Genomic DNA, 72,089 nt, shown 5'->3' with positions numbered 1-72,089 from the left:
TTATCACCATATTGTTAGCTATCACCACCATGTCACCCAGGTACCTAGGTAATTTTTCTTTTTGTGGTGAGGACATTTAAGATTTACTCTTTCAGACACTTTCAAGTATATAATAGTTTATTAACCATAATCACTATGGCTTTACATAATATCCTCAGAATTTATTCATCTTATTACCAAAGTAATAACTAACAGCTCCCAATTTTCCCCATAATCCACTGGTAACCACTATTCTACTCTCTGTTTCTATTAGTTAAGCTTTTTTAGAATTCACATATAAGTGAGATTACATAGTATTTGTCTTTTTCTGTCTGACTTATTTCACTTAACCTATTTCCCTCAAGGCCCAACCATGGTGTAGCAAGTAGCAAGATTTCTTTCTTTCTCATGGCTGAATATTATTCCATTGTGCATATATATACCACATCACTTAGGTTATTTCCATATCTTGGCTAAATAAAATTACTCTATAATACTTTAAATTATTGTTAGATATGAGACTTTAATCTGTTTTTTTAAAATTATATTTTCAAATTGCTCTACAAAGGGGATAAACTTCAAAGAGAATAATTCATAAAACCTATGGAAAACTTTATCAAACCTAAGGACAAGAAATATGCTACAATGTAAGAAGCATAATGGTTCTCAAGAATTTGACAAGGTTGATAGAGAAAATATCCACAAGCATGTATTAATAGTCAACAATGCCAGAAGAGATATCATTGTTATACCATGTGTAATGAGCCAGAAGTGTGCTTGATAAAATTTAAGTGTGTAAAATTTAAAGTTGTGTAAAATTTGAAAAGGGAGTATGGAGTCAAGAAGCCATATAAGGACGGGAAGCAGCATGAATGAAGGGAAGGCCATAGGAATGAACTGTTGAGATATTATAGGAACTACCCCACCTAGCACGACATACAACTTTCTAGCAGATCTTAAAAGTTATTAAAATATTAATATATTTTATTTATGCATTTTATTTTAATCCCATTTCACGTTATTTTTCTTCTTAGATATAATGCTAAATTAAATTCTAGAGAGAACAATGTAGAGTTGTCTTTGACTAAACATAAATATTTGAAAGAGTAGAAGAAACAGTTAATAATTCTTAATTTTAATTCTCCCTTTGTCCTCAATAACAAATGCCCTAAATCTTAGTTTGGCACATAGCTATGTAGATAACTATGGTATTTATTAACCCCTCTTACAGTTAGGTTTGGTTATATGACTAAGTTCTTATCAAAAAGAAATAGATGGAGGCAAGATCTGTCACTTCCAGCTAGTGCTCTTCAAGTTACTGAGCATTCCCTTCTCCTTCTATATCTTTCTTTCTGATATGTTGGGGCTGGAGATGAAGGATGGTTCTGGAGCTATTATCTGAAACTAAAAGATGGAAGGATGGAAGCTGTGTGTTGTATCCAGCAGAGCAACAGTTTTAGGAAGAAGCTTATGCCCCTGATGAGCCACTGTTCCAGCCCTGAATCATCTTTTGGTTTAATGCATCATGGCACATGTGTATATCTGTGTATGTGAGTGTATGTGCGAGTGTGTGTGTCTGGCACAGAGTCAAATCTAATTGTAAGTAATACAGATAATAAAAGATGCCTCTCTCTGAAGTCACTCTTGTGAAATACTGATGATCCTTGAAAATGCTAATTGTACATGAGAAACTGCTTCTTTTAGAAATTAATATATGCTTGTATCAGAGTTAATGAAAGATAAACTCTGTATGACAACATTTTTTCCAAGTTCATCACAGTATCTGTTGTTAGAAGACATTTCCTCTGCAAAGTTGTCCCATTCACAACAACATGGATGGACCCTGAGGTATTATGTTGAGTGAACTAAGCCAGACAGAGAAAGATGAACTCTGTATGACTCCACTCATAGGTGGTAGTTGACATATAGACAAAGAGAACTGGTTGGTGGTTACCAGGGGAAAGGGGGGTTGGGGGGAGGGCATAAAGGGTGAAGTGGTGTAGCTATAACATGACTAATAATAATGTACAACTGTAATTTCACAAGGTTGTTAACTATCATAATCTTAATTAAAAAAAGACATTTCCTCTGTCATGCTGTTTCAATTATTAAAACATTTGATAATATATATCCTTCTGTAATGATATTTAAGAAATTCTGTATATGTGTTATTTTTTTCTCGCTTGTACTAGGTCTCTTTAACGTCCTTTATCTCTCTATTTTGTGGTAATGTTCCATCTCCATTTTGGGATCCATCCGATATGTATTGTATTTTAATAGCATGTCCTCCACCAGTTTTCAGAATCACTAGAGACACTTCGGACTGTTTTAAATCCTCCTTAACTCTTTTTAACAGTTTCAATACACAAATAAGTGCTTGGAAACAAAAAATTCCTATAAATAGTCTTTTCTATCTATTGTCCATCATTGTGAAAAATTTTACCAGATGCTCATTGTTTTAATGCCTAGAATAATAAAATAAGAATTACACAAGGGAGTTTGGGTTCAAGATGGTGACATAGGAAGATACAGAATGCACTTTCAACCAACCACACAGCAAATCTACAGGGACACATGGAACAATTCCCTCTAAAAAAAGCCCACACAAAGGAGCTTAGAAATTCCTACACATTGAGAAAATGAGACAAATCCCACATTGAAATGGATAGAAGAGGCTGAGACATAATCTCACTATAAACCACACCCCCAGTGTGGCCATTCACAATCATGAGAGAGCTCAAAACCCAGAGCTTGTCCTGAGAAGTGAAGGGTTTGAACCCCACTTCTGTCATGCTAACATTTCAGACATGCACCTGAGAGATGAAACCCCAAAACATCTAGCTTTGAAAGCCAATGGGCTTGCTGCCACAAGACCCACAAGGCTGTAGTGAATTGAGAAACAGCTCTTAAAAGGCTTGCACCTGCAGACCTACACACACCAGGGCCTAGTTCAAGGAAACTGATGGAAAAGTACCCCAACTTTCTATGAAAGAGGCTTATTTGCTTATTTTAAAACGTAAGCAAGAGTTGCGACCATCTAATTTAACATGCATCAGAGCCCTATCTAAATAGTCTCTGGGGACAGAGGCTTCAGGGTGACATCTTTGTGTCTCCCTCCACCTCTCTCCAGCTTGCTGCTATCTCCCAGAAAGGAGAGTGTGTGCTCATCTTGTTCCCTGATTTTTGTGGCTGCTGCCCGGAGAACACCTCTAAGTTACCTGGCTCTGGTAGCCAATCAGGATCATGCTTGTAGGTCCCATAGGACTAAACGGACAGAGAAAAATTCTTAAGGGGTTATTAGCCCCACGTCACAGCAAGAGACAACAGACTGAGGTCCCAGTATATCTGTGAAAGAGGCCTATTAGTTTATATTTAAAGCTGTGACTTGAGTGGCAGGCTTCTAATTAAGCACACATCTAAGGGCCAGCAGTACTCCTCTTCAGGGACCTTGGCTGGCACACAGTATTTTCATTCTTTCCCACTGCCATGTTCCAGAGTGTAAGTGTCTTCCAGAGGGAGGAGTTTAGACCATGTGGTGTTCCAATTTTTACCTCTTCTGCCCTGCTTTTTCCCTCTGGGGTCCCAGTTATTGTTGCTTCAGCTAAGGGGATGCTCTTTGATCATCTGGCTCGGGTGTCCAGTGGGGCTTGTCTTCCTGGGCCCCAAGGGACTGTAAAAATTAGAGAGACAGTTCTTGGCAAATGATGCAGTGTAAAATACACTGAAACACACCACTAGTTTTTATGTGAATGAGGTCTATTTGCTTGTCCTGGAGCTTCAGCCTGTAGGGTAGGATTTTGGTTTAACACACATTTGGAGCCTTACTGAGGTGCTCTCCTGGGACAGAGGCCAGTGAATACCATCTCTACATCCTTCCCCTGTATTGTTCTAGGTCACTGGTATTTCCTTAAAAGAAACTTACACATTCGCCTGGTACCCTGAATTTTGCAGCTGACACCCAGGGAGCACCTCTAGATCACCTGGCTCTGGTGGCCAGCAGGGTTTATACTCATGGTCCCGCAGGACTGTATATATCTGAATACTTTAAAAATGAAGTCTGAAGGTCTGGCCTCCAATACCCCTAAATTGAGGCACTAAGGAAGATGCTCCCTTTTGGGACATTGATGGGTTTGGCTCCCTCAGCTACTGGAAGCCAATTGAGGCATGTAGGCTGCTTGGCTAATTACAAATGTTTGGAGGACATTCAAATTATGGCAGGATTGTACCACAAGGTTGTTCTCCAAGAGGAGTCCACTTCTTCAAGACCGAGAGGTGTCTTTCTTGTGCATTTTATTTAATGCACAGAAACAAACCCAAAGAGTCAAGGACAATGAAAAAACAAAGGAATATCTTCTAAACAAAAAAATAGGATTAAAAATTCAGGAAAATATCCTAATGGAATGAAGGTAAATAATTTAACAGATAAAGAGTTCAAAATAACAGTGAGAAAGATAAAATAACAGTGATAAGGGTGTTCATTGAGCTCAGGAGAAGATTGGATGAAAAAGTAAGAACTTCAGCAAAGAAATAGAAAAATATAAGAAAGTACCAAGTAGAAGTAATAGAGCTGTGGCTGGCTCTGTGTCCAAGTGGTTAAATTTGCACATTCCCCTTCAGTGACCTGGGGTTCCCTGGTTTGGATCCTGAGCACAGACGTACATACCACTCATCAAGACATGATGTGGTTGTATCCAACATGGAAGAAATAGAATGACTTATAACTAGGATATACAATTATGTACTGGGGCCTTGGGGAGAAAAAAAAGAGGAAGACTGGAAACAGATGTTAACGGAGCCAATCTTCCTCACCAAAATGCATACCTTAAAAAACTGTAACAGACTTGAAGAATACAATAACTGAAATGAAAATATACTAGACAGGTTCTACAGCAGCCTAGATTAGGAAGAAACAAGGATCCGTGAACTTGAAGACAAAGCAGTGGAAACAACCCAATCAGAGCATTAAAAAAAAAAAAAAAAGAATAAAAAAGAGAGAAATTAGGTTAAGGGACTTATGGGACAACATTAACTGGACCAATATTTGCATTACAGATAAAAAAAGAATCTGAACATACCACTACAAAAAATTGTTACTTTGCAAAGGAAGAGAGCAAGAGAAAAAGAAAGGAAAAGAGGAACTAGAAAACAGCCAGAGAAAAATTAACGAAATGGCCTAAGGCCATACCTATCAATAATTACTTTAAATGTAAATGGATGAAATTCTTCAATCAAAAGACATAGAGTGCATAAAAACAAGACCAATCTGTATACAAGATATATACTTCTGATGTAAGTACCCACACAAATACGGAAGGTGAAGGGATGGAAAAAGATATTCCCAGTAATTGAAAAACAAAATAAAGCTGAGGCAGCTAAGTTTATATCAGACAAAATAGACTTTAAACAAATTCTGTAATAAGAGACAAAGAAGGACAGTACATAATTATCGAAGGTTCAATCCAACAAGAGGATATAACATTTGTAAATATTTATGCATTCAACATAGAGGCACCTAAATATATAGAGCAAATATTATCAGACCTAAAGGAAGAAATGGACAGTAATACGATAAAAGTAGGACACTTTAATACCCCATGTTCACCAATGGATAGATAATTCAGACAGAATATCAACAAGGAAACATCTACCTTAATGACACATTACATCAATGGACTTAAGGTGCATATAGAGAACATTCTATTCAAAAGCAATGGAACACATTTTTTCCCAAGTGTATATGGAACATCTTCCAGGATAGATTATGTTAGGCAACAAAACAAGTATTAAGAAATTTAAGAAGATGAAATCATACCAATGATCTTTTCTGGCCAAAGCAGTATGAAATGAGAATTTTATTACAAGTAGAAAACGCGAAAATTCACAAATTTGTGGAGATTAAACAACTTGCTTGGACAACCAAGGACCGAAAGAGGAAATCAAAAGAGAAACTGAAAAATTACTTGAGACAAATAAAAAGGGAAAAACAACATACCAAAGCTTATGAGATGCAGCAAAAGCTGTTCTAGGAGGGAAGTTCATGGCAATAAATGCCTATATCAAGAAACAAGAAAAATCTCAAATAAACAACATAATTTTACACCTCAAATAATGAAAAAAAAGAATAACAAATGAAGCTCAAAGTTGTAGAAGAAAGGAAATAACAAAAACATAAAGGAAATAACAAAGAGTAAAGTGGAAATAAATGAACTAGAGACTAAAAAGAGAATACAAAGATTGATGGATCTAAGATCTGTGTTTTTTTAAATACAAACAAAAATTTCAGGCTTTATCTAGACTCAGCAAGATAAAAAGACAGAGGGCTCAAATATATAAAATCAGAAATGAAAAAGGAGACATTACGACTGATAGCACAGAAATACACAGGATCATAAGAGACTACCATGAACAATTATAGGCCAACAAATTGGACAACCTAGAAGAAATGTATAAATTCCTAGAAACATACAACCTACCAAGACTGAATCTTGAAGAAATAGGCAATCTGAACAGACTGTTTACTAGTAAGGGGAGTCAATCAGCAATCAAAAACTTCCCAACAAAGAAAAGACAGGATGGCTTCACTGATAATTTCTAAGAGATGTTCAAAAAAGAATTAATGGCAATCCTTGAATTCTTCTGTAAAATAGAAGAGGAAGGAACACTTCCAAAATCTGTTTACAAGGTTAGCATTATCCTAACAAAAAGAGACAAGTATGTCACAAGAAAAGAAAATTACAAAGTAGTGTCCCCAGCGAACATAAATGCAAAAATGCTCAACAAAATATTAGCAAACCCAATTCAACAACACATTAAAGACATCAAACACCATGGTCAAGTGAGTTTATTCCAGGGCTACAAGAATTATTCAATATCTGAAAATCTATCAATGTGATATACCACATTAACACAACAACATATAAAAATCATGTTATCATCTCAATAGATGCACAAAAATCATATAAGTTCAATATCAATTTATGATAAAAACTCTCAACAAAATAGGAATAGATAGACTGCATCTCAATATAATAAAGACCATATATGGCAAGCGCAAAAATAACATGATACTTAAAGGTGAAAAGATAAAATCTTTTCCTATAAGATCAGGAACAGAGTAGGATGCCCACCCTCACCACTTTTATTTAACGTAGACTTGGAAGTCCTAGCCAGAGCAAATAGACAAGAAAAAGAAAGAAAAGGCATCCAAATAAGAAAGGAAGAAGTAAAACTGCCATTATTTGCAGATGATATGATATTATATATAGAAATCCCTAAAGACTCAATCAAAAAAAATATTAGAAATAATCAAAGAATTCAATAAAGTTACAGATACAAAATAAATATACAAAAATATATTGTGTTTCTATGCACTAATAATGAACTATCAGAAAGAGAAATTAAGAAATTAAACCTAACTACAATTGCAACAAAAAGAATAGAATACCTAGCAATAAATTTAACCAAGGAGATGAAAGACCAGTACTTTGAAAACTATAAGACGTTAATGAAAGTAATTGAAGAAGACACAAATAAAAGATATTCTGAGCTCACAGATTGTAAGAATTAATATTGTTAAAATGTCCATACTACTCAAAGCAATATATCTATTTAATGGATTCTGTATCAATATTCCAAAGGCACTTTATACAGAAATATAACAAACAATCCTAAAATTTGTGTGGATTCATAAAAGTTCCCCAATAACTACAGCAATCTTTGGAAAGAATAACCATATTGGAGGCATTGAGGTTCCTGATTTCAAACCATATTACAAAGTTGTAGTAATCATAACAGCATGATATTGGCATAAAAACAGACACATAGATGAATGGAACAGAACACAGAGCCCAGAAATAAACCCACACATATATGGTCAATTAATTTAGGACAAGGGAACCAGAATAGACAAGGGAAAGGACTGCCTTTTCAGTAGCCAGTGTTGGACTAGACAGCCCATGCTAAGGAATGAAACTGGACCACTATCTAATATCACAAATGAAAACTAACTAAAAATGGCTTAAAAACTTGAACATAAGACCTGAAACCATAAAAATTTTAGAAGAACACATAGGCAGTAAACTCCTTGACAGCGATCTTAGTGATATTTTTTTTGGATTTAACACCAAAAGCATAGGCAACCTACCAAATGGAAGAAAATAATTGCAAATCATATATCTCATAAGGGTACATATTACATATCCAAAATACATAAAGAACTCATACAGCTGAATAGCAAACAAAACAAAACAAAACAAAACCGAAAAACAATCAGATTAAAAAATGGGCAATAGACCTTAGCAGACATTTTTCCAAAGAAGACATACAGCTAGTCAACAGGTACATAGAAAGGTGCTCAATATTACTAATCACCAGGAAAATGCAAATAAAAACCCAATGAGATATCACCCCACACCTGTTAGAATGGCTATTATCAAAAGGACAAGAAATAACAAGTGTTGGTGAAGACGTGGAGAAAAAGGAACAATTACGTACTCTTTGAAAAAGAAACAATTATAGTTTCCATTTATTTATTTATATTAAAGTAATATTGGTTTAGAACATGATAAAGCTTTCAGAAGTACATCATTGAATTTTGATTTTTGTGCAGACTATATCATGGTCACCATCCAAACTAATTACCATCCATCTCCATACACAGGTCCAGGCACAACTTTCACCCTTCCCCTCTGGTAACCACCAATCTAATCCCTGTATATATATATTTGTTTGTTGTTTTGGTTGTTGTTGGTCTCTTCTACTTATGAGTGAGATCATACGGTATTTGACTTTCTCCATCTGATTTATTTCACTCAGCATAATATCTCAGGGTCCATCCATGTTGTAGCAACTGGAAAGATTTCATGATTTTTATAGCTGAGTAGTATTCCATGTGTATATATACCACCTCTTCTTTATCCATTCATCCCTTCATGAACATTTAGGTTATTTCCAAGTCTTGGCTATTGTAAATAATGCTACAATGAACATAGGGGTCCATATGTTTTCATTTTCTTTGTATAAATACCCAGCAGTGGAATACATGGATTATATGGTAGTTATATTCTTAATTTCTTGGGGAATCTTCATACTGATTTCCATAGTGGATGTGCAAATTTACACTCCTACAAGTAGTGTATGAGGATTCCCTTTTCTCCACATCCTCTCCATCATTTATTTCTTGTCCTGTTAATTATAGCCATACCGATGCACATGAGGTGATATCTCATTGTAGTTTTGATTTGCATTTCCCTAATAATTAAGGATTTTGAACATTTTTTCATGCACCTGTGGGCAATCTGCCTATCTTCTTTGGAAAAGCATGTCTTCAGATCTTTTGCCCATTTTTTAATTGGGTTGTTTGTTTCTTTGTGGTTGAGATTTATCAGTTCTTTATGTATTTTGGATATTAACCCCTTGTCAGACAAGTGGTCTGCAAATATCTTCTCCTGATTGTTAGATTGTGTTTTCCTTTTTGTTGATGGTTTCCTTTGTCAGACAGAAGCTTTTTAGTTTGATGTAGCCCAAATTGTTTATTTTTTCATTTGTTTCCCTTGCCTGGTGAGACACAGTATTTGAAAACATGAAGCTGAGATCTGTGTCAAAGAGCATACTATGTCTTCTAGAAGTTTCACGGTTTCATGTCTTACATTCAAGTCTTTAATCCATTTTGAATTAATTTTTATGTATACTGTACAATAATTGTTTACATTCAATCTTTTGCATGTGACTGTCCAGTTTCCCCAACATCATTCATTGAAGAAACTTTCCTTTCTCTTCATTTTATGTTCTCTCATTATATGTTCTTGGCTCCCTGTTGAAAATTAGCTGTATATAGATGTGTGGGTTTATTTCTGAGCCCTTCATTCTGTTCTATTGAACTGTGTGTCCATTTTTCTGCCAGTACTATGCTGTTTTGATTACTATAGCCCTGCAGCATATTTTGAAGTTAGGGAGTGTGATACCTCCAGTTTTGTTCTTTTTCTCAGGATTCTTTTGGCTATTTGAGGTATTTTGATGTTCCATATAAATTTTAGGATTTTCTGTTCTATTTCCTGGAAAATGTCATTGGAACTTTGACAGGGATGGCATTAAAACTGTAGGTAACTTTAGGAAGTATGAATATTTTAACTATGCTATTTCTTTACTTTTATCTCTATTGATTCTCCAAGTGTTTAATACTGTCACATAGCTATGATTTATTTTTCTTGATCAGTTATGGATTGGAAATGAGGATGTGACTGATATTGTTAGTTCTCCAGAAAGTTTCATGCCAAGTCATTTAAAAGTTCAAGATTTCAGGACATTTTGCAGACGTAGACTATGTGGACTTTCTAAAGTGCTTTCCATAGAGGAATAGCATAAAATCAGAAGTAACTCTTTTTTTGAGGAAGATTATGCCTGAGCTAACATCTGCTGCCAATCCTTCTTTTTTTGCTGAGGAAGACTGGCCCTGAACTAACACCCGTGCCCAACTTCTTCTACTTTATATGCGGCACACCTCCACAGCATGCTTGATAAGCGGTGTGTAGGTGCACACCCAAGATCCAAACTGGCAAACCCTGGGCTGCTGAAGCGAAATGCATGAATTTAACCACTATGACACTGGGCTGGTCCCAAAATCAGGAGAAGTAATTTTTTGTTATGTGCTGTATCTTGAATTGTTTCCACAAAAAATGTGTTGAACTGCTCACTCTCGATATGTGTGAAAGTGATCTTGTTTGGAAGTTGGGTCTTTACTGATAAAATCAAGTTAAGATGAGGTCAGTAAGGTGGGTCCTAAGCCAAGATGATTGATATCCTTATTAAAAAAGAGAGAAATTTAGACACAGAGACACACAGGGAGAACAACATGTCAAGACAGAGGCAGAGATTAGAATAATACATCTACAAGCCAAGGATAGCTTGTCATCATCAGTAGTCCAGAGAAAAGTATGGAACAGATTCCTCCTCAGGGCACTCAGAGGGAACCAACAATGCTGACACCTTGACTGCAGACTTCTGGCTTCAAGAAGTGAGACAATAAAGTTGATTGTTTAAAGCTACCCAGGTTGTGGCACTTGTTATGAGAGCTTGGAAGCCTAACATACTATGTAATCTTTGAAAGATATTTTCTTCGACCTTTGCTAACTGCATTTAAATATTACAATGTATTCATAAAGCTGTAGTGCTTGGAATATTTTATTTTGTGGACTGAATGAAAGAATCTGACAGATAATGCTGTAAAACCATGAGAGTTCTTACCAAGCTTAAAAGGAGAGATGATAAATTTCTTCTTTTAGGGGCCAGCCCTGTGGCCGAGTGGTTAAGTTTGCATGCACCACTTTGGTGGCCCAGTGTTTCAATGGTTCAGATCCTGGGCGTGGACATGGCACTGCTCATCAGGCCATGTTGAGGCGGCGTCCCACATGGCACAACTAGAAGGACCAACAACTAAAATATACAATTATATACTGAAAAAGCAGAAAAAAAAAGATTGGCAACAGTTGTTACCTCAGGTGCCAATCTTTAAAAAAAGAAAAAAACCCTTTTCCTTCTAAAAATAAAAGATTTGAGGAACAATGGGAATATATGTGTTACACAAAGTATTTTCATTCTATACAGAGATTAAATTATTTCCCTTAGAAATCAAAATTAAATTTATTTTTAACTCAGAATGTTAAAAATTGTATCATTTTCTGACAATAATTGCAATAAATTCCTTTAATGAATTTACTTTGAAAAGCTTTAAATTATTGTTAGATGTGGGTCTTTTTTATTTTTTTCTTTTAAAATAGTATTTGCTCATTTGGGTCAAAAGGAGATTAAGGAAAAGCCAATACTGGAGTATAAAGTTGAGGTGCTGTTATTGGCCATGAGGAGTTAATTTTGCTAGCCCCTCCTGAGGAGTGTGCATAGTGTTTCCCAGAGTAGCTTCCATGAGAAGCAGGAAGATGCAGCATTTACACAGTCTCCTGTGCCATTAGATAAGCTTACACAAGGGCAAGAACTCTCTAGGCTGACTCATACATGGGTCAAGTGGACACCTGGACTTGGAGAAAGCTCCAGACTGAACGTGAAAGATCATGTTGCAGATATGAAGCGAACTACTCTTAATGCAAGCTGAGTCTCAGCTTGCACAGAATTAACTAATGTGTCTGCTCATGAAATCAGAGATAGTCTGAGAGAATGTGACATGGGAAAGCAGACATGTTTGGGACAATCATGAATGAATATTTGAGTGTGTATACTCTGTCCTTCTGGAGCTTATAGTCCATTGAAGTGAGAGAAATTAAAAGAATAAGCATTCAGATTATCATATAATTATAGAAGCACTACAGGCTAAGCAGAAAAAGAGGCAATTTCTCTGAGAGAGACTAGAGGGATGACATGAAAAGCAATTTATGTGGAGTTTCATAGAAGAGTTTTCTGAGGAAATAATTTTAAGGCCTAATAGCTTTTAGAGATGCATTTTTCTAAATCTGGTAAATTTTTCACTGATTATTCTGTAGTATACTGGTAATATTAAATAAGCCAATAGGTTGGTTTAACTTAGACAAATCATTTAATTCAGTTTAAAGTGGAAGAAATAGATTGACAGTAGGGTCTTCCAAGGCTCAGATTAATAGAGCTCATGATTGACTGAGACCTTGCTTAGACAAGGAGGCCCAACCGACTTGGTAAGCTCAATTGGATATATGACACGTTTTAGTGTTTCCATAGGGCAGTGCTATAGAGCTATGACTCATTCATGTACCTTCCTCCCAGCTAAAGACCTGAGAAAAATACTGTTTTGAAAACCAGGAGTCTGTAAATAACATATATAGATAAAGTAGGCTGCATAAAATGGAATCTGACCAAAGTAACTTAATCAGCCCCTTAAAAGAAGGCAACCAAAATATTTCCTCTAGCTGCAGCAATTCAAGTTATTGTATTTAACTCTTTAGTGCTCTCTCTCTTTTTACCGATTTTATTGAAGTATATTTTACATATAATAAAATTCACTGAATGCCTACATAATAAAGAATTTTCTCAATGCCACCATAGGTGAAATTATTTTCTTCTCAGGGAATAGAAAATCATGGAGCTGTAGATTGGGTTGTTTGAGTTCTAAATATCAATCTACCATCAGATTTGCTATGTTAACCCATCAGATATCAAATATAGTTATTATTTTTCAAACCCCCTATGCTGCATGCTTAAAAAAAACCGCTTGCTCAGACACTCCTTAGCTGCTGACAGGGTTTAATGACTTAAGAAAGCAGTTATTCACAAGTTATTATACCTGTCCTGGGGCTTGAAAAAGAAGGAACTCAGGGCATTTAAACTTTCATATAGAAATAAGTTGATACGTCACCAATTACTTTGCAGATCTTTGAAGGATTCTCCAAACATAAACTTAATTGATATAAGCAACAGCAGCAAAAGTATATATAGCTAACTGGAGAGATTAATGGATGAAAACAGTATGAGATACATATGCTTTTCCTATAAATATTTACCAGGAATAATTAACAAGAAAATTATCAAGGACGTAGTAGGTGGCAGGAACTGTACTACATCATGGAGATATGAGAGTGTCTGTATAGGGGGCTACCTTCATGGAGCTTACAGTCCAGTGCAGATTTGGATAATCAGCAGGCAGGTACAACTACAATAATAAATGACAAAGCAGGGTGTCTGTTGGATTGAGCACTATCACAATACATGGATGATCCTTACCTCAGATTTTAAGTTCTAATTATATTTCTGAAGCAAGAGATAGAAGAAATAAGCCAGATGAATAAAATACAGGGAGGGATAACAGAGAGAAAAGACTGTTCCAGGCTAGAGCTTTGCAAAAACTAGAGATTAGAGCCATCATATTGCTATGATTTATGTTGCTTCTTAATTGGATAGAAGAAAGAAGGTAGATAATCACTGTTGGAAGATGATATTTTCATTAAGGTAGAGGATTGTGTTTTTATCAATGGTATGGAAGAAAAGGGGGGGAAGTGATTGTCATGGCATTACTCAGTCCTTGTATCCAGTCATCGATAGTATTTCTTCTAATTTATGTCTCAATGATATTTATAAGAAAAAAATTCAGAGAGAATGAGCATTAAAAATGTCATGGAGATAAGAAATAATGTCAATAGAATCTCAGCACATTAGGAAAAATGTTGACAGATGGACTAAAATGAAACATATCAATTGATACAATGTAATAGTCGATAATTTAGATATAATAAATTATTCTAATTTTTTTCTCATCACTAGAATATTCTTCTCTCTAGAATTTTCTTCAGGGTAACATTGGCACCTTTATTCCTCAAGCTATATATCAGGGTGTTCAGCATTTGCACAACAATAGTATAGAACACAGAGGACACTTTTCCTTGGTCCATGAAGCTGACTGATGATGGCTGCAGGTATGCTAATGCAGCAGATCCAAAAATCCCACAACTGCCAAGATGTGGGAGCTGCAAGTGTTGAAGGCTTTGGACCTGCCCTCAGTGGAGTGAATGTGAAAGATGGTGGCGACGTTGAAGAAGTAGGAGCTAAGAATAGTGAGGCTGGCGGCAAAGATGTTAAATGCACAAACACATAGAATCAGTAATTTGTTGACATAAGTACTAGAGCAGGAGAGCTTTAGAAGGGGAAGAAGATCACAGAAATAATGGCTGATCACATCAAATTTACAGAAATGAACTCTAAGTACAGGCTGTATGAGAACATGTGCAAACCATGCCTATAATATACACTCCCCAAATCAGGGAGAAACAGGCCTAACGGGACATGATGACATTGAAAATCAAGGGGCTATGGATGGCAACTTATTGGTCATATGCCATTGCAGCTGCCATGTAACAGTCTGAGACAGGAAAAATGAGGAAGAAATAGAGCTGAGTCATGCATTCAGGGTAAGAGATGATGTTCTACTCTGTCACAAAGTTCACCAGCATTTTGGGGGTAATGACAGAGGACTGGCAGAGATCAATGAAGGACAAGCTGCTGAGGAAATACTACATGGGAGTGTGCAGGTGAGAACTGAGTCATATCAGTGTGATCATGCCTAGGTTCCCACCACTGTGACCACATAGATTCCTAGGAAGAGGAAGAAAAGGAGCAGCTGGAGTTCTGGCTGCTCTCTTAGCCCAGCGAGGATGAACTCAGTCATTGTGGAATGACTCCTGCTGTCATTTCCCTCAGTTTCTGAAGGAGAAAGAGGAAGGCTCAGTTTTTGGAGGCATTTCCTTGTTGTTATCCATTTCATAAAAGGTACCCCATATAGAAAATTGTTTAGGTATTCTGTTGGTTAAGGTATAATAATTTTAACTCTGGAGAAATTTACCAAAATAATATTCATCTTAATTAAATATTTCTACACCTTAATATCAATGTTAAGTTGTTTCATATGAAAGTATTTCAGCCATATTGATGATCACTTTACAGTTTTTGAGTGGCTATTCCTTGTTGTGAACATTTCAAATGTCTTTAAGCCAATTTTTTCTAAAGTGAGATTCACAGACTTAAAAATGTAGAGGAGCCATTCAAAATGAGAGAAGCTGGCTGAGTAGCAACCTAGAGAAGGTAAACCCTGTTTAAATGCAGTATTCTTTATTAACCAGCAGCTAATTTCTGCCAGGGGTACAAATAGGCCCATTATCGCCAAGTCTTTGGAATTATTTTTATAAAAATCATAAAATTGGGGTTTCTACATAAAATCTTAAGAATTTTTATTATTATTATTGAAATAAAACCGCACAAACTACATTGAGTTGACCCACTGTTAGCCAGTTTGAGCCCCTGGACCAAATAATCTGCCTTTTCTTGAAGGAGTGCTAAGTGAGTAGGCCTTTAAATCCAGTGCCTATGTTCATATGCTGACTATCATTTATTAGTTGATAAGCTTGGACCAGTAAAATAACATTGATACCTGATTAACACAGCTTAGCACTCTGAAAATAATAATAATAATAATAATAATAATAATAATAATAATAATTGCTGTTGTTTTTGTTACTTACAACTCACAACATACTATCATTTAGAAAATAAGGGTTAATTACACACTTCAAAATACAGAAACACTAATTATAATGTTTAAATCTTTCATCTCTTTTATCTTTCATTGATTAAGAAGGTATGAGAAACAGTTATAAAATTAGGGGATATAGAATCATAAATGCTGTCCCCTTTTCTGTTAAGCAGTTAATGGATTATTTTATCATTATATGCATCAAAGTAAAATTATAAATGAAATCCACTTTAACAATATAAAATGAAGAAACAAAAATCTAAATATGCTACCTCACAGTTAAACAAAAATAAACTTGAAACTTAAATCTAAGCATAAAAGCTAAACTATTAAATTTCTGGAGAAAACACTAAAGAAAGTCTTCAACACATGGGAATGATTAAGATTTCTTAGACAGAACATGCACACAAACTATACAATATTATAAATTCTGCTTTATCAATTTAAAAACTGTTCTTCAAAAGGAAGCCTTAGAAAATTAAAAGCAAGCCACAGACTGCGGACTTTTATTCGAAATATATAAATAATATTGACAACACAATAATATGAAGACAATCTACCAAATTAAAAAATAAGAAAACTATTTGAATGGTATATTGCAGAATAAGATAAAAGAATACTTAAGAAGCACATGAAAAAGTGATGAAATCCTCATTCATCAGGGATATCAAAATGAAACTAAAACCATAGTGGCAAACCATTGCACACCTACACTAAAATGGAAAAATAAACAAACAAAAACTTACAATACCAAGGTTTTGAGAGGATATGTATCAACTAGAGCTCTCAAGCATAGCTGGTGAGGAAGAGTGTAAAATTGTTCAATAACTTTGGAAAACTGTTTGGCAATTTTTTTTGCAAGTCAAGCATACCCTTACAATATAATCTAACATTTCTACTCCTCAGTATTTACCCAAGAGAGCTGTAGGCATATATCTACACATATATGACTTGTACAAAAATGAGCATGGAACCTTTGTTACTAACAACCAAAAACTAGAAATAGCCAAAATATTCAACCAGTGAATAGATAAATAAGTTGTGGTAAATGCATAGAGTGGAATTTCACGCATCATTAAAAAGGAATAAATCACAGATACATGCAGCAACATAGAATAATCTTGAAAACATCACACTGAGTAAAAGAAACCAGGCATAAGAGAGGAGGATACATTCTGCAATTCCATTTATATAAAGTTCTAGAAAAGCAGAACAAATCTATAGTGATGCAGATGAGGTCAGTGGCTGACAGGAGTGGGACATGGGGGAATGACTGGGAAAGGACATGAGAGAAACTTTAGGATGATAAAAGACGTCATTTCATTATTGAGGTGTTGGTTTCACCAGTGTACAGTATATGAATTTGTCAAAACTCATTGAGGTGAACTTTATTCTTAGAATGTGTATGTACATGCTTGATTTAACAACCTTGATAAAAGTATTTCCAGGAATAATCTTGATAAAATAATTAATAAAATATATCATAAAATAAATTAATAATATTAATTTTAAAACAGAAAAGTAAAGACTAAGCAAGGTTAAAGAAGATTTGAATAAGATTCATAAACTGGAATCTCATAGCATGCAGGAACTAAATAACACACATTCTTTATAAAGGCACATAAAAGCTTTAGAGACTTTATTTATGTGCTGGTTCATACACAAGCTAAAATACCTTTCAAGATGTTTTCATTGGTCTTCACATTTAAAAAAATAGCACCACCAATCTTACAGCTTTTCTCCTGAAATATAAAAAAAGAGGTGACATCCAATAGTAGAAATACAGTAAAATACCTCTTAGAAAGCTCAGAATAGATAATAAGTTCTCAACTTTCTATTATATGTGGAATTACTTTAGTTAAATCAGTACCAACACCTTCTCCCTTATTCCAATATTTGATAGTAAATTCTATTTCCTTTTTTTGATGCTTCCATCACTTCAGAAACATTCTAAAAACATTTTATTCATTATCTTTTGATCATACAGATATACGTGATCCTCAGCTGGTGACCACATGTTCTATAGAAATGCCTTTACCCAATTTTCTTTTCACCCTGCCATCTTAAAACCTTTGCTGTTGGAAAGCTTTGTCACTGGAAAGTCAGTTTTGGTAGATCCTCAACCTCTCCGCTCTATCTTGCCTTAACAGAAATCAGATCTACTTTTTAGGAAGCTGAAGTCTCCTAAGTGGACAGTTCATGTTTCCCAAAGACCATGACTAATAGAACCTATAGAAGGAGTTAACATTTTCTTCATTATCTTTGGAAGTATTAAAAACACTACTCTAGTGAAAAACTCCTCCTCTACTTCCTCTACTGATACTAACTTAGTAAAATTACAATACCTTATCATTTTTTTCATGTTTATCATTTTTACCATCTGCCTACCTCCAGTCTTTTCAGAGAATGAAGTTCTGTATCTAAATTGTAGTTTTTGCTCACAACTCAGCACTCACTGGGCCAGGATTGCAGTACACCAGATTCCTTTCGTCATGTTTTTTGCTTGTTCTACAGCCACGTTCTTTAGTTGCTATGCTCTGTCTAATACCTGGAGCATTTACCAATAGCTCAAGATTGATTGTCCTTAAGACAATCTATATATCTTCTTAGATTTCAACATTTGATAATTTTGAGATTTACATAAAACAAGACACAATCTACTTTCCCTTTTCCTACTATGAATCCTTTCCCCTTAGAGACTACTCAAACTTGGAGGATCTGTCTCACTTCGGGCTCTAACTAATCTCTGGCTTTTCTTGCCTCCAAGTGAGCCTTGGTTATAACATCAACACTCAGATAATCAATACCTTAAGAAAAAATAGAACTGCTGATGTGATCATTTGCCTGTATATGATGATCTTCTAAGCTCAACTAGAAGATCTATCCTGGAAAGCATTATTCTCAAGAGCTGGCAATATTGGAATCTAGAAAATCAAGGTAGATATTGTAGTGTGTTTTTCTTCAGCCTCTATACCTCTTTCTCTTTTTATCTGTGTGCATTTAAACTCCACATAGAGGATTAGAAAATGCTTTCCTCTCTAGAATCCATCCTGTTTCAATCAGAAAAATTTTACATCAAGGTCAATATTTTAGCTGTTCAATATAAATGAGATGGACACAATTCACCGTCATTTCATACAGGCAAGTGGTACAGGCTCTCATAATATGCTTGTGGGTAAGATAGAGCTCTGTGGGATGGTTGCTTTACAGTCAGGTGTAAAAGAACATAGTGGAACACAAAGAGTGTTTATTAATTCAGGGATTTCCTACTATGGTTGATCATCAGAGCCACCTACAGAGATTACAGTATCTACAAAAATGATGAATATAAAAATGTAAACATGATTATTAGAAAAAAAATGTTTCTGAATTTTCTTCCCTACACTCTTAGTCTTTGCTTGGGAGACAACTTAATCTCTGTAAAATAGCTCTGATAAACAGTTTCTGGTTCTACTTCTTCTGAAATTTACCACCACAGATCTAAATAATTCGCACATTTTGCTATTTCCTGAATTATCAATTTTGAACATTATTTCAACTTTGTATAATATTACACATACAGTTACCTCAGTTAAATCATTACACCACCTTCCTTTTCAGTCTAATACTATCTACTTGTATTTTTAAAGATCACTTTCTTAGTTGCTTCTGTATCTTTCAAAGTATTCTCAAAACTTTATTTCATCAACTTCCTAAATTAACTCTACTTATCTGGAGAAATTTTTACTAAAGATTTTCTATCCTAACACAAGAATTAGTGAATCAGAATCTTTCAGGATTTTAAAAGTCTGAATCTTTAAAAAAATCAAAATAATTTAAAACACAAAAGCCAAGAAAACTACCATTGTAATTCCGATGATTAGCCAGGTTTGGGAAATATTGTATTAAGAGACAAAAAATCAGAGGCTGGCCCAGTGGCATAGTGCTTAAGTTTGTGCTCTTCATTTTGGCAGCTCCGGGGGTTCGTGGGTTTGGATCCAGGCATGGACCTACACACCAGTCATTAAACCATGCTGTGATGACATCTCACATACAAAATAAGGGACGATTGGCACAAACGTTAGCTCAGGAACAATCTTCTGCAGGCAAAAAGAGGAAGATTGGCAACAGATGCTAACTGTTGGACCAATCTTTCTCAAAAAAAAAAAAAAAAAGAAAAAAGACAGACACGAAGTCAGTGTAGTGGCATTCATCAGGTGGAGAACTTGAGAAATTCTATCTTTTCATTTCTTTTTTCTTCTCTTTTATCTTCTTTTCATTTATCTTCCTCCTTTCCATGCTTTTTTCCTTTCCTCCTCCCTTCCTCTCTCTCTCCTCTATTATTTTGCAAAAATTATTGAGACAGCAACATACCAAACAATGAGTTCTAGGCTAGAATATAAAAGCCACAAAAACACAGTTACTGTTCTCATGAATTTCGAGACTTAATATAAGGAGGGCTAATATTCATCATGTTGAAGCATCATACGAAAATATAATTGAAATGAACTCAAAGAGGCATAAAAATTTGAGCAGGCCCCCTAATGGGTTCAGAGCCATGGAACTGAAAGTCTTTGAATTTGTATTTATTTCAAAATGTGTTCTTTATTATTTATTTTCTCTAACCAAATCTCCGTAGGATCTACCTCTGAAATTCTCAATAATATATTTGACTAAGAAACAAGTGATTATCCTCAATTCTATAAAGATTAAAAATGGGCAAATGTTTTCTTATTATTATGTATAATCTAGATGATTAAGAATCGGGTGTATACAGCAATGACAATTAAGTGGACGTAGTCACTGAAGTGGGATTGTAAATAATTTTATCAAAGAATAAGATAAGATCACTGAACATCAAAAATATCAAAGACATTTCTTTCTGGCTTTTACCTTATTTGAATTCTAGAGGATAGGAGAGAATACAACCAGAAAATATCAGCTGGGATTCATACTTTCTCTGTGAAATTTTATTTTTCTTAGCTAAGCTTGAAAATGGAGATTGGCAATCCCCTATTATATGATGCACACTCTGTGGTCAACAAAACCTCACAAGTTATTATAACCTAGACCCTAATGGATGGAAACTAGTGGAAAAATGAATAATGACACTGAAAACACTTAAAGTAAACAAATTGAAATTTAAGAGGGCAAAGTTTACATGTTTTTAATCTTGCATTAAAAAAATCAATTATTTGCATGCTGTATATAGCTTTGGGGTGTCATTCATGTAAAAAAATAAGGTATCAATTCTTATTAACTCAATAAAACCCATAAAGTAAGTGACTGGTTAATTAAGCAATTGGTTTCAGATTGCATTTATAGAAATACAGTGTCAGAATATGATCAGAATAATCCTCATAAGATTGATAATATAGCTTCTCAACTCGAGTTCCATGGAACTAGAACGCCATGAATGAATCATAAGGGTGCTGAGGATTTGGTCTTCTTAGCCTTTGAGGGAGTGGAGTTGAGCCTGTGGCATCTATAGACTCCTAGCTAGTCATCACTGACCACAGGCAGTCTGCTCCACTAACCCTGCTACATCACGCAAATGTTACCATTTTCTACGTGTGCCATGAGGTTTGGAAGCACTGTGCTACTCTTAAATTACATCTGCAGTTTTGTGTTTAGTTATGGATAGTCTTTATAAAGAAATATATTGACATGATGGAAGGCAAGTAAAAACTTTGAATAACTTGGAAAATATTTGAAGATAATGAGATAATTAGCAAGAATCATTGTATATCTGAAGGGAATGTAAAGGGAGAAAGACGTATTTTACATATCGTGTTTGAAAGATCTTAGAATGTACCTTTACTAGACACAAGCAAAAACATTCTAAAAATTTGAGTTTTTAGAAATGGAATGAGCTTCTGATTTCTAATCATTGAGTACACTCAACCATTAATCAGATGATGATCCAATTTCAGGGACACCAGAGACAGGATTTTCTTCATTGCTTTTAAGGTAAATTCTGAATATCTTTATTCACACTACCTCTTGTCACACTCCAGACTTAGTTCACGTTTGGTTCCTTTCAGTTTCATAAACTTTTCTTTCAAATTCAGAAATTTTTCAGTTGCTGGGATATGTCACATTCTCTCAGCTATCTGCAATTTTATTTGCTCATCTTAACTTGAAATGACAACTCTATTTGTCTCTGTTATTTGGAAAATGTTTTTTCTTTTCAAATCTCATTTAAAACTGATTTCATCATGGAAGCATTCTCCAATTCCTTGTAGTTGATTGGACCTTCTTACTACATGCTCAGAAAACTGCCTTTTCTAAACAGCACATTTTCAGACTTGAGATACACTATAAACCAGATGATGGGCCATTTCAGACTTGTTCTCCTCTGTATTCTAAGTAAATAGCACACATCTGGCACACTACAGTAGGTTTAAAAACTAATTTCATGAATAATTAAATACTTAAATGAATGAATGAAGATATTGAGGAATATTTGTCTGAATTTCCAGGGTGATTACTTCCAGATTTAATATCTTCAGATCACAAGTGTGAAGTTAACACGCTCACGAATGTACTTCTTGGGAACCTCAATGCCAAATTTTATTTGCAACTTGCACTCTTTGACACAGAAGAAAATAGTGCTAACATTTGTGCTGGGAGTCCTTGGTACCCAGCATCCTGCTACTCTTCGAAGAAGAGGGCAGGCACAACCCTGGGTCTCAGAGCCACTTGTGAAGCTGGTCTGCGTCACAGGTCAGCATCCCCAATTGTAAATTTTCAGTTTGTGTTTCTCCAGCTTCATGGTAGCAAACATCCTCACCTTTCACAGTCCCCTGAGGAGTTCTGATTGCTGTGCTATGAAGGGCTGGCTCTGACTTAGAAATTACAGACACCAAATAACATGGAGACAAATATTCTCCAAGGATTTCCATTTCTCAGGGGACAAGCTCTTGAGAAATGAAGCAATTGCAGTGGATGTCTCCCAGTTGTCTAATTTTTGCCTTCAAATGGGATTCTCTGTCAATTCTGAATATATCAATTAGTAAAAAAAGTTTGTTCACAAGATCACTTGAGGATTTTTTTAAATGCAGATTCTAATCCAGCGGGTCTGAGTGGGATTTGAGATTCTGCATTTCTTACAAGCTCCTATTGATTTACAGTTCACACTGAATAGCAGGTTTTAGAGGATCAAGGCGCATCCTGACAAGTTATCTTACTGTTAATGGCCCTAGAAATTTTAAAATAATGAATTTAAACCACCTTTTCTTGTACAAATTATGTTTATTTTATGCATAAATAGGCACTATATTTACTTGATTCAAAAGTCAAATTTATAAATAATTCAGAATATTGATACAATGTTTGCTTTTGGGGGGCCCTTACTTATAATAATTTTTCAGATTAAAGCAGGGCCCCCCAAGTTCACAGATCAGAAAGCTTCTTTTAGATATGGAATTGCAGTGGCTGTTACTTCAGTGTGCTGAGTAAAAGAAGTGAGAAAGAGGGTTGGAGCTTGGTTAAAGAGACAAACGGGAAGGATACAAACAGGACTTTGCATAAGTGATTATACAATAATGAAAATTATTAAGATTTGTAGAAGCCACTGTTTTAATTCTGTCAGGGTATATGTACTCATTCAGGTGAGAAAAAAAACAGAGAGAGTGAGAGAAAGAGATAGAGAAGAGAGAGACAAGAGGCAGATAGAGACAGAGAGACAGAGACCTTTTTTTACCCTTATAAATAACAGACGTATAAAATAATGTATGACACACATTAGTTAAAATATGCTATTATCATAAACCATACTAACATTTATGAGCACCTACATTATACAAAGCACTATGTTAAGCAATTTAGATAAATAATTCCATCTGTTAACATGCAAATGGAAATCTCATACATTACTAATAGGAATGTACAATGGCATGACCACTTTGCAAATAGTTAGGCTGCTTCTTATGAAGTTAAATATATATTTACATAAGATACAAGAAAGTCACTGCTATGTTATTTACAACCCCGAAACATGAAAACACGTGTCTACACAAAAACTTGTACATGAATGTGCATGACAGTTTTATTCAGAACAGTAAAAAACTGGAAACAACTAAGATATTAATCAACAAGTAAATAGGTAAATAAATTGCATTTTATCTGTGAGATGGTGCATTTCTCAAAGATAAAAAAGAAGAGACTTCAAATATACAGCAAATCATAGATAAATGTCAAAAGCTCTATGCTAAGTGAAAGAATCCAGATGCTAGAAAGTTTGCATTATAGATCTTATTCATATAAAATTCTACAGAGAAAAACATAGTATATGTAGGGTTTGTTACTATCTGCAGTTTCAGGCATCCACTGGGAATCTTGGAACATATCCACCATAAATAAGGGGAGGGAGTTTAAATTTTAAAATTCATACAAAATCTCATTCATGTAAAATTCAAAACAAATATGTAGTGACAGAAAGCAGATTCATTGTTACCTGGGCTGGGAGTGTTTGGTGACTGACTTTAAAGAGGTATGAGCAAATTTTTGCCCTTAATATCGGCAGGATGATATACATTCTTAAATAGTCATCATCCTCTTAGTAATGTACTACTTCACATAAAATACAGGAATATGAAGACATTATAGCTCACTGCCCCCTGACACACATGAACTTTATGGTATAGTTGTTATATGCATATGAGAACTGAAATCTTGATAAGTAAGCTTTTTATTTTTAGTAGCTTCTTGGTAGATTCCAAAGGATTTTCCATACAAATGATCACATCATCTGCAAATAAAGACCATTATTTCTTCATTTCTAATGCGGATGCCTTTTATTTCTTTTTCTTGACTTTTTGCTTTGGCCAAATCTTCAACACAATATTGAACAGAAGTGGTGAGAGCAAATATCTTTGTTTTGTTCTTGATATTAGGTGGAAAATGCATTAGTCAAGAGATAGGAAGCACACAATGATTTGAACAGGGAAAGTTTAACGTAAGTATTTTTAATAGGGGATTAGTGTAACAGAAATTTAACACTTGAGAGCTTAATAGATTTCTAAAGAATGCGGGAGTAGTAGATATGGGGAGCAATACTCTATCTAGCGTGATACAGAACACTCAAGGGAGAGTCCTCCCACTATCTAGGCTGAGTCTAGTGCAGTTTCATATCTGTCTTAGACTGGGGTGACTCCAGACTGTGCATGAGGTGAAGACTGAACACCTAGCTTGCTATATGGTCTGCCATGTGGGACTCCCAGGGTACATGCATGTGCCCCAAGCTGAGGAGAATGTGTGGGGAACAGTGATCTGGATTGGGTTGCAGGTTTTTTCTGAGACTCCTGGCATTGCTTCAGTTAAGGGCTGAAGAAAGTGAGTGGCCGCCAAATGCTGGAGGAAAGTTCCACACTGCAGGAACTGTGCACTGGAGAAACCATGAGAAGCCAAGCAATGAAAAAAGAAATCTGTAGATTCTTGGCAAAAGAACCAAGCAAAAAAGGAACCCTCATACACTGTTGGTGGGAATGCAAACTGGTACAACCACTATGGAAAACAGTATGGAGATTTCTCAAAAAGTTAAAAATAGAAATACCCTATGACCCAGCCATCCCATTACTGGGTATCTATCCTAAGAACCTGATATCAGAAATCTCAAGAGTCCGTTGCACCCCTATGTTCATCGCAGCATTATTTACAATAGCCAAGACGTGGAACCAGCCTACATGCCCAGAAACTGATGATTGGATAAAGAAGATGTGGTATATATACACAATGGAATACTACTCAGCCATAAAAAAAGACAAAATTGGCCCATTCACAACAACGTGGATGGACCTCGAGGGTATTATGTTAAGCGAAATAAGCCAGTCAGACAAAGACGAACTCTATATGACTCCACTCATAGGTGGAATTTAGTATATTGATATGGAGATCTGATCGGTGGTTACCAGGGAAAAGGGGGGGTGGGGGGAGGGCACAGAGGGGGAAGTGGTGTACCCACAACATGACTAACAAAAATGTACAACTGAAATCTCACAAGGTTGTAATCTATCATAACATTAATTAAAAAAAAAAAAAAAAAATCCCGTAAAAACATCACGGTAAAACAAAAGGAAGAAGAAAGGAAATGATAACAAGAAAAGCAGATATTAGTGATGCATAAGATGGAAAGGCCAGCAATTATTAAAGTAGAACTAATATATAAACCAAAATCCTCATTTTTTGGAAAAAATTAAAAAACAATTATACAACCATTGGTTAATGTAATCAAGACAAAAGAGGGAGGGGGAAGGAAGCAAAAATACACAAATGAGAAATGAGCAAGGGACTGGACCTCGGAAGCAGGCCTGGCTATAGAATTTGTGGGGCCCACTGCAAAATCAAAATGCAGGAATCCTTGTTCAAAAAGCAGGAAAAAAGTGCCCCCAAAGGTACAAAAATATAAATTTTTTTCCCTTCTGGGGTCTTCTTGGTGTCTTTTCTTTTTTATTTAATGTCATTCTAATTAAAGGAAATTTACATTATTAGCATGAATTTTACTTTTCATCTTTATATTGGGCAATGCCAGCTTTCAATGCAATACAACAGCAGGTACCCCATCTGTAGAATGACCAAAATTAAAGTTGTGTTTGGTAAAAAAAAAAAAACAAAAAAACACACACAAAAAAAAACTAGGAGGCAAAACCCTGCTTTCTCCTCAAGTGCTCATTATTGGCAAGACTTAATACCTTCCCAGAAGACAAAGAAGAAGTATTTTACAACATTCTCCTTCATTATCACAGAGCCAGCAAAAAGGACAAAGTTGGAACTGAGAGATAATAAATCCAAAACTGACCCAGAAACTATTCAGTGTTTCACCATTAAGTATGATGCTAGCCATAGATCTTAGTAGATGTTTTTTATAGGTTGAGGAAGTATTCATCTATTCCTGTTTTCCTGAGAATTTTTATCAGGAATGAGTATTGGGTTTTATAAAATGCTTTCCCTGTGTATATTCAGATGAATAGATGGATTTTTCTTTTTTGCCTGTTTATATGGTGAATTACATTGACTGAGTTTTTTGAATGTTAAACCAATATTGCATTTCTAGTATAAATCCCAGTTTATAATTATGTACAGTAGCCCCCCCTTATTTGTGGGGGATGTGTTCCAAGACCCCCAGTAGATGACTGAAACTGCAGATAGTACAAAACCTTACACGTACTATGTTTTTCTCTGTATAGTACAGCATGAATACACTAGACAAAGGGTTGACTCATATCACAAGTGGGAGACAGAGGAATGGCATGAGATTTCATCACACTAGTAAGAATGATAAAAGCAATGTAAAACTTATGAATTGTATATTTCTGGAATTTTCTCTATAATATTTTCAGACCACAGTTGACCATGGGTAACTAAAACTGCAGAATGTGAAACTTTGGTTAAGGGGAAACTACTGTAGTAGTTTTTTAAATATATTATTGGATCTGATTAGCTAAAATTTTGATATGCAGTCTTACATCTATAATTCCTGAGGGATGTTTGTCTGTAGTCTTATTTTCTTCTGATATCTTTGTCTAGTTTTTGTTTCAGGGTAATACTAGCCTTGTATAATAAGTTGGAAAGTATTGTTTCCTTGTTTATATTTTGGAAAGATTTTTTTAGAATTGGTATTATTTTCTTCTTAAAAAACTCAATCTAGAAGCCATCTGGGCCTGGAGTTTTCATTCTTTTTTTGCATGATTAGTCTTGCTAAAAAGTCTTAGTCATTTTATCCGTTTCTCAAAAGACCATCTTTTGGTTTCATTAGCCCTCTTTATTTTTATTCTGTTCCATATTCCATTGATTTCTGCTGTTATCTTTATTATTTAATTTTTTCTGCCTACGCTTGTTTTAAAATGCTCTTATGTCGCCACTTGAGGTCACTCTTATGAAATCTTTCTTCTTTCTAATATAATGATTTTAGTACTATTATTTCATTCTAAATAGTGCTTTAGGTGTGCCCCATACATTTTTATACGTTTTGTTTCATGTTATTCAGCTCAAAATTTCTATTTTCTTATTTAATTACTTCTTTAAACCATGTTTTATTCCAAATATTTGGTTATTTTCTGGATTTATTTTTGATAAATTCTTGGATCTTTTACTTTATAGTTCCCATCATAATTTATAAATTTTTGGCCATTAATTCTTTGAATATTTTTTCTCTCTCTCCTTCTCATTTTCTTTTTGAGGATTCCAATTATACATATATTAGGCTGCTTGAAATTGTCCCTCAGATCATTGATGCTCTCCTCATATTGTTTTTCAATTGTTCTTCTCTATGTGTTGCATTTTGTTCAGTTACCTACATTGTTATGCCTTAGAGTTTACACATTTTTATAGAGAGAGAGAGTTTACACACACACACACACACATACACACATATCTATCTATCTATATATATCTATATCCGAGAGAGAGAGAGAGAAAGAGTTTGAATTTTACCAAGTTTTATGTAACATAATTGCTTTGCGGTAAATTCTTGCCTAGATTTAGTGAACTCCGTCTTGAGAGTTCTACAATCATTCACCCTTTTATTTAGTAATCCAAGCTAGAAACTTGCATTTTTCCTATCTTTTTTGTATTTTTAATTCACTTCTATTCAGCTATCTCTGAACAATTCACCATTTCAAAAATCTCTTGAGAATCTCCTTCCTTTCTAGTTCCACTATCACTAACATGCAATATCTTGCTTAGAATAATAAAATACTTGCTCACTGGTCTTGAACTTAGCCTTATTCTCTTTCTGGCTGTCTTCCACACCAACTTAAGTATGATATTACTAACGTGCAAAACTAACATTGTCGCTTCCCTTCTTAATTTTTTTTATCAACTCCCTTAACCAAAGTTAGGAGTGGTGTCATATGGTGACCCAGATGTAATTCATAAACTTTTTTCTCTCTGCTTTTCTGTCTTTGTAGCTTGATCATTTCCTGCAAATGTGAGATGATTTTCTGGGTCTTCACAGGCTTTCCCCCTCTTCCTTAGTGGGACAATTGCCTTTCACTTAGTCTATATTTTCTACATGATCTCAAGCCTCAGTAATTCAAGGGTCTACCCATCAGGACTCTTTTTGTTTGTCTTCTCTTGGTCCATTTGTGTCTGTTGGGCAGAACAATGGACTAGGAATCATGCCTAAGACAGGAGTTGTAAATGTAGCCGTTTTCCTTCCCTTTGTAGGACTGATGAAAATTAACTCAAATAATGGATGTCTGAGATCAATGAATGAATGGATAATGGAATACAAGGGTGGTAAAGTTATGTATCTCTGCCCTATATTTGGATGCTATGGGTAAACACTGTAACTTGTTATATCACATAAAGAATGCAACACACTATCGAAAGAACATGATCTGGGTATAATGAGTATGAAGGTTTGAATCAGAAGAGATAGAAGATAATTTAGTGTTTAGAATATCATGCGAATTCATAGTTACATAATGCTAAATGTCCAGAAGCAGAAAAGCAATAATATGAGAGGAAAGACTTTTTAAAGATAATATTGACATGATCTGGAAAATATTCATAAATTATCGGGCAAAAGAGCACGATCTGCATCAAAATGATGTAACTCAGTAGGATTTTTGGCTTTCATGAACATTCGCTTCGTAAATAACTTAGAGCATTACTGTTATAAAGATAATACAAATTTATTTGGTCTGCTTTTACACAAATTGTTGCTATGAAGTATAATAATTTGAATCTCTATAATGACTATAATGAGACTCTACAATTAGTCTCCAGTTTGCTCTTTATTCTTCGATCAGCAGAGGTTTGAAAGGTTTTGATTTTTTTTCATTATATCAAATGAAATAAAAGTTAAAAGAGCATTGAAGATATCTGGAGGAAAGGAACATAGTTATACGGGGAACTCGGGATGCTTACTGTGTAGAAGGGAGTTCTCATGGAGGTCTTAGACATATGCACAATTACCTGAGGCCAGAGTACACCTTGCATAAAATCGTGGGTCCTGGAGACAAACTTTCTGGGATAGTCATTTATTATGTTTCGAACCTTGGGCATTTACTCAAACGAAATAAGCTTCAATTTTTTCCCCTTTAAAAGGGAAATAATACTAAGGTTTCCCTGAGAGAATACTGTAAATATTATGTAAATTTATCCATTTAAACTGTTGAGCACAGTGCCTGATACTTAATAAAATCTCAATAATGTATGTTACTATCATCATCATCATCATCATCATCATCGTTGTTCTAGTTTTTTTTTTTTTTTGTATTATTATAAAAAATAAAACTAGAGAGATAGCCCTGATGGCCTAGTAGTTAAAGTTCAGTGCTCAGTCCTTGGTGCCCTGTGTTTCGTTCCCAGTCGTGGAACCACATCATCCCACGTGTCAGTTGCCATGCTGCAGCAGTGGTTCGCATAAGAAGAACTAGAAGGACTTACAACTAACGTATACAACCATGTACTGGGGCTTTGTGGTGGGGGGAAATGAAGATTGGCAGCAGATGTTAGGTCAGGGTGAATCTTTCCCAGCAAAAAAATAAATTAAAAAATAAAAATAAATAAAATTAGGGATCCTTTAACCCTCAAGCACCTTTGATTTTATTATTAGTATTTCTCCATACATAAGAACTGTAATATAACTTCAAAAAACGTGTCTGGATAGGAATTTTCAAGATAAAGTTTATCAGGAAGTGTCACTGAGTTTCTAAAAATTTGAACAATAAACTTAATACATTACATATCTCAGCAAACCAAAGGCCTTTTTTTCTGACATGAAATCATTATATTGATTTTATTTATGAACATATTCTACCATCCAGAATTTTCTTCAGGGCAAATTTGACATCCTTATTCCTCAGACTATAAATCAGGGGGTTCAGCATGGGCACAATGATGGTATAAAACACAGAGGACACTTTCCCTTGGTCCATGGAGCTAACAGATGATGGCTGCAGGTACATGAATGCTGTAGATCCATAGAAAACTGCAACGCCTAAGATGTGGGAACTGCAGGTACTGAAGGCTTTGGACCTGCCTTCATTGGAGCGAATTTGGAGAATGCTGGAGAGGATGAAGATGTAGGAGGCAAGGATAACTGAGGCAGGAGTCAGGATGTTAAAAGCACTCAAGACTATTACTAATAATTCATTGATGTAGATGCTGGAACAAGACAGCTCCAAAAGTGGAAAGAGATCACAAAAATAATGGTTAACCACATTGGTCTTGCAGAAAAAGAGTCTCAACATAAAGCCTGTATGGATTGTAGATCCAATGATGCCCAAAATATAAACTCCCACTGTAAGCCAAAAGCAGATGTAATAAGACATGATGACATTATAAAGCAAGGGGTTACAGATGGCAACGTAGCGGTCATATGCCATTGCAGCCAACATATGAGACTCTGCAATGATAAAAACAATGAAGAAATAGAGCTGAGTCATGCAGTCAGGGTAGGAAATGATGTTCTTCTCTGTCACAAAGTTCAACAGCATTTTGGGGGTAATGACAGAGGAATGGCAGAAGTCTATGAAGGACAAGTTGCTGAGGAAATAGTACATGGGGGTGTGCAGGTGAGAACTGAGGCTTATCAGTGTGACCATGCCAAGGTTTCCCACCACTGTGACCACATAGATTCCTAGGAAGAGGAGGAAGAGTGGTAGTTGGAGTTCAGCATGATCTGTTAGCCCAGCGAGGATGAACTCAGTTACTGTGGAATGATTTCCAGGGTCCATTATCCTCTCAGCAGGTTCTAAGTTTAAAAGAGAAAATGAGAGTATTTGAGTGTATGTGTCATGTTTGAGTGCATGCACATGGGTATCTGCATGTGAAAGAGAGAGTGTTATTATGTGGAGATCAACATTTTATCCCTTATAAGAGGAGATTCATAAGGCAGATATCTCTTGAGCCTCTTTGACTACTCTATGGCAATCAGTTACTCTAGTTGACCAGAGAAAGAATCTTTAATTTCAAGGAAATTATAATTAAAATACTTATAAGTTTTAAGAGGAAAAGACAATTTTGGGGTCAGTTAGTAAGATGGTTACCACTGCTATTTCTGAAGCCTCTTTATTCTTCCTGTATTCTGTATGCACATATTAATGTTCTACATATCAAATGAAGATAATGATTAAATTTCTTTTGACTCAGAATAAAAAAGGGTAGCAAATGCTTTTTACAATTAATAAATATAGGATTCATAAGTCTGTGAAAAACCTTTTTGATCTGAACCATTTTCCTTACTAGAATTTCAGTAACAGGAACTCTTTCAGTTCCAATAATTTATGATTTTATACTTCTAATAGTCCCTGATGTTAAGTTATATAGTCATGGATTCAAACCTTGACTAAACCCTGTACTTGCTCCAATCCTCTGAAAAATGGAAATTCTAAATTCTGTCTCATAAAAATTAAGTTAAATGATGCCTGCAAGGTGCTGACCAGTTCCTGGCTCTTGGTAAGGATTAATAAATGTCAATGTTGCTTTAATTGTAATCTATTGAGCTTCTGTCTGTTATATCTTTCTTTTTCCCGACATTGCCATTCCCATAACGGCAACAAGAGTTTTAGTGTTTTTTCCTCAGCATATTTTATTGTTGTTTCTTTCCATTAATTAAGACAATAATACAGAGATTTAGAATTTTTTTTACTTAATATTAACCTCTTAAAATCATCAATATTTTCCATGGTATCCAAATAAGTTCAAAACAATTTATTCATCATTCAAAGATTTATATCTAGCAAAAAAAAAAAGTTTTCTTTTTTATGTCCTATTAAGTATCACATGATTTAGCTATTCTACAAAAGAATATTTGGTAGAATCAATTTTGACTCATCATATTCCCTTAGCTTTTCGCATCTTCTATTTCCTCTGTCCTGTGAAATCTATTTAATAGTTAGGATCCTTTAGTTAAAGACTTTAATAGTGATAGCCATAGTTAACAAGACCATTTTCTATGCGCCCATAAATACATTTCTTATATTTACATTAAGGACTGACTTAATTCTGTATTAATCATTATGAGTTATTTACTGATTTTTATTCAATAGTAGATTGTAAATTCAATACACTGTTTGGCACAGGGCTTGGCATGTAGTGAATATATGTTTAATAAAATCATTGAAGGAAGGTTAGAGATAAGTTAACATAGACTCAATATAAGGGACCTAAGCTCTCAGACTGCCTGAAGAACAAATGTTTGCCATATCTTTTTATACTGCAGAGAACAGGGAGATAAGAAAGGAACCTGTGTTCATCAGAGAGTGTGAATATCATAATGAGGACAGGTGAAGATGGGTAAAGAGCTATGCGCATCTTTATGCACACTGGGAGGGAGCTATAGTAGAAGACTAAGATCTTAATAGTCAAGGACTAAGATTCAGACATACTCCGTCCCAGAGAGTTCAGTGCTGTATTTTTCTTCTCCATTGCTATGGAGGGAAAAGCGACCTGATAATGCTGGTAGATAGTTCTGAGGACTAACCTTGCAGTACTCCTTCATGCTAAGAGGGTCATAGACTAAAAGTCACCTTCGTCAATTATTTTGGTTCACTGGTCTTGATCTCTGATGAAGCCAATGCTCAAGGCAATCTGGTCCTTTGCAAAGGTTGATTGGTATAAGACGATGATGTTATACTCTGGGTACACATACTAAGAGTCTTATTAGAGATAAACAATTATAATGACTTCCCACTAGAATCTTATCCCACAGGTATCAACTCCTGGGAAAAAATACAATTAAAATTTCCCTTTCCCCCATTGGTTCTCAAGTATTGAATAGTGTCACATAGGTGTGATTTATTTCTCTTGCTAGATTATATATTGGAAAAAACGATATGAGAGAGAAAATTAGAGCTCTAGAGAATTTCATGCCAAGCTATTGAGAAAGGCAAAATTGCAGGGTATTTTTAAGACATACACTAAAGAGATTTTCTAAGGTTATTTCCCATAGGAAAAAAGTAGAAAATCAGGGAATGCAAACTTTATGTGTAAAATTTGAAAGTTTTTACTTCATAGACCTATACTGAGTGAATTTAGATATCATGATGTAGTCATAAGACAGTGATGCTTTTCTGTGATGGTTTTCTCTTTAGTCTTGATTTGTGACTCTTCTCTGATTTTATTGTATTGTGGTTACCATGAGGTTTCTATAAAATATCTCATAGATGAGATAGTCCATTTTCTGATAGCCACTTATCTCCAGTAGCCTAAGCAGGTTCCCTCCCTTTCCTCTTCCTCTTCTATATTTTTTCTCTCACAAATTCTGTTTTGTGATGTGAGTTTGTGACTAAATTGAAGTGTTTATAAATATATCTGATGCTTTCTTTCCCTTTATCCCACATTTCTCACATACTAAGCTCTAAAACATTAGTGTATAAGAATAACCTTATGAGATAATTGTGCTAGTTAAGAACTTTACTTAAATTTGATTAAAATTATCACTATGAGAGCAGATAATCAGCTGAATAGATTTATTTCAATACCTCACTGTCATAATTTGGTTTAAAACGTTTATTCCTCAAGTAGAATCTGAATGCCTAGCATCTGCTTCTTTCCTTCTTTTGTCTGTATCCATTAAAGTGTGTGGTTAAATAGATAGCTTAAAACTGATTGGTTTGAATTTTACTCTACATGTTTTTAGAAGTTCATGTACTTTAATAAAGATCTAGAATAAGATGTATAACACCCATGTCTATAAATCCTTGGTACTTAACAAAAAAGTGAAATGTGAGTTACAGGCATAGCACATAGCTTGTGGTCTGAGTACTATATGTGGGCATCGGCACTACCTGGTGGGGTATGAATCAGTAAATATCCTGACTCAGTTTTTTGAAGTCAACAACCTTATTTTACAGGTCAAATTTCTTCTGCTGACCCGACAAATCTGATTGACTTAACTTTTTAATTAAATAAACCTTTTATAATATGTATAAATAAAATTTTTTAAATCCAAGCCTAGTGTTTTTTTAAATTATTACAATTTAATTAATAAAATGAGAAAATTCAATATAAAATAATTTCAGAATATGTAAGCTTATTTTACAACTATTGAATGTTTTGAAATTCTGTATGTATAATTTGGTGAATTTCTTAAAGACATAGATATTGTCCCATACATCTTTCTTATTCTCTTGTTATACCATATTTACTCCATAAACAATTTAAATTGGAAAAATTTTGACTTACCTACATTCAACACATAATAACATGTTGAAATGAGACCGAATCTTTTGTATTTATAAGCTTAATTTCATTATTTATAATTTGTCTTAACTAGGTTTATTAACATTAACTTAAATGGTAACAACCTACTGTTTAACTTTGAGGGAAAAAGTATAATCTTAGAAATTTTAGAAACGTATTATTTTGGTGCTCATTGAATGGTGACTGTTTATCAACCAAGTTCATTCCATCACCTAAAGGAGTTAAAATGTTATTAGGTCCTTGGTTTGCCATAGCATAGACGCTGACTCATTAACAGAAAAATTTTTAGATTCTTTTATCCAAAATTCTCATTCTTTTCCCTTCATGAATAAAAAATGGGACAGAACTTTCTAACCACAGCATAGCAGAGCTTATGGTAAATGGGTTATAGTTTAAGGTGTTGAACCTAGGCCAGTGAAATTTGGCCTTATCCAGTTGGGGTTTCAGTCTGATTGCTTTGGCAGGTTGTAGCTAAAAAGGGGCTCCAGAGAAGCAAGAGTCAAGGAGGTTTGATGTGATCTCACTCCCCTGTCTTTGGCAAGCAACAAGAACAATGAAACAAAAGAGCACTCACTGCTCCACGTTAAAAGCCCAACTAAAGTGGTTCTCCACTGTGTGGTCACCAGCTACATCAGCCATGGGCAGAGAGGACAGTGCTCACTGTGGACAAGAAGCCCAAAGACTGCTGGAGGAGTTTGTTTTTCAGTTGCCCAAGGAGCACAGTGGTGACCCATAGGTGCTGCAGTCTCTGGGATGGGAGACCAGGCAGGGAACCCTGAATCTGCTCCACCCGGAAATCCCAGTATCTGTCTTCTCATTTCAAATACTTCTTTTGTCCATTTCCAGCCACGTCTCCTCTTAGTTCCATCTAAGCTAGTATGATTGCTCTAAGAATGCACAAGCCTTCTGCAAATTAGGGTTCCTTTTTAACTCTGAAATATTTGAAATCAAAAAAGTAAAATTGGTTTTAAATAGTTTTTGCATTAAATTTGTCAATGAAAGAAAAACGACCTTATGGTAGTTTAATGATTTCAATTGTAAACTTTTGGATGATTTAAAAAATAACTTAAATCTCTGTTACTTTTTTTCCCTATTGACAAGGCATTTTCTTTTTCTCCTTTTTTTATTACTTTTTAAATTGCAGTAACATTGGATTATAACAATATATAGCTTTCAGATGTATATCGTAATATATCTCAGATTCTATGTAGATTGCGTCATTTTCACCAGCCAAAAACTAACTATAGTCTATTCCCTCGCACATGAGCCTAATCAACACTTTTGCCCTCTCACCCTTCCCCTATAGTAACCACCAATCCAATCTCCAATGCTATGTGTTTGTTTGTCATTGTTTTTATCTTCTACTTATGAGTGAGATCATATGGTATTTGACTTTCTCCCTCTGACTTATTTCACTCAGCATAATACCCTCAAGGTCCGTCCATGTTGTCACTAATGGCCGAATTTCATAATTTCTTATGACTGAGTAGTAGTCCATCGTGTATAAATACCACATCTTCTTTATCCATTCATCCCTTGATGGGCACCTAGGTTGCTTCCAAGTCTTGGCTACTGTGTATAATGCTGCAGTGAACATAGGGCTGCAAGTATCTTTATGCCTTTCTGTTTTCAGGTTGTTTGGATAAATACCCAGCAATGGGATAGCTGGATCATATGGTAGATCTATTTTCAATTTTCTGAGGATACTCCAAACTACTTTCCATAGTGGCTGCACCAGTTTGCACTCCCACCAGCAGTGAACAAGGGTTCCCTTCTCTCCACATCCTCACCAACACTTGTTGTTTCCTGTCTTGTTAATTATAGCCATTCTGACCAGAGTGAGGTGATACCTCATTGTAGTTTTGATTTGCATTTCCCTGATAGGTAATGATGTTGAGCATCTTTTCATATGCCTGTTGGCCATCCGTATATCTTCTTTGGAGAAATCTCTGTTCAGATGTTTTGTCTGTTTTTTTTTAATTGATGGTTGTTGTTTTTGTTGTTGAGATGTATGACTTCTTTGTGTATTTTGGATATTAACCCCTTATCTGGTATATGGTTTGCAAATATCTTCTCCCAATTGTTAGGCTTTCTTTTGGTTTTGTTCATGGTTTCCTTTGCTGTGTGGAAGCTTTTTAGTTTGATGTAGGCCCATTTGTTCATTTTTTCTTTTGTTTCCCTTGCCTGGTCAGACATGGTACTTGAAAATATGCTGCTCAGACTCATGTCAAAGAGCGTACTGCCTATGTTTTCTTCTAGAAGTTTTATAGTTTCAGGTCTTACATTCAAGTCTTTAATCCATTTTGAGTTGATTTTTGTGCATAGTGTAAGGGAATGGTCTACTTTCATTCTTTTGCATGTGGCTGTCCAGTTTTCCCAACACCATTTATTGAAGAGACTCTCCTTTCTCCATCGTACGCTCTTGGCTCCCTTGTCAAATATTAGCTGTCCATAAATGTGTGCATTTACTTCTGGGTTCTGGATTCTGTTCCATTGATCTGTGTGTCTGTGTTTGTGCCGGTACCATGCTGTTTTGGTTACAAGGGCTTTGTAGTATATTTTGAAATCAGGGAGTGTGATACCTCCAGCTTTGTTCTTTTTGCTCAGGAATCCTTTGGCTATTCAGGGTCTTTTGTTGTTCCATATAATTTTTAGGATTCTTTGTTCTATTTCTGTGAAAAGTGTTGTTGGAACTTTTATATGGCTTGCGTTGGATCTATAGATTGATTTAGGAGGTATGGACATTTTAACGATGTTAAGTCTTCCAATCCAAGACCATGTAATATCTTTCCATTTCTTTGTGTCTTCTTCAGTTGCTTTCAACAATGTTTCATACCTTTTGGTATACAGTTCTTTCACCTATTTGGTTAAGTTTAATCCTAGGTATTTTATTCTTTTTGTTGCAATTGTAAATGGAACTTTATTCTTAATTTCTCTTTCTGCTACTTCGTTGTTAGTATATAGAAATGCAACCGATTTTTGTACTTTGATTTTGTATCCCATGACATGACTGAATTCATTTATTGTTTCTAAAAGATTTTTAGTGCATTCTTTAAAGTTTTCTGTATATAAAATCATGTTGTCTGCAAATAGTGACAGCTTCACTTCTTCCTTTCCAGTATGGATCCCTTTTATTTCTGATTGCTCTGACTAGGATTTCCAATACAATGCTAAATAAGAGTGGTGACAGTGGGCATCCTTGTCTGGTTCCTGTTCTTAAAGGGATAGATTTGGGTTTCTCCCTGTTGAGAATGATATTTGCTGTGGGTTTGTCATATATGACCTTTATTATGTTGAGGTATTTTCCTTCTATACCCATTTTTATTTAGAGTTTTTATCATAAATGGATTCTGTATCTTGTCAAATACTTTCTCTGCATCTATTGAGATCATCATGTGATTTTTATTCTTCGTTTTTTAATGTGGTGATCCATGTTGATAGATTTGTCATCTATTGAGATCATCATGTGATTTTTATTCTTCGTTTTTTAATGTGGTGATCCATGTTGATAGATTTGTGGATGTTGAACCATCCTTGCATCCCTGGAGTGAAACCCACTTGATAGTGCTGTATGATCTTTTTAATGTATCATTGTATTCGATTTTCTAGTATTTTGTTGAGGATTTTTGCATTGATGTTCATCAGTAATATTAGCCTGTAATTTTCTTTTTCTGTGTTGTCCTTCTCTGGTTTTGGTATCAAGATAACGTTGGCTTTGTAGAATGAGTTAGGAGGACTCAAATTTTTTGGAAGAGTTTGACAAGGATAGGTGTTAAGTCTTCTTTGAATGTTTGGTAGAATTCACCATAGAAGCCCTCTGGCCCTGGACTTTTATTTTTGGGAGTTTTTTGATTGCTGTTTCTATCTCCTTACTGGTGATCAGTCTATTCAAATTCTCTACTTCTCGGTTCAGTTTTGGAAGGTTGTATGTTTCTAAGAATTTATCCATTTCTTCTAGATTATTCAATTTGATGGCATATAGCTGTTCATAGTATTCTCTTATCTTTTGTACTTCTGATTGTGTCTGTTGTAATCTCTCCTCTTTCATTTGTGATTTTATTTATTTGAGCCGTCTCTCTTTTTTTCTTGGCGAGTTGAGCTAAGGGTTTGTCAATTTTGCTTCTCTTTTCAAAGAAGCAGCTCTTGGTTTCAGTATTTTTTTCTATCATTTTTAGTCTCTATCTCATTTATTTATGCTCTGATTTTTATTATTTCCTTCCTTCTGCTGATTTTGGGCTTTGTTTGTTCTTCTTTTTACAGTGCATTTAGATGTGCTGTTAGATTTTTTATTTGGGATTTTTCTTGTTTGTTGAGATAGGCCTGAATTTCTATAAACTTCCCTCTTAGAACTGCTTTTGCTGTATCCCACAGATTTTGGCATGTCATATTTTCATTTTTATTTGTCTCCAGGAATTTTTTGATTTCTCTTTTGATTTCTTCATTGACCCAAGTGTTGTTCAGTAGCATTCTGTTTAATCTCCACTTTTTTGGGGCTTTTCTGGTTTTCTTTCCTGTAGTTGATTTCTAGTTTCATACCTTTGTGGTCAGAAAAGATGCATGGTATTATGCCCATCTTCTTAAATTTATTGAGATTTGTTTTGTGGCCTAATATGTGATCAATCCTGGAGAATGTTCCATGTGCATTTGAAAAGAATGTGTATTCTGTGGTTTTTTGATGGAATGTTCTATATATATCTACTAAGTCCTTCTGGTCTAATGTGTCTTTTAAGGCCAGTGTTTCCTTATTGATCTTCTGTTTGGATGATCCATCCATTGGTGTAAGTGGGGTGTTAAAGTTCCCTACTATCATTGTGTTACTGTCTATTTCTTCTTTTATGTCTGATAATAGTTGCTTTATATATTTAGGTGCTCCCATGTTGGGTGCATAGATATTTACAAGTGTTATATTTTCTTGTTGGATTGTTCCCTTTATCATTATGTAGTGCTCTTCTTTGTCCCTTGTTACAGTTTTTGTTTTAAAGTCTACTTTGTCTGATATAAATATTCCTACCCCCACTTTCTTTTCTTTGCCATTTTCATGTAATATATTTTTCCATCCTTTCACTTTCAGTTTGTGAGTGTCTTTAAGTTCTGAAGTGTGTCTCTTGTATGCAACATATACATGGGTCTTGTTTTTTTATCCAGTTGGCCACCCTATGGCATTTGATTGGAGCATTTAGTCCATTGACGTTTAAAGTAGCTGTTGATAAATATGTATTTATTGCCATTTTGTTAATTTTTTTTTTTCTGGGCGTTTTAGTAGTTCTTCTTTGTTCCTGTCTTTTTCTCTTGCTCTCTTCCCGGTGGTTTTGGCTTTGTTTAGTAATCTGTTTGATGTCTTTTATCTTACTTTGTTGTTTCTTTACTATAGGTTTCTGATTTGTGTTTATGAAGAGGATCGTATTTAATATTCTATGTATATAACAGTCTATATCAAGGTGATAGACTCTTTAACTTGATCTCTTTCTACAAGCTCTACTTTTTCACTCCCCTCCTCCCACATTTCATGTTTGTGAAATCATATATAGTGTCCTGTTTAGTGTGTCTACCCATTACTCTCATCATTGAAATAGGTGATTTAAGTATATTTGTCTTTTAACCTTCATATTATCTTCACACGTAGTTGATCTGCTACCTTTACTATATTTTTACCTTTAGAAGTGATTATATTGCCTGATTTTTTTTGATAATTTTTTTATCTCTATTTATGGTCATTGCTTTCCCACTTAAATAAGTCCCTTTGGCATTTCTTCTAGAAATGGTTTCTTGGTGATAAACTCCTTTAACTTTTGCTGGTCTTGGACGCTCTTTATCTCTCCTTCCATTCTGAATGACAATCTTGATGGATAGAGCATTCTTGGCTGTAGGTTTTTTCCTTTCAGTACTTTAAATATGTCCTGCCATTCTCTTCTCACCTGTAGGGTCTGAGCTGAGAAGTCTGCTGATAGCGTTAAGGCCTTTTCTTTGTATGTCACTTGTGGCCTTTCTCTTGCTGCTTTTAGGATTCTCTCTTTATCTTTTATTTTGGACATTTTAATTATAATATGTCTTGTTGTGGGCCTCTTTGGGCTTATCTTATTTGGAGCTCTCTGTGCTTCCTGTACTTGGAATTCTGTTTCCTTCCTTTGGCTAGGAAAATTTTCATCTATTATTTCTTCAAATAAATTTTCTGCCCCTTTGTCTCTCTCTTCTCCTTCTGGGACACCTATAACCCCAATGTTAGCATGCTTGATATTGTCCCAGACTTCCCTTAGACTGTTCTCATTCTGTCTAGTTCTTTTTTCTTTTTCTTGTTCAGCTTGGATGATTTCCTCTAGTCTTTCATCTAGCTTGCTGATCCATTCTTCTGCATCTTCTACTCTGCTATTGAGTCTCTCTAGTGAATTTTTCATTTCCAGTATGGTATTTTTTCATTTCTGATTGGTTTTGTTTTATATTTTCCAGTTCTTTGCTGATGAGCTCACTGTGTTCATCCTGTCTTCTCCCAATATCTATGAGCATCCTTATCATATTTTTTTGAACTCTTTGTTGGGTAGGTTGCTTATTTCTGTTTCATTTAGTCCTTTTTCTGGGGTTTTTGTCTTTTTCCCTTGCTTGGAACGTATTCATTTGCCTCCTCATTATGCCTCTTTCTCTGTGCTTATTTCTATGTATTAGGTTAGTTGCCTATGTCTCCTAATCTTGGAGAAGTGGCCTTAGGTATGACATGCCTTATGAGGCCCAGCAGTGTGCTTCCCCTCTTGTCACCAGTCTAAATGACCCAGGAGTGACCCTTTGTGGGCTACTTGTGTCTTTCTGCTGTGGCAGGGTTGCTCTTACTACAGGTACCCAGGGAGTCTAGTCTTTCCTTCCCTGGCCAGTTGTTTGTAAATCTGGTTTGGGGAGGCTCAGCCCCATTGACTACAAAGTCTATCAGAACACTTCTATTGCAGTTTTCCTCTTAATTGGGTTGGTACCCAGTGTAGCTGGTTGCTAGGCTCAGGGGCTTACAGTTGCTATAGGCCTCAGGCCCTCAAGGCTGTTGTCAGTTCTCTTAGGAGTGCAGCTGAGTGGGGCTGGCCCTAGGCACAGGAACACTCAATTGTTTCAGGCTTTGGAAGGTGAGGCTTATCCTTTTTATGGCTATTTGTGAAGCACAGATCTTCTGTCACTGACAAGCTTCACCCTCCACAGGACCCCACACAGTGTCAACACAGTCCTGGTCCATGCACACTTCCCAACTCCCTGGAGCATACCTCGATGCTTCACTGCAGAGAGTCACACCTCTCCACCACTGGCCCCCACAATTCACCTGGTCCTCACACAGGCCCTGCCTCACAGAGGTGGACACACTTGCCTGCTGGTAGAGGATCGAGGCACCCAGTCAATGCAGGCTGAAAAGTAGCCTGAGGGCTTGCTGTTGGGTGGGACCAGTCCCTAGGGTGGGCTGCCTGCCCTGGCTGAACTAGATTAAATCTGTGGTCTAGTGGGTGTGGCATATCCTTGGGCTCACAGGCCAAGGGATGAACCTCAATGGCACCCACCGGGGTCTGTGTCAGCAGGCCTGGACCAGGTCAGAACAATGGCCCCCATCAATGTCTCAGTCTCTGGAGAGGCCCCTCTTCTCACCAAGATGCCCCCAGAGCCCACCAGGTGAGTCTTGTTTCACCAAAGCACTGTCAGCCTTCTCTCTGGTTATTTTTATGTTGCTATAATGAGTGAGTTTGTATGTGGGCCCTTTAAGACCCTGGTCTTTTTGGCTTTCAGCCAATAGCTTTTCTTGGAGCATCATTGCTGTGGTTAATAGCCAGTGAAGCCAGACAGTAAGACCCTCATCTCACTTGGGCTGAGTCTGAAGTATGCTTACAGCAGTATCGCCCTTGTTCCGGACCTCACTTCTCCAGGGAGGGCTGCATACCTTAGGGTGTCTCCTGCCGAGAAGCTCTGCTGCTCCCAAAGGTGGCTTTTTTCCTCTCCAGTGGGAATTTCTGTCTTTTCTGCCTTAGTCAGGACTGTCCCTTGTTGTGAGCGTTCTTTTTATCAAGTTTTCAATTTTCCATGCGGGGTAATTTTCCCAAAAATAGTTGTAACCGGGTTGTGTTCATGGGAGGAGATGAGTTCAGAGTCTGCTTACACCACCATCTTGATGAGATCTCTAAATTTCTGTTACTTTTTCACTCAATATTTTTTGTTGTGGTGATTGTAAAAAAATTATGGTTAGAATTATTAAGAGTTTTTGACTGGTAATTACTGTTAAATTCAGAGAACCTGATGGAAAAACTATCTTCTAGAAGAAATGACACATTTTCATTAAGGATTATGAAAATATTTTATTTGGAAATATTATGTGATAAATAAAATAATTATAATTCTGTTTTAATTTTAAGTGTATTTTGAGTTTTAAATAATTACATTAATATGTTATATATTTAAAACACCCATTTTTCTAATTTTACCATCAAACATACCACACATATTGAGAAGATCACAGAACATTCATGTAGAGATTAATAAATAATATCAATGTAATCTCTACCTAGGTAATAAAATATTGCCCAGAATAATTTATTAAGTATTTACGGGTGTATTTCACCTCAAGCAGGTGTTTAGGTCCCCCAAACCTGGCCCAACAATAAGAAATAGGAAGTTCCTAAATAGCTTATTTCATCAAATTAATTAAACTGACTGGGTTCACTCACTACATAGTTCAAATTTTGGTCAATATTTTCATAGTTGGAGAAATATTAATATAAGCAGACCTATTTAGTGTTAAAAAAGTGAGGTTCTTATGTGGGTGTGGTTCATGGGGCCCCAAAACAATTACAATAGTAACATCAAAGATCATAGACCCCAGATCATCATAAAAAATATAACACTAATGAAAAAGTTTGAAATATTGTAAGAATTACCAAAATGTGACACAGATTCACAAGGTTTGAAAATGTTATTGGAAAAATGGTGCTGATAGAGTTGCCTGATGCAGGGTTACCACAAACCCTTAATTTGTAAAAAAAGAAAGAAAGAAAAAGCAATATGAAGGAAGCAAAATAAAATGAAGCACAATGAAATGATCTATGCCTGTATGTGGATCTATTTCTGAACTATATATGCTGCTCTATTGAGCTATCTTGTAGCCACCCCTGACACAGGAAGGGTTAATAATCACTGGAAAAAGCTTGCCAACAAACTGTGACCCAGAGGTGAGAAGACCGGTTAGCCAATGACGGGTAAGACCTCCATGTGGAGGCAACCTAAGCCAGGCATCGGTTGCCCAGGGGCACAGATGGAGAAACGATATCGATATCGGGAGCAGGAGGGACCGTTGCCTAAGAGACCTTGCCTGCTCTGAGATAAAAATCTACGAGCACAACAATGACATGATAATATCAAAACACACGCCGAGGGAGGGCTCCTTGAGAAATCACTAAGAATTCTTGGCATTCACTAATTATTTCATCCAGAACACCTGTGTATGTTTAACAGCTGTAACCTATGTATATATTGAAACGCTGGTTATAATAAACTCAGAGTGGCCATCAGCCCTCTCCGCATCTATCCTGATGTGTACATTGGATTGCGACACCGACACTATCTATGTACCATCTTGCCAAAACTGCATCATCTTGATTATTGTAGCATTGTAATGAGTCTTGAAATAAGGTAGTGTGAACCCTCTAACTTTGTTCTTTTAAAATATTGTTTTTGGCATTTCTTATTTCTTTGGTTTTCCAAATGTATTTGAGAATCAGCTTTCTATAAATCATTTTGCTTGGAATTTAATGAAATTGAATGGAATATTTACATCAGTTTAGACAGGATGCACATCTTAACAATACTGAATTTTCCAATTCAGAGACAAAGTTTATCTTCTATTTATATAGGTATACTTTGATTTCTTTCCTCAGTGTTTTATACTTCAGAGTGTATAGATCTTGCACATACTTTATTAATTTTATACTTGTTTTCATTATTTTTGATGCTTTTGTAAATGGTACTGCTTTTTTAAAAATTCAATTTCCAATTCTTCATTGTTAATAAATAGAAATAACACTGCCCTTGTATTCTTTGACTTGATAAAATCCTTTATGAGTCCTGGTAGGATTGTTTTTTAGGTTTGTTGGGTTTTATTTTATATGATCATGTCCTTTTCTATAAGAAGTAATCTTTTTTTTTCTTTAAGATTGACACCTGAGCTAACAACTGTTGTCAATATTTTTTTTTCTGCTTTTTTCTCCACAACCCCCCCCCCCGCCCCCAGTATATAGTTGTATATATTTTTAGTTGTGGATCCTTCTAGTTGTGGCATATGGGATTCCACCTTACCATCGCCTGATGACAGGTGCCATGTCTGCACCCAGGATCTGAACCAGTGAAACCTTGGACCACCGAACCCAACACACAAACTTAATCACTGGGTCATGGGGTCAACCCTTAGAAGTAATCTTATTTTTTTCCTTTGCAACATATATTCCATTTATTTATTTTTCTTGCCTCATTGAACTATGACCTCTATTACAATGTCAAATAGCAGTTATGAGAGTGGAAATTCTTATTGTTTCCACACTTTGGAGTGAAGGATTCACTCTTCACCTTTAAGTGTGAAGTCAGCTGTAGATATTTTTGGAGATGACCTTTCTTAGGTTGAAGAAATTCCCTTCCCTGCTATTAATAGCTTTTTTAAGCTTTTTCTGAATCTGTTTAAAAGATATTTTGTTTTACTATTTTACTCTTCTAATATGGTGAATTACATTGATTGATTCAGGTATTAAACCAACCTTGCATTCCCAAGATTAAACCTTACTTTTTGTGATGTGTTTTTGTTTTTACATACTGTTTGATTCAATTTGCTAAAAACTTTAAAAAAAAAAACTTTCCATCTATGTTTATGAAGGCGAGTGGTCTTCAGTTTTCTTTTCTTGTAACTACTTTATCTTGTTTTGGTATCAGGGTAATTCTTGTTTTATAGAATGAATTGTAAAATTTCCATCTTTTTTAAATTGTTCAGAGTTTGTGTAGAATTTGTATAATTTCTTTTGTAAAGCTTTGGTAGATTTTAACAAGAAAGCTATTTGGGCCCAGAATTTTCTTTGTGGGAAAGTTTTTAAAAGAATATTCAATTCCTTTAAAAGATGTAAGGCCATTCTATTTACCTACTTCTTCTTAAGTGAATTTTGGCAGTTTGTGTCTTTAAAAGAATTTATTTTTCATCATTTGTCAAAATTGTTAGTATAATTTATTCATAATATTTGCCAGCTTTCCTTTTAATATATGTAGGATCTATAGCAATATCCTCTCATACTTCTGATATTGGTAATTTGTGTCTTTTCTTTTTTCAGCCTAACCAGTCTGTCTAGAGAATTATCGCTATTACTATATCAAAAGCATAGCTTTTAGATTACCTGATTTCATATATTTTTCTTCTGATTCCTATCTTATGACTTTTTTCTGTTATCTTTATTTCACTTTTCTGCTTAGTTTGCTTTTAATTTGATGCTCTTTTTGCAGTTTCATAAGATGAAAGTTTAAGTCTTTGATTTAAAACCTTTCTTCTTTCCAATGTATGCACTTAGGTGTCATAAATTGATTTGTAAGCCCTGTAACTACATTACATGTGTTTTGATATGTTGTGTTTGTATTTTCTTTAACTTTAATATGTTTTCTGATTTCCCTTTTTATTTCATCTTCTTTTTTTTAGAGCTTTACTACTTTTTTCTGCTAACTTTGTTGATATTATGTACATACTATAGTATTCACATTCTTAAGAGTAAAATTCAACACTTTTTACTTTATTCAGAGAGTTACAAAACAACAACCTCAATCATTTTGGAAGATTTTTATCTTTCCTCAAAGACTGTCATACCCTTTAGCTGTCATACCTCTACTACCTCACCCTCAGTCCTATGCAACCACCAATCTACTTCAGGTCTGCATAGATTTAAATATTCTAGACATTTCTTATAATGGAATAATAAAATATGTGGTCTTTTGTGATTGTCTTTTTTTACTTTACATAATGTTTTCAAGTTCATCCATTTTGTAACTTATAAAGGTATTTAATTCCTTTTTATTTGTTGAATAATATTCCATTGCTTGAGAGATACATGCTTGTTTACCCATTCATCAATTGATGGACATTTAACTTTTCTGCTTCTTGGCTATTATGAATAATGGTACTATAAACGTTCATTTACAAATTTTTGTGTGGATATATGTGTTGCTAGGCATATATCTAAGAAATAAATTACTGGGTCATATGGCAATTTTGTTTTTATATTTTTGAGGAGCTTTCAGGTTGGTTACCAAGTGGCTCTACTGTTTGACATTGTAATGAGCAGTGCATGAGGTTCCAATTTCTTCACATCCTCAGCAACACTTGGTATCATCTGTCTTTTTTATTGGAGTCTTGCTAGTGGTGTGTGAGGTGATACTTTGTTGTGGTTTTGATTTGCATTTCCCTCTTACTAATGATATTGAACATCTTTTCATGTGCTTACTGCCCATTTGTATATCTTTTTTGAAGAAATGTCTATTCAAATAATGTGCTCATTTAAAACTGGATTATTTGTCTTTGTTATTGAGCTGAAGAGTGGTTTAGGCATTCTGGATACTTAATCCTTATCAAATAGATGAATTGTACATATTTCTTTCATTCTGTGGGTTGTTTTGTTGCTTTCCCATTGATATCCTTTGGAGGTACTCCTTATTTTAAACAGTTTGAACATTTAGAGAGACTGATACTTTTTCTTTTTTTTTTTTGAGGAAGATTAACCCGGAGCTAACATCTGCCACCAATCCTCCTCTTTTTGCTGAGGAAGACTGACCCTGAGCCAACGTCTGTGCCCATCTTCCCCCCATTTATGTGGGATACCTACCACAGCATGTCCTGACAAGTGGTGCATAGGTCCACACCCTAGATCTGAACCAGTGAACTCTGGGCATCTGAAGCAGAACATGCAAACCCAACCACTGCACCACCAAGTGGGCCCTGAGAGTCAGATACTTTTAGACTAATGAGGAAACTCTTTTTGTTAAGTATAGCTGATGCTCTTTTCCCTCCACTTCATATAAGCAGTGTGTATAAATACTTACCTATGCATATATTTCTCATATATATATATATATATATATTTATACATGGTTTGAATGTCCTAAGACAGTTGAGTTGATTTAAAGCTTAAAAGAGTAAATTCATTTAAAAATAACAAATGTATTCTATAGCTAAATTGAACAAATTTTCTATTACAAACATCCTCCACAAGCTTTTCGATTGTGGCAGACAGTGTTGGTCTCCTATCCAATAGAAATTCTTCTCTTTCTTTCTAATATCAAAAACCTCGCTGCATGATAATCACTGAAAATAGAAGATGGTCATATTGTCAGTACCGCTTGCAACTAGGTTGGCTGAGTGGCATAGTCCTGACTGAAGAGGCAGAAAAGGAAGTCATCTATTGGCTTCTGGAGAAGATTTAGTTCATGATATAAAAAGAGAGAGATGTGAGGAGAGTCCTTTTGCCTTGTTCTCTTACTTTTATCTTTGGACATAGTTGTCCTTAGAGGTGTCTAAATTTGGAGGTATGGCAGTCATTTTGTGACCATGAGGAGAACAGCTTGAATACTAAGTCCAACACTCTAAGGACAGTGAAATAAATAGTCCAGGTCCTTGAGAGTATGCAGTTTCTAACTCAACCCCAGGACAATGTACACAATTGTTTATTATTATGTGAGAAAAGTGCCTATTTTAAATGATTTTCTAACAGAATTCTGTAACTTAAAGCAGGAAACTTTCTAATTGAGGGTATGGGTTAAATCCTACATTCCTGAGATATAAAATGGAAAGCATGTTATTTTAATAGATGAATATCTTAAGTGGTGTAGCCGCCCCTGATGCAAGAAGGGTTAATAATCACTGGAAAAAGCTTCCCGACAAACTGTGACCCGGAGGTGAGAAGGCCAGTTAGCCAATGATGTGTAAGGCCTCCGGGGCGGGGGGGGAGTCAACCTAAGACAGGCACCGGTTCCCTGGGGTCACAGATGGAGACACGGTATTGGGAGCAGGAGGGGCCGTTACCTAGGAGGACTTGCATGCTCCAAGACAAAATATAGGAGCACAGCAATAACATGATAATATCAAAACAGAGGCTGAGGGAGGGCTCCTTGAGAAATCACTAAGAATTCTTGGCATTCGCTAATTACATTGTCCAGAACACCTGTGTATGTTTAACAGATGTAACCTATGTATATATTGAAACACTGGTTATAATAGACTCAGAGTGGCCATCAGCCCTCTCCGCATCTATCCTGATGTGTACATTGGATTGCGACACCGACAAGGGGTAGTCCTGCAACTTTTCAGGAAACATGGAACAGAAAAGCTGTAATGTGTTATGATAGAAAAGAGAGCATGTACAGATTTAAACTTAAATCTTAATATATTCTTTGGTTCTCTCAGCAGGTGTTTTCTGTTCATTATACTCTTGTGGTCTATGAAACATAAACATTCTCCAACATTTTCTTTTTCATATTTGTTGAGAAGAGTAAGAGTTTGCACAATAATTAATGTGCTCAAAATATTTAAATAAATTGAAAAAGTACTTTCACAATTTTTATAAAATTTAACTCTCACTTGATTTCTTCTTTAATTTTATCCAAAACTTGATCATAATTTGATACTTATACTTTGATTACAATGTTTCATTTGTCCAGCGGGTAATTGAGAAACACTGAAAGTTCTTAAATGAGGAAGGGACAGATCTGTGCTTTCAGAACTTATTCTAGCAAGCAGTGTATATGGTCAAATAAGAGGCAGAATGTGAGAAAAAGCTGGAATAATAGTTGGAGCCACTGCAAATCAGCAGTACAATTCAATTAAAACCTTATAAGTACCTGAACGTGCACGATGACTGAGGAAAATGGATCAAGTCAGTGTGGTTGCAGACTCTAATGCTTAGCATATGAGAAATGTGGGAAACATTCTGAAGGTTTTCACCAGAGGCCAATATACCTTACAGAATTATTTATGGAGTGCCTACTATGTACTCTGCACTATTCATTGCACCATGAGAACAATGGTAAGAAAGACAGAAGAGATCTTTGTCCTTATAGAACTTATAGTTTATGAGGGAAAACAGAATTAAAGGGAAAAAATGTTGAGTGTTACTGTGGAGAATCTATTGGAAATTTTTAGAACATAAATAGTGACAGCCGACATTGACTGACTATTTACCACAAGCCAGGTAATGTTCTCACTACTTCACATGGATTTTTACACTTAATCTTCAAGACAACCCAGTGGAAGAATTGCTATTATCATCACTATTTCAGAAATTATAAACTTGATGCATAGAGAGTTTAAGTAACATGTCCAAGTTAGTAAACATAGGAGTAGGAGTCAACACATACCCTCTAACTCCATAGCCCCACTCTTTTCTAGAATGAGAAGTAATTAATGACCTCATTTAGTGAAATATTACATTTAAGGACTCAGTAGGATCCTCGGGTAGAAATTTCCAGCAGATATCTAGAAGGTAAGGGAGGTAAAAAGGCATTACTTTTTTTTTTTCTAGCGGTAACCAAGGAGAGACAACAACTAAATTGAGTTACTGCAAGTTTTGAAAAATTTCAGGTGCAGAAATAAAGAAGACTGTAGGCAGACTCTGTGGATATTTTCCATTCGGATGTGGAAAGAAACAGAGAAAGAAGATGTATAATAAATTTTCCTTAAGAGGTGAAGATGTTACGTAGATGGGAGTTTATTTTTACCTCTGCTTTAGGGGATATACAAACCCTAGAGTGAAGTGTAAACTAGATTAAAACATGAAGCCCCTAAGGAACTAAAGAAAGATCATGATCCAGAGTGTAAATATAATTCTCTTGTTTCCCTTTTACACATAGAATGTAATCCCTGGGCAAGACAATGAGCAAGCTTCTACCATGCTTATAATCAAGCACTCTATATTATTAAATTTAAATTCAATCTTCTTTGTCTTATCAAGTGGTAAATATGACAATAATAAAGTGTTTCTTTTTCTCTGCTGCTTGAGAGGGCTCAAAGTCATAATCAGAAGTTGTGATTGATAGTTAAGAAAGTTTTCAAGGGCATATATGAAATAAATATCTGCTGCATTCTTTTAAAATCAGAAGAACCAAAGCCTTGGAACCTGAAATTGCCTCTCCAGGACCATGGGGGTAAAGACCAAGGATAAGAGAGCAGTAATGTTTTCTGGCCTAAGGAGAGTGAGTTTCTGAATTTTATTTATGTTAATGTCCTTCTTGTTTTGAGATGGAAGTCCAGGGATATAAGATCTGCTATTTTCTTTCTCATTTTAAGCAGTCCTGAGATTCAAGTGAGACTGCTGGGAGAATGTGTTCAATGGAGATCAGAGAATATTCAGAGATTAGGAGGCTCAGAAAGCGCAGTTTCTCAGTCAGTAAGTTCTCTCCCCATGAACAGACTCACTCTTCTAGATTTATGACTTTTACTCTGTGACATGGGGTAGTAACTTAACCTTTCTTAGAATTTGGTCCCTTAGTTTTGGTTAGAAACAATCTTCTTAGTTCCCACTCCACCAAGTCTAATCTGCATTAGAGGCCAGCACCAGGTTTCTAGGGTCTCTGCCTACAACTTTACTGGTGAGGGGAAGGCTTAAGTGAGTGAAGAAATTGTAAGATGAGAGAAGGGTGATTCTGTCCTTGTCCATCCTTCTCTCTTATCCCTTGTTTTTTTCAGCAGTCATGTTTTCAGATGTCAAGAATAGCTTTCCCTCAGTAGGATAATTTCATGATGCTGTTTGCTATATTTAGCCTATGAAGAATGTAGTAAGGGAAAGTCCATGTCACTCAGTATCATGATGGAAAAGACATATTCTATGGGCCCAGGTTGGTCTAGTCTCACGCATTCCCAGTGTATACCTCTTGTAGGACAAGATATTGAGAGAAATGCTGAATTCTTCTCTAGTGTAACCTTTTTCTCCTGTGTCCACAGATTCCCTTAGAGAAGAATGGCTCCTGGAAATGGTTCCTTGGTGACTGAATTCATTCTGTGGGATTAACATATAGATCAGATCTCCAGCTTCCCTTGTTCTTCCTGTTTCTAGCAGTGTATAAGGTCACTGTGTGGGGAAATTTGGGCTTGATAACTCTAATTGTGCTGAATTCACACCTGCACGCTCCCATGTACTTTTTCCTCTTTAACTTGTCCTTCATAGACCTCTGCTATTCTTCAGTATTTGCACCAAAAATGCTGATACATTTCTTATCAAAGAACGTTATCTCTTTCATGGAGTATACGACTCAGCTCCATTTTTTCTGTACTTTTGGCATTTCTGGAGGCTATATGTTGACACCAATGGCCTATGATCACTATGTGGCCATCTGTAAACCATTTTTGTATAACATTGTCACGTCCCCTAAAGTGTGTTCCAGCTTCATGCTCGGTTCATTCTTGATGGCATTTTCTGGTACCATGGTCCACATAGGATGCATGCTGAAACTGACCTTCTGTGATGCAAACATCGTCAACCACTATTTGTGTTACATCCTTCCTGGTCTCCTGTTCTCCTGCATGAGCACCTACATCAATGAGCTGGTTGTTTTCATTGTGGTGGGCATAACATCATTGTGCCCAGTCTCACCATCTTTGTCTCGTATGGTTTCATCCTCTGCAGCATCCTCCACATCAATTCCAAAGACTTCAGTACCTGCAGTTCCCACATAATTGCTATTTCTCTATTCTTTGGATCAGGTGCAATTATGTATCTCAAGCCATCTTCTGCTGTGTCTATGGATAAGGGAAAAATCTCTTCTGTCTTTTATACCAATGTGATTCCCATGATGAACCCCTTAATCAACAGTTTGAGGAACAAAGATGTTAAACTTGCTCTGAGAAAACTCCTGAAGAGGAGAAAATTTTGATTAGAATCTTTGTCTCTGTGCAGGTAGTCACAGAACAGGGAGATTTGTGTGTTTATTTACAATTTTGTTAGCAGCAGCCTTCTAAGCCTATTTTTTTCCTCACAATGGTGATGGAAATTTGATGCTTTTCACTATTGTTTTCTACTTTTTTAGAGTAGTCTGCTTCCTTTCCTCACAATTTCCTTTCCTTTTCCTCATTTTTCTATTTAAGAGTAGCATGAAGGAAGAAATTTATCTGTTTTCTTTCTATTTTCATTATCTACATTCTTTATTTCCCCTGGGAAAAGATGAATTGTTCTGCTAATGATCAATAAAGTAACACTAGTGTGATGTCTTTCATTTGGCAATATCTTAATTGCTACTTGGAACTTGCCTTTGGAAGCATGAATCAGATAATCTGTACCTACTCCTTTTTTTTCCCATCCTGTAGTGGATAGGAATATGACCCCTTCAAATGCTGGGGCTTCACAATTATAGCAGGTTCCATAATGACCTTCAAATATATCCCACTTTGCAGAGGTAAACACTGTACATTAAACTTCTTTCGTTTTACTTGAGAGATTTTATAGTTGCCTTTCTACCCTCAGAGTAGTACATAATAGATTGTCCATATGTATTTATTACATGGATGGAATAATGAAACTCAGATAGATTAATGATTTAAAGTCACAAAGCTTGTTTATGAAAAAATCTAAAATAGAGTGTTAGCCTCTTGTTTTCAAGTCTACTGCTCTTTTTTTTTTTTTTTTCAGTGTGGAAGATTGGCCCTGAGCTAACATCTGTCCCAGTCTTCCTCTATTTTATTATATGGGCTTCCTCAACAGCATGGCTTGATGAATGGTGTGCAGGTCCATGCCCAGGATGTGGACCCCTGAACCCCAGGCCACGAAAGCAGAGTTTGTGACCTTAACCACTATGCCATTGGCCTGGCCCCATCACGTTTATTACTCTTTAGAGTATACTTTCTGTCTACCTACTTTTATTTTTATTTTAGTAGACATGAAATATGAGAAAGCATTTCCATTTTGAAAAGCTATTTCCATACACACAAAAGAACCTGAGATGTTTTCAGGGCCTTATAATTCAGTGAACAAGAAATAGGAGGAATAATTTCCCAGGGACAAGTTATTAGTTCATGACCAATGGAGACATGTGGCCAATAAAGAAGAGGTCCCTCAGTAGGGAATGGACAGTGAGATTTAGAAACCACATTTCATTCTGAATGTTTATCCTGTTCTGTAGAGTACTGTAACTATCTTTCTGTCCATAAAGTACTGCACTCATCATCGACTTTTCTTAAAACTTTTATTAAAACTTATAATACATAATGACCAAACATTAATAGTCGTTTGGGAATGAAGACCATTGGTTACGGTCACATTTGTGTGGAAACAGATAGAGACGGGACAACATCTTAAGGAGGTTATATACTGAGTGGAAGAAGGAATAGAAAATAAAATAATGAGAAAAGACAGCCCTTTCTATGTCTCTCTTCTCCTTTCTGAAAAAAATCTTACAAATATTATAGGAGTCAGCCTTCCAGAAAGGATGAAAGCTTAAGTTATTTGATATTAAAAACATTTACAGGGCTGTTGCACCTGGGAACAAGTAAATCATTCCTAGTTTTCATGGCTTCCATATGCTATGCCCATATGGATTTTAAAGTACAAAAACCTCAAATTGTAGCTGGGAAAGCCATGACAATTTGAAAGAAATAATTGGTGAACAAATTAAATTTAGACAATTTCTCTCCTGGAATTTGATGTTGGATTATTTTTCTTTTGAGAAAACAGGTAAAAAGATGACCACTCCAATATCCTCAATGTGATGTGTCATGATAATTTAAACATGTTCTAAGATAACTGTAATAACATTTACTATTTTACTGTTTTTCTAATCTTCATTCAATATTTAGGTATTTTGCAATTTAGCGTAGTTGGATTGTTGGCTTTTGTTCATTTTTTTGTTTTTTAGACGTTCAGCATTGCTTAAATCTTTGACTTATGGTTTTAAATGACTGCTCATAACTTACCCCTTGACCCCAATATTAATATTTGAACGTACAAGGTGTTACAATGGCTCTTAGAAGTAGTGTTCCAGTTTTCTCTGCACTGTCACATCTGTCCCAGGGAAGAACTTTGGGATAAGTGGAGAAGGGGATCCTGGTTCCCATTTCATAGATGATGAAACTAATGCACAGAGATTTTCATGGCTTGTTCCAAATCACAATTTATAAGTGGTAGAGCTGAGATTAGGATTTGGGTGTTTTGATTCTAGATATATCAAGTTCTTACAAATTATATAAAATTTACCATACTTTTAAACATCAGTGAAACATGAACAATGGTTTCAATGAGTAAAAATGCCTCTGAACACAAACAAAAGCAAAATTTTCAAATAGGAAAACTGTTCCTAAAGAATCTTTCACATTTCGTTGACAGCCATTGCCTAATTTAGTATAGATGAATATGTTAATGGATATATTCTTATTTCATACTTCTCTATAGAATGAAAGGAAACACATAAGTTTAGTCTATAATAATCATTATTGTTAAAATGTGCTTCCTAAGTGCCAGAGTCAGCAGTAAGTTCTTACTTTCAAGATTACATTGAATTTTCACATCAATGATATTGGTAGGCAGCAATATGATTAGCCCATTCTGGCAGATTGCTAGCTATTCACCTCTTCTTCCACAGCACACATTTCCCAGTCATTCTTGCAGAATGATGTAGCATGTGACTGAGATTTAGACATTATGAACATCACCCCATGGCCATGGAGTGCCCTTTCCACATTCTCTTTGTGCTGGATGCAGATGACCATGAGACCCTACTTAGGTGTAAAGCTCTAAAGAAAAGCCAGAGAGGGAATGCAACAGATTTAAGAGAGGGAATGGAAGAATGGATGGAACTACCATCAAGTAGGGGCACATAGAGGGCTCTGAGTTGCTGACAGTAATCTATTTATAGATCTCCATGGTAATTATAAGCTGTTAATTTTATAATAGGCATTTGAAGTGTATATTTTATAGACTTCTACATATCTATTTATGTTGTTTCACAATAAATTAAGGTTACAAAACTTTGATTATACTTCTACTTAAACTGAGCATTAAACTAATCCCTAAGCAAAGGATGAGAATGACAATCCAAGTAGATGGGAACAGCCTTGCTAGCATAGATTGGCTCACACAGAAGAAACCAGCAGAGGTTGAGTAACACGTGCAAAGTAATCTAGACCTGTCCAGGGCAGAGATAATCCCTTTACCGCACTCAGTGACGAATTTCTTCCAGTGTCTGTGGGAGGAGGAAAAAGAATGTAAAATCCTACTTTATAGATTTGTGGTAGGTATAAAACATTATATTTAGTTTAATGGTATAGTAGAGAGGGTATAGTTCTCATTCCACATCATACAATTTCATTTTCTATTTTTTCTTTTTTGGAGGAAGATTAGCCCTGAGCTAACTGCTGCCAATCCTCCTCTTCTTGCTGTGAAAGACCGGCCCTGAGCTAATATCCATGCCCATCTTCCTCTGCTTTATACGTGGGATGCCTACTACAGCATGGCTTGCCCAGTGGCCCGATGTCCTCACCCAGGATCCGAATTGGCGAACCCCAGGCCTCCAAGAAACAGAACGTGTGAGCCTAACCGCTGCGCCACCGGACCGGCCCCTAATTTCATTTTCTTAACCCTTTCTACTTTCTTTATAGAGTCTTTTCCCTAAAGAACTTCTTCATGCATTACTTTGAAAAGGTCATTGATGAGAAGAATTTGGGGATATAGAAATATAGAAATGTTTAGGCATAGAGAAAAGACTGTTCTTCAATCTCCAGAGTGTTATAAAACATAATGATTGAATCAGAGCCAGGGATCACAATTGCAATTGAAGTTTAGGGATGACTCATCAGTAAAGAACTTTGTGTCTAGTCCCAGAATATTGGGTTAAAGCACTTTATATTCCACCTACCTGTCTGGATAAGCATTGTTCCTGGATAACAGCATGGGCTTTAATCTGAATACCTGAATACGGAACTCAGGTTATCTCTGTTTAGTAAAGCAGAGAGTGAATAAGTAGTTGGCCCTTGGTTTTTGAATGTTTGTACTTATAATGGAATCGTCATGATTATTAACTTTCTATAAACTGGTTAGAACATGGAGCTTGCCTTGGATTCCAAGTAAATGATTTTATTTATAAAAAATGATGGTAAAATAGCATGATGACATAGTACTGAAAATAAACATTTTGTTAGTTATTGCTAGGAATTATAATTTATAGGCAGAGTTTATTAAGATTAGTTTTTCACACTGTAGTAGTTTTGATACGAATAAATCTTGTTTTTAGGACATTTGAAATTGCAGGAAGGCTTTCCCCTGAAGACTTAGTGTTCCTTCTCTCCATTCTATGAGTTATATGTAGAGACTTTGTAGAGAATTTACGATTTAGCAAAGTTCAGAGGAAACAGTTTTTTATTAGTGCATCATTGATAAGACAGTTGATACTCGAATAGGGTAAATCCCAGATAACTGTACTTCTTTTCAAGTAATACATGTACTGTCACAATTTGGGACTTACTAGGACACATTTCTGAGTTCTACTGTCCAAAAATTCAGTTGTCCATTGCCTTTACACAGAGTATTTTCATGACTTTGATTTGTTCAGAAATTTCAAATTGGCAAATTTCAAGGAAAGGAGAGTGGCTTTTAAACATGGCCACTTGGTTTTGAGCAAAGGATGATAGTTAAATGCACTGGTCACACAAGTCGTAGTTTGTCAGGTCCTCCTTCTGTTTCTCTGGGGGGTTTTTTTTGTTTTTTTTTTAATTAATGTTATGATAGATTACAACCTTGTGAGATTTCAGTTGTACATTTTTGTTAGTCATGTTGTGGGTACACCACTTCACCCTCTGTGCCCTCCCCCCACCCCCCCTTTTCCCTGGTAACCACCGATCAGATCTCCTTATCAATATACTAACTTCCACCTATGAGTGGAGTCATATTGAGTTCGTCTTTCTCTGACTGGCTTATTTCGCTTAACATAATACTCTCGAGGTCCATCCACGTTGTTGTGAATGGGCCAATTTTGTCTTTTTTTATGGCTGAGTAGTATTCCATTGTGTATATATACCACATGTTCTTTATCCAATCATCAGTTTCTGGGCATGTAGGTTGGTTCCACGTCTTGGCTATTGTAAATAATGCTGCGATGAACATAGGGGTGCAACAGACTCTTGAGATTTCTGATGTCAGGTTCTTAGGATAGATACCCAGTAATGGGATGGCTGGGTCATAGGGTATTTCTATTTTTAACTTTTTGAGAAATCTCCATACTGTTTTCCATAGTGGCTGTACCAGTTTGCATTCCCACCAACAGTGTATGAGGGTTCCTTTTTCTCCACATCCTCTCCAACATTTGTCACTCTTGGTTTTGGATGTTTTTGCCAATCTAACGGGTGTAAGGTGATATCTTAGTGTAGTTTTGATTTGCATTTCCCTGATGATTAGCGATGATGAACATTTTTTCATGTGTCTATTGGCCATATTCATATCTTCTTTTGAGAAATGTCTGTTCATGTCCTCTGCCCATTTTTTGATCGGGTTGTTTGTTTTTTTTGTTGCTAATCAGTGTGAGTTCTTTGTATATTATGGAGATTAACCCTTTGTCAGATAAGTGGCTTGTAAATATTTTTTCCCAATTAGTGAGCTGTTCTTTTGTTTCAATCCTGTTTTCCCTTGCCTTGAAGAAGCTCTTTAGTCTGATGAAGTCCCATTTGTTTATTCTTTCTATTGTTTCCCTCAACTGAGGAGTTACAGTGTCCGAAAAGATTCTTTTGAAACTGATGTCAAAGAGTGTACTGCCTATATTATCTTCCAAAAGACTTATTGTCTCAGGCCTAATCTTTAGGTCTTTGATCCATTTTGAGTTTATTTTGCTGTGTGGTGAAAAAGAATGGTCAATTTTCAATCTTTTGCATGTGGCTGTCCAGTTTTCCCAGCACCATTTGTTGAAGAGACTTTCTTTTCTCCATTGTAGGCCCTCTGCTCCTTTGTCGAAGATTAGCTGTCCATAGATGTGTGGTTTTATCTCTGGGCTTTCAATTCTGTTCCATTGATCTGTGGACCTGTTTTTGTACCAGTACCATGCTGTTTTGATCACTGTAGCTTTGTAGTATGTTTTGAAATCGGGGATTGTGATTCCGCCGGCTTTGTTTTTGCTCAGGATTGCTTTAGCAATTCGCGGTCTTTTGTTGCCCCATATGAATTTTAGGATTGTTTGTTCAATTTCTGTGAAGAATGTTCTTGGGATTCTGATTGGGATAGCATTGAATCTGTATATTGCTTTAGGTAGTATGGACATTTTAACTATGTTTATTCTTCCAATCCATGTGCAAGGAATGTCTTTCCATCTCTTTATATCATCGTCAATTTCTTTCAAGAAAGTCTTGTAGTTTTCATTGTATAGATCCTTCACTTCCTTGGTTAAGTTTATCCCGAGGTATTTTATTCTTTTCGTTGCGATTGTGAATGGGATTGAGTTCTTGAGTTCTTTTTCTGTTAGTTCATTGTTAGTGTATAGAAATGCTACTGATTTATGCACGTTAATTTTATACCCTGCTACTTTGCTGTAGTTGTTGATTATTTCTAATAGTTTTTCTGTGGATTCTTTGGGGTTTTCTATATATAAGATCATGTCGTCTGCAAACAGCGAGAGTTTTACTTCTTCGTTGCCTTTTTGGATTCCTTTTATTTCTTTTTCCTGCAGAATTGCTCTGGCCAGCACCTCCAGTACTATGTTGAATAGGAGTGGTGAAAGTGGGCATCCTTGTCTTGTTCCTGTCCTCAGCAGGATGGCTTTCAGTTTTTGTCCATTGAGTATGATGTTGGCTGTGGGTCTATCATATATGGCCTTTATTATGTTGAGGTACTTTCCTTCTATACCCATTTTACTGAGGGTTTTTATCATAAATGGGTGTTGGATCTTGTCGAATGCTTTCTCTGCATCTATTGAGATGATCATGTGGTTTTTGTTTTTCATTTTGTTGATGTAGTGTATCACGTTGATTGACTTGCGGATGTTGAACCATCCCTGTGTCCCTGGTATAAATCCCACTTGATCATGGTGTATAATCTTTTTGATGTATTGCTGTATTCGGTTTGCCAAAATTTTCTTGAGGATTTTTGCATCTATGTTCATCAGTGATATCGGCCTGTAGTTCTCCTTCTTTGTGTTGTCCTTGTCAGGTTTGGGGATCAGAGTGATGTTGGCTTCATAGAATGTGTTAGGGAGTTCTCCATCTTTCTCAATTTTCTGGAACAGTTTGAGGAGAATAGGTATTAAGTCTTCTTTGAATGTTTGGTAGAATTCTCCAGAGAAGCCGTCTGGTCCTGGACTCTTATTTTTGGGGAGGTTTTTGATTACTGTTTCTATTTCCTTACTTGTGATTGGCCTATTCAGATTCTAAATTTCTTCCTGATTCAGTTTGGGGAGATTGTAGGAGTCTAGGAATTTGTCCATTTCTTCCAGGTTGTTCAATTTGTTGGCATATAGTTTTTCATAGTATTCTCTTATGATCTCTTGTATTTCATTGGTATCTGTTGTGATTTCTCCTCTGTCATTCCTAATTTTATTAATTTGTGATTTCTCTCTTCTTTTCTTGGTGAGTCTGGCTAGGGGTTTGTCAATTTTGTTAATTCTTTCGAAGAACCAACTCTTTGTTTCATTGATCCTTTCTATTGTCTTTTTTGTTTCAATATCATTTATTTCTGCTCTTATTTTTATTATTTCCCTCCTTCTACTGACTCTGGGCTTTGTTTGTTCTTCTTTTTCTAGTTCTGTTAGGTGTCGTTTGAGGTTGCTTACGTGAGCTTTTTCTTGTTTAGTGAGGTGAGCCTGTATTGCGATGAATTTCCCTCTTAGGACTGCTTTTGCTGCATCCCAAATGATTTGGTATGTCGTGTTCTCATTTTCATTAGTCTCCAGATAAAATTTGATTTCTTCTTTAATTTTTTCATAATGCATTGTTTGTTGAGAAGCGTGTTGTTTAGTCTTCACATTTTTGAACCTTTCTCTGCTTTTTTCTTGTAGTTGATTTCTAGTTTAATAGCATTATGATCAGAAAAGATGCTTGATATTATTTCAACTCTCTTGTATTTATTGATGTTTGCTTTGGTTCCCAAAATATGGTCAATCCTTGAGAACATTCCATGTGCACTTGAGAAGAATGTGTAACCTGCTGTTTTTGGATGAAGTGTTCTATATATATCTATTAAGTCCATCTGGTCTAATTTTTCATTTAATTCTATTATTTCCTTGTTGATTTTCTGTCTGGATGTTCTGTCCATTGGTGTTAATGGTGTGTTGAGGTCCCCTGCTATTATTGTATTGTTGTTGATGTCTTCTTTTAGTTCTATTAAGAGTTGCTTTACAAATTTTGGTGCTCCTGTGTTGGGTGCGTATATATTTATAAGTGTTATATCTCCTTGGTGGAGAGTCCCTTTTATCATTATATACTGTCCCTCTTTATCTTTCTTTATCTGTTTTGCTTTGAAATCTACCTTGTCTGATATTAGTATAGCGACACCTGCCTTCTTTTGTTCATTATTAGCTTGGAGTATTGTTCTCCATCCCTTCACTCTGAGTCTGTGTTTGTCTTTGGGGCTGAGGTGTGTTTCCTGGAGGCAGCATATTGTTGGATCTTGTTCTTTGATCCATCCTGCCACTCTGTGTCTTTTGATTGGGGAGATCAATCCATTTACATTTAGAGTGATTATTGAGATGTGGGGGCCTACCACTACCATGTTGTGTCTTGTTTTCCAGTTTTCTTCAATTTCCTTTGTTTCTCGTCCCATGGTTTAATCTGTTCTGATGTAGAGCTGCTGCTCTCTGTTGTTGTCCTTCTACTTATCTCCTCTGCTCTTGGCTTTGTAGCCCCTTTCCTTTTTTGGATTTTTCAGGAATGAGGGTTTTCCTGAGGATTTCCTGAAGAGGAGGTTTTGTGGCAATGAACTCCCTTAATTTTTGTTTATCTGGGAAAGTTTTTATTTCTCCATCATATTTGAAGGATATTTTCGCTGGGTAGAGAATTCTCGGCTGTAGATTTTTGTCCTTCAGATTTTTGAATATATCATTCCACTCTCTTCTAGCCTGTAAAGTTTCTGCTGAGAAATCTGCTGATAGCCTGATGGGGGTTCCTTTGTAGGTTAGTTTCTTTTGCCTGGCTGTCCTTAGTATTTTCTCCTTGTCGTTGACTTTTGCTAGCTTCATTACTATATGCCGTGGAGTTGGTCTTCTTGCATTGATAAAGTTTGGAGATCTATTGGCTTCTGTCACCTGAAGATCCATCTCTATCACCAGATTTGGGAAGTTCTCAGCCATTATTTCTTTGAATAGGCTTTCTGCACCTTTCTCCTTCTCTTCTCTCTCTGGTATACCTATAATCCTTACGTTGAATCTCCTAATTGTGTCTGATAATTCTCAGAGAGTTTCTTCATTTCTTTTTAGTCTTGCTTCTCTCTCCTCCTCTGCCTGCAGCAATTCTATATTGCCATCTTCCAAATTGCTAATTCTTTCCTCCATATTATCGGCCCTACTGTTCAGAGCATCTAGATTTTTCTTAATCTCCTCTATTGTGTTCTTCATTTCCAATATTTCTGTTTGGTTCTTCTTTATCGTATCAAACTCTTTTGTGACATAGCTCCTGAACTCGTTGAGTTGTCGGTCAGAATTCTCTCTTAACTCATTGAGAATCTTAATGATGGCTGTTTTGAAGTCATCATCATTTAGGTTATATATCTCATTTTCTTTGGGATTGTTTTCTGTGTATTTGTTACTTTCTTTCTGTTCTGGAGATTTAATGTATTTTTTCATATTGCTTGATGTTGTTTATTTGTGCCTCCGCATGGAGATAGAGTTTAGTTGCTCCTTTCACTTGTTTCAGCTGCTGCGGTGGGGGAGCCGCTGTTTATACTGCACCAACCAGGAACCCTGTCCGTAGTTGCTAACTGGGCCTGGGCCCGGGCCCCTCCTCGTAGTCACAGTGGTCCTTTGGATTCGCTCCTCTGCCGTGGGGGCCGTCACAGGGGGGCTTCAGGCTGCTGGTGCCTACTGTTGCAGCCCACCTAGATGTGCTCCCTCCTTGGGGTCTGCAATGGTGTTATGGGCTTTTCCAGCGGCCAGGGGTGGGATCACTTATATTTGTCGCTCCGTTGCTGTCGGCACCCACAAAATCTCACTTGTCCTCTATGGGTCGCAGGAGAGCTATTGGCATCTTCTACAGTCTGTGGTTAGTTCACCTAGCTATGCTGTTTTTGCCCTGGGGTCTTCCAGCCTTGTGGCTGTCAGCTGGGTGGTTTCTACTGGTGCTGTGCAGAGGCTTTCCCTAAGGCTGCTGTGAGCCTGTAGGGTTTCCCCCTAAGCTACGGAGCTGGGTCTCTGGATCTCCCCCCAGCCCCAGTCCTCTCCGAGATCTCCAGCAATCCCTAGTCCCACGGGGCGGGCAACGGCAGCTGGAGGTCACCCCACCCTCTGGGATTCTCTCTGGGACTCTCCCGGAGCCGTGAATGCTGGGCGTGGCCCCTCCGCTAATGGCAGACAGAGAGTTTTGTCTGCTGCCTGGGCAGAATTCTGTAACTTCCCCTCCGGGGCGCAGAGCGGGCCTATGGAACTTCCCCCAGCCCCAGTCCTCTCTGAGATCTCCGGCAATCCCTAGTCCCACGGGGCAGGCAACGGCAGCTGGGGGTCGCCCCGCCCTCTGGGATTCTCTCCGGGGCTTTTCTGGAGTTGAGTGCTGGGCGTGGCCCCTCCGCTAATGGCAGACAGAGAGTTTTGTCTGCTGCCCGGGCGGAACTCCAGAGCTTCCCCTCCGGGTCGCAGAGCCAGCCTTTGAAACTTCCCCCAGCCCCAGTCCTCTCCAAGATCTCCAGCAATCCCTAGTCCCACCGTGCCGGCAGTGGCAGCAGGGAGACCTCCGTACCCTCAGCGACTCTCTCTGGGACTCTCCGGGAGCCGTGAACACCAGGCAGGGTCTCCCCGCCAATGGCAGGGAGAGGCTCTCCCCGCGGGCCCAGGTGTGCAACTCCAAAGTTTCCCTCTGCGTTTAGGAGTAATTGCGGGGGGTTTAGGTAGGGTTCTGGTCACCTGTTTCCACCATCGCTCCTCTGTTGTGTGCTCGCTCCTGCCCTAGATGTGTGTAGGTCTTCTGGGGACGTCCGTTGGAAGAAAGCCGCTTGTGGGTACTAGGCTGCTCGGTCGGGGTTGGAGAGTTTTCACCTATTTCCACATCCTCCTGGAGGAAAGTCCATCCGCCTTCCGATGTATAGTCGCGTGGGTGTCTCAGACGTCCTGAGATGCTGTCTGGATAAACTTTGTCAAGCGATAAGTGTCCAAATAATTGTAGACTCGAAGGGGGAGAGACAAAGAGGACTACTCACGGTGCCATCTTGGATCTCCTCCCTCTGTTTCTCTGTTTTTGCTCATATTTTAAGAAAAAAATACAGTCAGGCTAGCCAGTTCTTAATCATAACACCTATTTTAAGCCTTATAGTCAAACTTTCTTTGTAATGGATGTACAGAGTTCATTGACCTCCCCGCCTTCCAAGGACACTGGGCCTGGGCCCTACATGAAGGAACGTGTCTGGCCTCGAGGCCAAAGATGACCACTTAGGCCCTGACTCTAGTGCACAAGTTACAAAAAATATGTCCTGCATCATGTTCCATGTCTGGGTTAGCCACCCCCGACGTGCACCTGACTGGACTTTAGAAACATCCCACCCATGGAAACAAGAAGAAATAACTCAAAGTATACAAATGTCTAAAACCCTGAGTCAGAGCCCAGAGAAACCTTAGGATAAAAGGGAGTCACAGACATAGAACAATTGGGAGTCTCACTGAGGAAAGGGCGCTTTGCCTCAGACCCAGACAATCGGCACTCCCACCCTCCATACAAACTGTTGAGACTTCCCCAGCTGATTGTGGTGTGGATGTAGTAAGTACTGATTTGTTGTTCCTCTCTATCCCCTCTCCTCATTCTGTTTCCCTTTATCAATAGACTTTGATTGCTTAAACAACCAAGTAGCCTTGGCGGTACCTGTCATTCCTTGCCCTTTGAGGCTGCGGGCAACACTGGGAAACTTTGGTTGTTACAGAATTCCCATGAGAGAGCCTAGTGTCTCTTTTTTAATATCACAAGCACATGTGGAGATTTCTTGGGTGCTTTCTAACCTCAATTCATGAAATTAATAATTTTCTCCTCACCTTGGATCCTTTTCCAAAATACTGCATCATAAATTTACCTTCTTTAACCAATTTTATGAGCATAGTAGTTTCAAAATCATATGTGATATACTGGGAATATGTTAAACATAGATCTTAGATCATAGATATAGAAAGTGAAGAAAAATCTTCAAAGTGAAATCTAAAATTAAAACTTCAGAAGGCATTATCTTTAAGTGCCTGCTGTAATCTAAATGTTTGTGTCCTCTTCAAAGCCATGTGTTGAAACCAAATCTTCAATGTATTAGTAGTTGAGGACTTTGGAAGTTGATTAGGTCATGAGAGTGGAGCCCTTATTAGTAGGATCAGTGTCCTTATCAGAGAGTTCCGCTGTCTCTTTGGCCATGTAAGGACATAGCAGGAAGATGGAATTCTATGAACAAGGACACTGAATCTGCCAGTGCCTTGATCTTGCACTTCCCAGGTTTCAAAACTATGAGAAATAAATATTTCTTATTTGTAAGGTGTTCAGTCTATAGATTTTGATATAGCAGCCCAAATGGATTTATACAATGCCTAAATGGTCTTTCTCATATTTATCTCTTTAGAGTTGCTATGTAAAAAAAAAATATCCTGTAATTGTGAAAAGACAAGACATTGTTTTCTGTTCAGAGGCACTTCTTTTATTTTGTGAGGAAGATTAGCCCTGAGCTAACATCTGTTGCTAATCTTCTTCATGGACTGGCCTTGTGCTGAGAAAACTCACACTAATAAGCCTGTCCAGACACTGGTCACTTCTAGTTTTTTGTATTAGACCAATCTGCTTTACATCTTCTAGTGGTTCCAGGCATCTGGAGCATGTTGGGTCACATCAGCATTCCAAAACAAGCAAAACTGAAGCCAGTTCCTCAGGCAGCCCCCACATAAGTTGGGTCATTGGAAGCAAAATACACCTTTTCCCCTTACCAAGGAGAAAGAAGGGAAAGGATTTTATACTGCTAGTTTTCTGCTGCAACAGGGCAGGGGCCATAGTGACTTCTAACTAAAATTGCTATCTGTGTTCTCTCTCACATAGGGCAGCTAAACGATTCCATGTCCTGTGTCTCCTCAACTTTCTGAGACAGGCTATTTAGAAGCCACTCTTCTGGAATTCCCCAAGTAAAGTCAGGACATTAGATGCATGGTTTAGCAATTTCCCTCCCAAGAAGAAACTAGGAACTGGGTTTCTTTTTCTAATCAAAACATGCCATACAAGGGTAGGTATTAAGAGAAGAAGAAATCTTGAATTTCCCTAACAGCTTCATTATGAGTGGTTTCACACTTAAAACTGGGTGCAGGACAATCTTAACTACTATCTAGAGTTCTTACAAAGGGAGCCTGTGCATGAACTGTTTTTGAGTCACTGTGTTCATAGGGATAAGATGGTCTAGGTTTCCTCTTCTGGCATTTTTATGAAAGGGAAATGGGAGTTTGTTTGTGGCTCTTCCTTGGGGGATGTACAATCCCAACAGTGACGAGAAAACTTGAGTAAGATTTTGAGTCCCTGAGGAACTGAAGACAGTTTATGGTCCTGAATGTAAATACAATCCCCTTAGTTCCCTATTACACCAAGAAACTGGTCCCTTGGGAAGAGATTGAGTAAACTTCTGCGTTGTTTATAACAATGATTCCATCATTACACTCACATTAAATCTTCTGTGACTTGCCAAGTGTCACAAATAATTAAAATAAAAACTGTTTATTTTTCTCTGCTGCTTGAGAGGACTGAAAGTCATAATCAGAAATTATGATTTGTAGTTCTGAATGATTTCCAAGGCATATCAGAAATTAAGTGTGGACACATCCTCTTATATTCAAAAGAACCAAAGCCTCAGTGCCTGAAATTGTCCTTCCAGGACAACAGGGGTAATAATAGTGATAAGCAAGCACCGATGTTTTCTGACTTAAGGAGGGTGAGTTTCTGAATTCCATTTATATTGATGTTTTCCTTGTTTGAGATGGAATACTGAAGATCTAAGATATGCCATTTTCTCTGCCATTTTTGCAGTCCCTGAGACTCAATTGAAAGTGACAGAAAAATCTATTAGAGAGGTGGCGCAGGAAATGGTCAGAGAAATTAAGGGGCTCAGAGGGTGCAATTCATCAGTTAGTAAGTTTCCTCTCTTCCAGTGAAACTCTCACTTTTCTACATTTATGGCTCTTATTCTGTGACATGGGGAAGTAATCTCCCATAGAATCTCTCATAGAGTCCCTTAGTTTTGGATTAGAAACAATGTTTTGGGTTCCCACCCCGTCATGTCTAGTCTGCATTTGAGGCCAATATCAGCAACTAATGTCTTGGTCTCTAATTTTACTAGTAAAAGAGGGGTCAAGTGAATGAAAAAATGTAGAGATGAGAGAAAAGTTATTCCCTCTAGATCCATCTTTCTTTTCTTTTATCCTTTGGTTCTTCCAACAGTTAGATTTTCATATGGCAGAAGTTCCCTTCACTCTGTAGGCTAAGTTTTGATATTCTTTGCTACCTGGCTTATAATGACTCTATAAGGAAAAGTCCATGTCACTCAGTTCTATGATGATGGTAAAGCAATTCTGTGGGTGCGTGTTAGCTTAGTCTCAGATATTCACAGTGCATATACCACACTTCTGAGAAGAGATATTGTGGAAAAGCTGTTTTTCCTCTATGTCACTTTTTTCTTCTTTGCTCACAGATCCTCTTAGAGAAGGATGGCTCGTGGAAATGGCTCTTTCATTACTCAATTCATTTTGGTGGGATTAACAGATCAACCAGATCTCAAGCTCCCTCTGTTCTTCTTATTTCTAGTAATGTATATTGTCACTGTGTTGGGAAATATGGGTTTGATAACTATAATTGGGCTGAATTCATACCTACACACGCCCATGTATTTTTTCCTTTTTAATTTATCTTTCATAGATTTATTTTATTCTTCTACCTTTACACCCAAAATGCTAGTTAACTTCATATTTAAGCAGAATATTATCTCCTACATGGGTTGCATGACACAGCTTTACTTTTTCTGCTTTTTTAGTATTTCTGAATGCTATGTGCTGACATCAATGGCCTATGATCGCTATGTGGCCATCCGTAAACCACTTTTGTATAGCGTTGTCATGTCCCCTAAAGTGTGTTCCAGCCTTATGCTTGGTTCATATTTTATGGCATTTTCTGGTGCCACGGCCCACACTGGATGTATGCTGAGACTGACCTTCTGTGATGCAAATACCATCAACCATTATTTGTGTGACATCTTCCCTCTGCTCCAGCTCTCGTGCACGAGCACCTACGTCAATGAGCTGGAAGTTTTCATTGTGGGGGGCATCAATGTCATTGTGCCCAGTGTCGCCATTTTTGTCTCTTACGGTTTCATCCTCTCCAGCATCCTCCACATCAGTTCCACAGAGGGCAGGTCCAAAGCATTCGGTACCTGCAGTTCCCACATTATTGCTGTTTCTCTCTTCTTTGGATCAGCTGCATTTATGTATCTCAAACCATCTTCTGCTGTGTCTATGGGTGAGGGAAAAATCTCTTCTGTCTTTTACACCAATACAGTTCCCTTGATGAATCCCTTAATTTATAGTTTGAGGAACAAAGATGTCAAAATTGCTCTGAGAAAAACCCTCAGTATGAGGAGGTTTTAATCAGAAACAGTATCTGTCTGTGCATTTAGTCCCAAGAAAGGGAGATTCTGTGTGTTTAAAATACTTTTAGTGGCAGCCTTCTTATCTTTTTTTTCTTAACATGGTGAAGGAAATTTGCATTTTTATATCTAAGTCTTCTTCTTTCTTCACCAATTGCACAGTATCTTCTCCAACTTTTTTGTACTTATTAATAACGTTAAGTAAGAAATACATTACCTCTGTCTTTTTATTGTCATTTTGAATTTTTTTTTCCACTAGGAAAAGATGAATGGTCTCTAAATGACTGAATTAGGTAACACTAGCGTGACATTCTATTAATAGGCATGTTCCTATCTGTTGCTCCCTATTAGAAGCATGAATCAGATACTTTGTTTCCCCTTTTATCTTTCCATTCTCTAATTGGAAAGAAAATGTCCTTTAAATGCCAAAGATTGAAGGTGCATAAAGACTATCAATTACAATCCATTTTGTGTCTATAAACATTTTGTATCAAGCTTCTTTTGGCAAAGAGTTTTCTTTTTTACCTTTTTATATCAAACTGGCTCACAACAGATTGTCAAAATATATGTTTTGCATGGATGTAAATGAGAATGTTAGAGTGGTTAATGATTTACATAAAGTCACACAGCTTCAAAAGAAAAAATCTAAACTAAACTCTTAGCCTCTGATTTCAAGTGTATTTATTACTCTTAAGTATACACTGTATCTTCTTCACTTATTATTTCTGTTTTAGTAGGCATGGAATATGCTAAATCATTTCTAATTTCATAGTTTGCTGAGCTTTATTCCAGGATGATATATGAATTTCTCTCAGACCAGGTATTCCTTTCTTTGGTTTTTGTTTAGCCAAACAGTTTGATGGTTCTTTTTATTGGAAAATGGAGACCTTTCGAACTAGTATATTGGTGAGTTGACTGGCTCAGATAGGAAGGTTACTTTTTCTGCAAAATGAAAAAACTGCATTTGGAATATTTACAAGTGTTTGTATTTTATATAACAGAGCATGGGAGATAAGGAGGCTACAAACGTGCCATTAAATCAGGACTCCGTAAGACATATGGCCAATAAATACAATCTCTCCATGTGGGGAGTTGTCATGAGGATTAGGAACTTCATTTCATTCTGAAATTATATCCTGTTCTGTAGAGTACTGTGAATATATTTCACTGTCCTTAAATCTTTGGTAAAACTATAGGCACAAGTATAGTAGTAGTGCTTTTGGGAATGAAGGTGAAAAACCTGTGGCCCCATTTTGGGAGGTGCGTAGAGAGAGAGCAGCAGCTAAAGGAGATTTTTAATAAGAGGTATTGAAACTCAAATTAGGAAGAATTTATAAAGTAAAAGATTGGACAGTGAAAGCCCCTACTTATGACTCTCTCCTTTCTGGAAAGCCCTAGAAATGTTATGAAGATCATAGAATTTCTCTGGAAAAATTGAAAGCTTAAATTATTTGATTTTGAAAAGTTATATTGACAGGGCTGGGGGACCTGGCAACAACTAAATCACTCCTGTTTTTGTTGGCTTCGATATGCTACTTCCATGTGGATTTTTAGGTACAAAATCTTCAAATTGCAGCAGTGACAACTTGAAAGAAATATTTGGTTAATGAATCAAATTGTAACATGTCTTTATTGGAAAATCTGTTGGATTTTTTTTATAAAAATGCAAAAAATGGTACTCAAAATCCTCAATATGATGTGTCAGTGACAGTGTGAATGTTTTCTAAGATACCTGCAATAATATTCATTATTTAACACTTTCCTAGTCTCTACTCAATATTTAGCTAATTTGAAATCTGTCATAGCTAGTTTTTGGCTTGTTTGATTTTTTGTAGACGTTTGGCATTACTAACTCCTTCACTTACAGTTTTAAAAGACCACAAATATCCCATTCTTTAAAGATTTTATTTTTTTTTCCTTTTTCTCCCCAAAGCCCCACAGTACGTAGTTGTATATTCTTCATTGTGGGCCCTTCTAGTTGTGGCAAATATCCCATTCTTTAATCTCAGTATCAACATGTTTCTTGTTAACTTTACAAGTTCTATTTACATATATTTATATAAAATAGTTGATCTTGGTTGCTGTTTCCTTTGCTTTTTTTTTTCTTTTTTACTTACTGTTCCTTTTGATAAACTTGTTTTTTCTTATAGGAAGAAATGTGTGTCTAAACAAGTAAATATATCTGAGCCATTTGGAAACCTATGTAGATATTTCAGAGGTGCATCCACTCTGTTATGAATTTTATCAAGATTTGAAGTTTCCCAGGAGAAGGTTAAACTTGGTCACTAGTTTTTCATTTCATGAGCCTGAAAATTCAAATGAAATCTCTTCATTTTCAGAAAAGATAAACTGGTTTTAAAATTTTTTATCTTTAACTAATGTGAAAAAAATAATAAAATAGTTTAAATACAGTTATAATAATTAAGGGTTGTAACTTTTTAAAAGGGGCAAACTAGTTTAGCAGCTTAAGTACATTTTAGTTAGCAATAAACACTACATATCTATCTATTTTGACTTTTTTCAAAATGAGCAATCAAGTCGGGGTACTTTACATGAACAACATAGTTATCCTTAGTAGATTTTGTACTTTTGTGTTAGGTGAATGGAACTGGCAAGTTTTGAGGGAAGATATGATTATATGAAAATTGTCACAGCTGAAAGTCAAACAGGTAAGCTAAGGAAGTCACCTATTCCTGAGTGCTAGGACAGAGCTATTTCTGAAGAAACATGAAAGACTAGAACTAGAAAGGGACAAGTATAAAATAATGGACAAAGAAAAGAGCTTACTCAGCACTGACATGTTGATGAGGAAATGTGAAGAAATTACCATTAATTTGATAGAATTCAGTCTGGAATCTATGGATTAAACTTCCGAATTAGTAAAGCCTGGTAAAGCTGAGATTCAATGATATATTTCAATTTGCTCTTGCATTATTCAGACGATAACCTTCTAATATCCTCTCAACAGCCACAAAAGAGCTCTTAGTCCCTAAATTTTTAAAACTCTTCTTGGTCTTAAAGGAAAGCGCACACTATAGGTAATTTCATCAATAAATTGTGATCTTTGTTTATTGAAACTGAAGTTTGGAATTTTGTTTCATTAATAAAGTTGATAAGTGTGATAGAATTCAAAGTGCTTTGTAATCAACTGTCTATTAAACTCTAGAGAGCGAAAAATTGTCTTTCAAATTTCAGAAAATTGGTGCTGTAGTTGATGTAATTTT

The 72,089-nt window shown here is 36.3% G+C and overlaps 2 protein-coding genes and 2 pseudogenes across 2 annotated transcripts; 2 read left to right on the top strand and 2 right to left on the bottom strand.

Annotated features, from left to right (window-relative positions):
* Nucleotides 1–14,210: 14,210 nt before the first annotated feature.
* LOC103562114 (olfactory receptor 8G1-like) lies at nucleotides 14,211–15,115 on the bottom strand (annotated as a pseudogene).
* Nucleotides 15,116–30,705: 15,590 nt separating this feature from the next.
* On the bottom strand, nucleotides 30,706–31,641 carry LOC103562115 (putative olfactory receptor 8G3). The gene has a single exon (XM_008537048.2). It carries the CDS (start codon nucleotides 31,639–31,641, stop codon nucleotides 30,706–30,708), a length of 936 nt encoding a protein of 311 aa, XP_008535270.2.
* Nucleotides 31,642–52,086: 20,445 nt separating this feature from the next.
* LOC139084291 (olfactory receptor 8B3-like) lies at nucleotides 52,087–52,999 on the top strand (annotated as a pseudogene).
* A 14,934-nt stretch (nucleotides 53,000–67,933) lies between these two features.
* On the top strand, nucleotides 67,934–68,866 carry LOC103550107 (olfactory receptor 8B3-like). The gene has a single exon (XM_008518845.2). It carries the CDS (start codon nucleotides 67,934–67,936, stop codon nucleotides 68,864–68,866), a length of 933 nt encoding a protein of 310 aa, XP_008517067.2.
* Nucleotides 68,867–72,089: the final 3,223 nt, after the last annotated feature.

The sequence above is a fragment of the Equus przewalskii genome, chromosome 6, assembly GCF_037783145.1.
Source record: "Equus przewalskii isolate Varuska chromosome 6, EquPr2, whole genome shotgun sequence".
Classification (NCBI taxonomy): Eukaryota; Metazoa; Chordata; class Mammalia; order Perissodactyla; family Equidae; genus Equus; species Equus przewalskii.
The sequence above is the reverse complement of the archived record's forward strand: the minus strand, read 5'-3'. Positions and strand labels throughout refer to the sequence as shown.

Bases quoted from the DNA above. Each gene is read 5' to 3' on its own strand.
- LOC103562115 (XM_008537048.2), bottom strand. From the start codon at position 31,641: ATGGACCCTGGAAATCATTCCACAGTAACTGAGTTCATCCTCGCTGGG.
- LOC103550107 (XM_008518845.2), top strand. From the start codon at position 67,934: ATGGCTCGTGGAAATGGCTCTTTCATTACTCAATTCATTTTGGTGGGA.